At 40.0% G+C, this 72089-nt stretch overlaps 3 protein-coding genes across 12 annotated transcripts in view; all 3 read left to right on the top strand.

The window, feature by feature from the left end:
- LOC121695716 (class I histocompatibility antigen, F10 alpha chain-like) overlaps nt 1–8215 on the top strand; it is a 17768-nt gene extending 9553 nt beyond the window's left edge. Inside the window, exons 10-13 of the mRNA XM_042076807.1 lie at nt 3977–4030; nt 4297–4323; nt 4418–4477; nt 7907–8215. Of these exons, the coding sequence (XP_041932741.1) occupies nt 3977–4030; nt 4297–4323; nt 4418–4461 (125 nt within the window). The 3' untranslated portion in view covers nt 4462–4477; nt 7907–8215. The remainder of the gene's footprint in view (nt 1–3976; nt 4031–4296; nt 4324–4417; nt 4478–7906) is intronic.
- Nucleotides 8216–17175: 8960 nt separating this feature from the next.
- Nucleotides 17176–30454, top strand: LOC121695714 (class I histocompatibility antigen, F10 alpha chain-like). 10 transcript variants are annotated; one of them, XM_042076798.1, is made up of 14 exons: nt 17176–17334; nt 21786–22076; nt 22170–22469; nt 22566–22850; nt 23131–23259; nt 23393–23428; nt 24129–24197; nt 24309–24410; nt 25617–25670; nt 26291–26347; nt 26440–26502; nt 26768–26794; nt 26889–26948; nt 29086–30454. In XM_042076798.1, exons 1-13 carry the CDS (start codon nt 17280–17282, stop codon nt 26930–26932), a joined length of 1512 nt encoding a protein of 503 aa, XP_041932732.1. In that variant the 5' UTR covers nt 17176–17279; the 3' UTR covers nt 26933–26948; nt 29086–30454. The 10 variants fall into 10 exon arrangements, with proteins under 10 accessions (XP_041932732.1, XP_041932730.1, XP_041932731.1 ...); XM_042076796.1 differs by having other exon boundaries at nt 26279–26347; XM_042076797.1 differs by having other exon boundaries at nt 25611–25670.
- Nucleotides 30455–53384: 22930 nt separating this feature from the next.
- Nucleotides 53385–70786, top strand: LOC121695717 (class I histocompatibility antigen, F10 alpha chain-like). The gene is made up of 10 exons (XM_042076808.1): nt 53385–53705; nt 53799–54098; nt 54205–54486; nt 55008–55127; nt 67904–67987; nt 70136–70167; nt 70236–70268; nt 70358–70395; nt 70563–70583; nt 70667–70786. Exons 1-8 carry the CDS (start codon nt 53510–53512, stop codon nt 70382–70384), a joined length of 1074 nt encoding a protein of 357 aa, XP_041932742.1. The 5' UTR covers nt 53385–53509; the 3' UTR covers nt 70385–70395; nt 70563–70583; nt 70667–70786.
- Nucleotides 70787–72089: the final 1303 nt, after the last annotated feature.

Raw genomic sequence — 72089 nt, 5'->3', positions numbered from 1 at the left:
GACCTCACAGCATTATCGGTTAACCCAGCCTGCATGCAATTCGCAGTGGATGACTCGAAAGTCATTCTTCACCCTAACCCGATCAGCCAAAGATTCTGTCCTCCTCGGCGAGCTCGAGGGTGATCGAGCTGCCCGCTTTTGGCCCAGAGACCCAGCAGGAAGAGCCATGGCTTTGTAGCCTGTGTCCGGTCAGGGCTCTGAGAGTCTACACGGAAAGGACGAGCGCGCTACAGTAGACTGAGCAGCTGTTTGTCTGTTTTGGTGCACAAGCGCTAGGGAAACCCCTCTCTAAACAGAGGTTCTCCCATTGGATCGTGGAGGTTATAGCAGCGGCTTATGAGGTGGCAGGAGCCGGGCAGCCGGGCAACCTAAGGGCGCACTCCACCAGAGGGGTGGCGGCGTCCTGGGCTGCCTGGAAGGGGGCCACGATCGAGGATATATGTAGGTCTGCCAGCTGGAAGACGGGCGACACATTTGCGCATTACTACAGCCTGAACATAGCTGATGACAATCGATTTATTTGATGTTATAGGCTAAAATGACCGAAAATGACCAAAGTGTAGATTACGCTATCGCTCATAAATGCGGAAGTAATTGTTTTTTAACGGTCTTATGCGTCTCCAAGTTTCACGATTGGCCAATATCATCCCAACACCGAGAACGCGCACAGATCTGAGCTGAAAGCCTAGTTTGACAAATATATCACATAACTGCTATCGCAGTATCACTTAACTTATACTCCTGAGTCAAGGCTTTGTGAAGCCTCAATATGTCTACATAGCATAGATATGTCTAACGTGCTTCGTAGCAGACATGTGGACTCGAGTCACATGACTTGGACTCGAGTCAGACTCGAGTCATGATTTTAATGACTTCAGACTTGACTTGATAAAATTCGGCATGACTTGCGACTCGACTTGGACTTGAATACTATTCACTTGAGACTTGACTCGGACTTTGCCTCTTTGACTTGTGATGACTTGACATGCCTCGAATCAAAAACTAAATTTCCTGATCGTGGACCAGTCACCCCACAGACGCTTTCCCGCGACTAAAAAAATAAAAAATAAAATAGCGGAGACAAGCGGCCAGAGCACAGTACAGTACTGCCGCTACCCCCACACACATTACGCACTGTGTGTAGGGCACCAAGAGACAGAGGAAGGACCAACATTTAGCCAATCACTAGTAGCTTTACTGCAAACTGATTTGCACTGTTGTTAGAGAACGTTTAATGTCAAAAAGCACCAACAGCATGTTACATAAAGTTGATACTTTTCGAGTCCTCTCCATTAAGATCCAACTTGAACTTATGCTAGCCTACTGCATTTAATTGAGAACGCATCCAAGCACGCACGAGAGGGAGAGAAAATGAGTAGGTTCCAGCTGGCTTGTCATTGTTGATGATGATTGATATCTTCTTTTAAATATAAGAAACATATAAAAGGAAATCGTGAAGGCAACAAATACGAGATTAGAGGAGATTGTGAATTATCCGGTTCTCACTAGCCTACTGTACTGTTATAAACTATGAGATCCAGGTCACTATGACATAGCTGCACTCACTGTGATTTGGAAAGTGGACAAGAATATTATGAAGAGTTGTCTTTGCCTTGTGTAATGGAACTGGTCTTAATAGTCTTGAAGTATTCAATAATTTATTTACATGAAGCACATGATATGCCGATTGAAATACATTTCACTCAGCTACTGTAGCTAGGTGGCTACTGGCTACCAGGCTCATAATTCACTTTTAATTGCAAACAGAAAATGTCAAGCAAGCATCATGTCATACATGCTTCTCTTTCCAAGGGAATGAAAGCTGTTTGTGCCAACTTAATATCATGCTTATCGTTGTTAATATTGTGCTATACATGTGGCACAAACAATGTTTGAGTTTGTGGACTAGCCATAGGCTATATTTGAACGGAGCTGGTAAAAAAAGGATCATTATGAGAACGTGTGACACAATGGGCTTAAAGTGACAGTGCACCATTTACAAATGAGATAAACAGCATCAAATGTGTAGTATTTCTTAAGAAATGAATACTTTAAAACAAAATTACTGTCATTATTATCTTTTAAATAATATAAAAGTGTTGACCTTGGCTTCCCTTATGAGTCGCCACTGCCAGACAGCCTAATAAATTGTTTGCAGGCAAATCTGTGGCCTAGCGCAGTGAACTGCCATCAGTCAAATTATTACTCATCCTTACAGTGGGCTCCGCAATTTGGAAAAACAATATATATATTTGCAGCTGTGCTGAGTGTTATGTAGCTATCCGTTTACAGATTACACAGGTATGCGCATGCATATGTCGTAAAAGATTACAAGACAGAAACATTGAACATATTTTAATCTGTATTTATAAACAAAAAATACTGTGGATTAGATGGAAGTGCTAAAATTATGATCGATAGTCTAATAATGGCATTATTAAGTGAAGAGTACCTGATGACTTGTTCAGGACTTGAAAAAGATTGGGACTTGGACTTGGACTCGACTTGGCTTTGATGTGACTTGGACTTGGACTCGACTTGCCCTTCTCTGTATTTACTTGGGACTTGACTTGGACTTGACTGCTAAGACTTGGGACTTACTTGTGACTTGCCAAACAGTGACTTGGTCCCACCTCTGCTTCGTAGTATACCCCACTGGAGAGACGGAAGTTAATTCAAGGTGTGTTACACTCATGGTTACACAGCCATAGACTTCTGAAGTTCGCCTACAAAAAAGTTACCATGTTTGCCCATATAAGGAGATCCGGTATCTTGATTTTTTATCCTATGGGAAAATAACATGGGGATTTTGGAATTATCACTGTCAAATTCTCGCGGGGACGAGGAAATCGGAAATGCACACGTTTTGCTCTACACACTTTTGTCCTCTGCCTTCGAGTGGATACTGTGATCGCCGGTACGTGAAGGTGGCCCACTTTTACTACCACAGAGATAACTTGAAATGCAACTTGCCATTAAGTTAGTTAGCAGCTTAGCTCTGGGTAGCAAAAATCTAAGTTTGCCGTCTTAACGTAGGCTACCGGAGATCACAGTACCCGCTCGAAGGCAGAGGACAAAAGTGTGTTCAGGAAAAAATGTCTGGATTTCAGACTTTTTCGTCCCCGCAAGAGTTTAACAGGTGCGATAATTCAAAATCCCCATGTTATTTTCCCATAGGAAAAATCGGCAGATACCGGATCTCAAAGATAACAGTTTTTTTGTAGGCAAACTTCAGATGTCTATTCCAGCAGTGATAGCTACACAAAATGAAGCACAACTAAGTAGTCTCCTTTGATTCTGGCGCTTTTTTGCAGTTAACAAAAAGTTTGCGCCGCAGCTCCACATAATCATTTGGGACAGAAACAGGTAGAGATGCGCGGTCTGCGGTTATACACTGCGGATATAACCGCGGGTAGAGTGGGCCCAGCAACAACAAAAAAACATTCTAATTAACTGCGGGTGGGTCGCGAGTGAACAACTGAAAATTCAGCCAGATCTGCGCAGCGCTGCAAGACCAAACTCGTCCACTGATCTGACGCTGCACAAAGTGGTGTGTGTGTGTTCGGGAAGTTGCTGAAACAGTGGCATTCCAATGTAACTTTGAATGGAGTGATGTCGGTCGTGTTTTGGCTATTTTGGACATGTAATTTTGCCAAATAAGATATTTTTCTTCAGATAAGCTAAATTTTGTAAATAAGGATGATTTATTTTTAGAAGCAGGTATGGGTGACATTAAAGATCATCCGCACATCTCTTAGTTCTGCTCATTTGTATACTGGGCGTAGCCTGTTACCATAGTAATCAATCTGGATAAGACTATGTCCAGACGGACAGGTAGATCAGATCTGATCATTTGCAATATGATGCTGATAGGCTTTGGGGGGGGGGGGGGGGGGGGGAACAGATTTGGGCTGCAGTCTGAACAAGGCCTAAGAACCTATGCTATAACAAAGTTGTCTTGCACCTGTTCTTTCAGGTAATTCATCTGAAGGATCATCCAGAAGCAGTGCTGAAAACGTTTCTGCAGACGGTAGACATTTTTACAGATTTAATTAGATCTATGTGGCTGTTGTATTGTACACATTTTAGGAGCTTTAAAACGTTATCAATGAGCCACCTGCTGTACAAAATGCCTGACTTTGCAATATTGTCAGATGTTCTCCTTCTCGGCCTTACAAACACAAAGCCTAACCTCATGAAATGTAGTGATGACCATTCTTTAACTCTGTGTTGTGCATGCATTGTGTAAGTCATCTTTTTCTCTTTTTTCACTCATTTATTGCGTTCATGTTGCAGTGAAGGAAGGTGGTAATGATGATTCTGGTAATATGACTTTTTGGTAACATTGCATTGCATCTTACAGCACTTTCAGAACCTATTCTATATCAAAGACACCATTTTGTACCTGTTGTTTCAGGTAGAGGAAGTCCTGAAGGATCAACCAACAGTGCTGAAAAATAAAACATTAACATGAACGGTAAACGTTTTTACAGATATGATTAGAGCTCTGTGACTGTATATGAAGGTATATTTGGTGCAAAAGTTGCGAGCACATTTAACTGCAGATTTTGCATACGCACACTAAAATCATAAATGTGTAACAGTAAAGTTGAAGTTGTACATATTTTTTTATATCTTGTTAACACAAAATAGGCGCTACGGGTTCACAAATCCTTGTTACAGGTACACAAATCCTATCCTGTGAGTCACAACTTTCAAGAGTCATGCACTCGACACTTTTGCTCCAATCATTGCAGCGCAGTTGGTGTGAAACACATTTGCACATCCGTGTTTCATAATCTGAGAACATCCACAACTTTCGTGCATTTGTAAACCCAAATGTGAACTAATGCATCCGAAGTTGTGCATCTGTGAAATAATTTCTCATTAATAAAATTCTACAGATCGCTTTGATTTTCTTGCACGACTACAAGTCAGTTGATACAAGTGCTCGAATCTGCTTCTATGAGTGACGGATACTTTTGCACCTACTCCCATACTCTACATACTCCCACCTGCACGCTTGTGAGAGCGCCCTGTCCAGTTCGGTTTGCAGCTCTGATAGGGTATTATTTAGCTGGAGGACAGAGCTCTGTTCATTGACATAGCGCTTTAATCCAGTGCGTTCTCATTCGGTTTTGATGTCTGCTCCCCTTCCTTGATCTAGCAATTGGTTAGGGTCACGAGAAGGGTGTCAAACCGACTAATCGAGAGCAAAATGCTGTATTCCTTCATCATGTCCTCTAGTTCCTTCTCTTTCTGGGCCACCACCACCCTCTGCACTTTTAACAACTTTTTTATACAATCAGTTCAAGACCTGACTCAAAACTTTACCATCAGTAACATGATTTCATGACAATATACCCAATATAGACCTTCCTACACAAGCCTAATGCAATGTTTTTGTTTTTCATGATAATTCTTCTGTACCTTATTCCTTGTTTTTTGAAATACGATTTTCAAAATACTACTATGTATCTACATTTTACATTCATACATGATACACGAGCCTAATGCAATGTTTTTATTTTCCATGATAATTCTTCTGTGTCTTATTCCCTGATCCTGAAATATGATTATAGTCAGTCTACATTTTCCTAAATTACTATTTACTATTATCTTGCTTCATGTCCCTTTATCTTTCAAAAAGATTACTTTACTGTTAGACTGTCAAGTAAGTGCTGTGAAATAAAATATCTGTTAAACTACAAATAAGTAACTGATGTGAAAAAATTGATTTTTATCTTTAAAATGTTGATTTGAGAGTGGATGAACTCAATATATGGCACTTGTTTCCTGCAATTGTAAAAAATGAAAGACCTGTTGTGTAACTAACGTGAAGATCACTTTTTTTTTTTGTTACCCAACATGAAAATTGTTATATACTTAACAGGAATTTAATGTTATGGTAGTCTGCCGTTAAACAAGGGACGCTCCTGGAAATCCTGCCAGTTGTTTCCTGTTAGTTTACAGGAAATTAATGTTGTTATTTTACATTAACTTAATGTTAAACCAGGGCACCGTTAAATAACAGGAACTTCCTGGAAAATCTGCTGCCAGTTATTTTCTGTTTTTTAAGTGTAGTGAGTGTTCCCATTGAGAATTTCTGAAATCACAGAATTTGAAGTGGTGAAAATCATAAACTCCTTAAAAAACTCAAAAGCTAAGGATGCATAGGCTACGCACTGAACTCAACATTTCTAAAAGAACATAAGGAGGCTCTAATCTGACCCATTACCCACTAATACTGTAGGTGCAGTGTTTTTAGACATAAAGGCGGCCTTTGACACTGTCAACCATGAGGTGCTTCTGTCAAAGCTATCTCTTTTTAATTTTTCTGGCCATGCCATAAAGTGGATGAAATCCTATCTAACACACCGGTCACAACGTGTACGCATTAATAACACACAGTCCACATACCTAAACTCAGGGTTCCCACACCTTGGTTAAGATCAAATTCAAGGACCTTTCAAGGACTTTCCAGACCCAATATCCTCAAATTCAAGGACCTACAGTAATGTGTTGATAAATTTCAAGCATGGGCATGGTTAAATCATGTTACCTCAACAGACTAAGGAAGTAGTGGCGAAATAATGGAAACATGTTAATAAGCTGACAAAATTGTATGGAATTTTTTCCTCAAAAAGAAATTCAAGGACTTTCAAGGACCGTTTTCGAAAACTTTCAAGGGCCTTGAATTTTTTTTTTTCAGATTCACAAACTTTCAAGGATTTCAAGGACCCGTGAGAACCCTGAATAGGTGTCCCTCAAGGGTCAATACTGGGTCCCCTTTTGTTCAGTCTGTAATAACCTCCCCTCAGTCTGCCCATTAATTCACATACAAATGTACGCTGACGACACAGTCCTCTATGTGCATGCAAAAAATAAGCAAGAAGCTGCACACCAATTGACTGAAGCCATGGTACATCAGGTGTCTGACTGAATTATTTCTTACACCTCAACAAAACAAAACTGTCTGCATGTTTTTTACACGACAAGCCACAGTAACTCATGAGCCTGATGTCCTGGTGAAAGGAGAAAAGCTCAAGGTGGTATCAGATTTTAAATATCTAGGAATGACTTCAACTCTGTCATTCCGAAAGCATGCTAAAAAGGTGGCCAATACTGTCAAATTTAACCTTGCCAACTTCAGGCACATAAGACCTGTCTGGAGAAGCCGCTAAGATCTTTATGCATGCTATGATTTGTTCACATTCATACGGCTTTACTAATTGGTCACAGGCAAACAAAACAACTCTGTGACCAATTCAGTCCCTCTACAAACAGGCACTAAAAACACTTGACCGTACAGTAAGGCCAACAGCTATCAACACTGTCATATAACTCAGAAATATAATTTATTTAACTTTGACAATTTTAAACATTTCACTGATGCATGCCTGATCTACAAGGTTCTACATGGGCTAGCACCTCCCCCACTGAGCCCGTTCATAAAGCTGAAAGAAACTCACTCGAGCAATTACCAGAGGGGATTGTGTAGTGCAGTACAGACATAGCAAGTATGGGCAAACGGCCTTTTCAATTAGAGCCACCAACTACTGGAATAGTTTACCCAATGAGTTAAAACAGAGCAACAACTTTCCAACTTTTAAACATAAACTTAAAACATGAAGGCAAACCAAATTTGTGACCATGGGTAATCACACCCCTAAGCCTTCATTCCCAAACTGTTAATATGTACATTATCTACACTTCTGGTCTTGTGCGTGTTTTTACTGTATTTTGCTTTTGTTTACATGTTTGTTCTGTTGTGTAATGTGTTGTAATAGATATTTGTCTTGACAGTACTGTACTACTGTCTTGTCTGTCTTGGGTATCTCTGGTACCAGCTTGCACAGCTTTTCTAGTCACTTATACTGTTTTTTTTATTGCTGTTTTATTCTAGGCTGTCTATACACCAATCCGCCGCGAACTTTATGGGCGCTGCCATCTTGCCTGCCGCCATTACTGCGTGCCTGCGGAGTGTGACTGTGTGACACTAAGCCGGTGCCTTCTAATGGCTTTTCAATGAAAGCATCCTGTCAGAGAATATCAAATGAGATCCTGCTCATGAAAAAATGTCAGCTGAAAGGGAACATTGGGTAGATGATGTCAGGCAGTGGCCAAAACTTAACGATTAAGGTAATTTATTGACAACATAATGTATTAAGACGTGTATTAATTAATGACAACAATAAACTGAATTCTATCATTAGTAGCTGTGTTGCTAATATGTTCACAAGCTTCAGAAGTTGCAAATAACTATTAGCCACGACCACTTGTAGCAGTAAAATACATGTTCTTACAGGTATTCAGGATTATTTTATTAATCGTAAGTATTTCATCCACTTTTAACGCACATCTTGGTCCTCCACTCGACAAGGAACTCTGTGTAATTCGTAAGCCTGTAAACATAGGCACAAAGGTTTGTGAATTTCACAAACGGTTTAATTCTAGGTCTGTATATTCCTACTGTTGTTAAAACAGCCGACCACACAACACGCTTTTCCCGGCATCACTGAACAGCATACGTACTAAATAAAAATTAAGAAAAAGAAGATTTCGCATCTACAGCTAACGTCTGCTACAGCCGCCTACGGGATCAACCAGGGGGTCAAGAGCGTGCAGATTAGCTTCGGCATGTTAGCATACGCCATTTTCAAATATGCCGCTGCATGGAGCATTTGGAACCAGCTCCAAAGATTGTTAAGGCGGAGCAAGATATTTCATCAGGAGCCACTTCCGGGAACCCGGATCGCACGAGGGGGGGGGGGGGTCAAAATCCCCCTTTATGCAGAGCAGAGGCAGCGACTGCTCCATTGAAGTTTATGGGCATAGCTCAGAATTTTACCACATATGCTAAGGTCTTGGTTCTATAGAGTTAGGAATGTGAATTTCGGGCACGTTTTCATGATCCTCAAACCCTTCTGAACATTTCAGGTACATTTTTAGCATTTTTGAGCATTCCAGTCTGGAGAAAATCGACTTTATATCAGGTGTGCGCCGGTTATTTATGCCGCTGCTGTTGGCCGGTTGCAACGTATGCTCATCAATACGTCATCGACACGCCTCTTTATGCAGACAGGATTCGATCCCCATTTCGCGCCCATAGACATGAACTACGATGAAGTATCTTGCTCCGCCTTAACAATCTTTGCCAGCTCCATGCACGAAAATCCGTGTTGGGCACGAGCTCTCATGCGCGTACATGTTGGTGGGCGGGTACCTATCCGGCGGCTACAGCCAAACGTTATTCAGTGCGTATTTCTTGAGGATCCTATGAGAAGACGTGCATATTATGGTTGTTTATCCATCATATGACAAATAAACAAATAAAGAAAATTGTATTGATCTTGTTTCGTTGTTGTTTGTCCCGAACAAACATAGCCTAAACATGATACACACAATAAATTACACAACAGCAGCATAAAGACCTTGTCTCGTTACACCATGGGTCTCCAACACGTTGCTCTGAACCTACTGTATAGCCGCCCCCTTTGGAGCTTGCCAGAGGCTGAAGCACTAGGCTACTATATTTAAACACAATTATTGTGTTTCAATTCCAGCCTACGAATTTAATAAAAAGTGAACCATGCATAATTAAAAAAAACTCAATTTAGGCTACTTAGCTATGCAATAAGGTTTCCATTAGAGCACAGCGCACGTTCAATGAATGAAGGAAAGGCCTTGTCTCGCAATAAACAGCTGGAAATCCCAACACTTTTTCAACTACACGAAACTTTACAGTAATCATCAAATACGCTCTAGATTTAAATGCCCATCAGTCTCAACATTTAACTATATAATAAAAGGCAAAAAGTAAATTAAATCCCATACCAAAACCAAAAATCGTCTGCGTTTGATAGCCTGGTATGCCGCTCCAAACAAAACGCACAATAACGTACAATGTAAGAAATAAAGGTCTGCCTCGAATAAGCCTACCTCAAATAAATACCTGTGCTTTGCAGCCTAAGCAGACCCTGGACATAATTTAGGATTTACGGAAAGTATGCAATCATACGATGTTGGACGCCAGACGATGCTCTGGCCGTCTACTGTGCCTCTGACACCGCTGCCTCATTTGGATGGTAACTCCACAGGTGAGCGCGAAGATTGGATGTCGTGGATGCGTAAGTAAACTTTTTTTTGCTGAGTCCGCAGACAACATTCTCTTTAACCGTTACTTTACCATCTGCAGTGTACAACTCAAAGTAAAGACACCACATTTTAGACGAGTTAGGGACGTAATTGTCCGCTCAGGCTGACCGTTCTGTGCGTTATCTTCAATACTATCTTCAATAATATTGAATATCGTCAATATTATATTCAAAACAGGGTGGCTATTGAGGGCTCTGGCTCCAGTCATTATTGTAGCTACTGGCTATTATTGGCTTGATTTGGTCATGGGCCAACGCTAGAATATGTTTAGAGCACCCGCTATGAGATGGCAAACAATAAAATAAAAAACAAACTAATCATAGACTGTAAAAATGCGCTACATTTGGCACTAATAGTTTATTTATAGTTCGACTACGGATATTTCACGTAATGTTCGAATGCATATTTACAGCAGGACAGCAGGCAGACCGCTCTTAGTTAGAGCCGCTGTGTTATCCAATGAAATTAAGTTGCGCTTCAGGGCTGTACTTGGGCTCCACTTGGACTCCATGCGCGTTCCCGAGCAACTTTTTCTTCTTCTTGTTATGAGGCAAGGACTTTATGTGCATTATCGCCACCCTCTTACTGGAGGACGACTCTCTTTTTACAGAATATCCAATAAAAATCGACGTTGGTCCATGCGTCATTTCCAGCTTTGTAACTTGGCGCATGGTCAGAGCCGACTGGCGCTGGATCCGAACCCCAGTGTTCAAGATGGCGTTGACTATGAATTGGCCGGATTTACTAGCCTAGCCTCCGCCATTTATTTGTATGGAGGGCGGGATTTAGTCACTCTCTCCAGTTATATATAATACCTCCATAGGATCAACACATTACTTCGCTACTTCCTTAGCAGCAAGGCAACGCAGTAATGGCGGCACTGCTTTACTTCCGTGTTTCGCCGGATTTGTGTATTTAGGAACTGGTTAGGGACAATGGATGGAAATTAGCCCTCACAAGCTAACTCCGGCTTATTTACAGCTTGTCTGTTAATTAATGAGCTGTCCTAATAAATAAACAAATAAAATAAAATAAATTCGGCTTTTGGGGCACCTCGTGATCATTTGGCATCATTCTCCTTGATGAATCCATTAGGGATGGGCAGAACGAGGCTTTGTGAAACAACGAAACGTTCGAAGCAATTGCGCCGGAATGTGTCGAGGTTTCGAAACAATCCGACACACGTAACTCCATGGTGACATCTAGTGGCCAGTTTTGATAACATTACATTTCACGCAAGATTTCGTGGTTCAGTGGTTAACACACTTGCATTCGGCCGGAGCGGCCGGTGTTCGACTCCCTGCTGGTGCTTAGAAATTTCAGACTAGTATATGCGTTCAGTAACTAGAACATTTTTGTATCTGCCAGTTAGATGTTTTGTTATTTCAGTTTCATAGTACATTATCCTTTGGAATATGCTGGAGAGGAAAATGCTACAATGGTTTTAAAATGTAGGCTATGCTTATGGCCCAGGGTTTTTTTTTTGGAACATGTAGGGAAATAAAGGATACATGTGAAGCAGGTTAGACTAATCAGGTACAACATGGGAAAAATAAACAACACATTTTTTGTATGTCAACATACATTTTTATTATAACAGTTGTTCTGCCGTCTTGGCATTGGTTGGCAGTGGTTTGGATAAACCACTCTCCTCTCCTGCCAGTATTTCAAAGGGTCAGCTGTTCTTGAAATAAAGGCATCAGTCATATATTTTTTTTACTTCTGCTACTATCTAAATATTAACGTCACTAGACTATATCTATCTAAACTATCGCTCACTGTCTGTCTAGCCTGTCAATTAATCTATATCACTAACCTATCAATCACAAGTGCACTATAAATCGCTATATCTTTATATGTCTCTATGTCGCTATATCTCTCAAAATCTCTCTCCTCACAAAAAACCCACAAAGATAGGATGTGTTTGAATGACTTTTAAGCATTCTGGGACTTTGTAATTTAGATCAAACAGGTATTTAGGCTACTCGGGTAATTGGCTCCCGCAGCAAGTGTGCCACCTGTCCAAACCAAATTGAAACACCACGAAGCCTCACTAAGCCATGGTCACGTGACATGGGCGTTTTGAACCACACTTCGAAACACTGTTCGAAACACTTGCGTTTCGGAAGCTCGACACTGTTTCGAAACGTCAGCTTCGAGCGTCACATCCCTAGAATCCATAGACTGTATTTGAGCAAAGATTTCTTCATTCCCTCTTCTTTCTAACACAAGTCTTCTCTCTTTTGTGCGATTTTTTCACAGACCGTCTCAAACTCACATTGCTTTGATTTTAAAGACGCATCCACATGACCCATCTCGTCTTTTTTCTAAAAATCTCATGGCGCTGGTCTTCAGATTTTGTCGGTGCACAGGCAGATGTAAAATATCCTCTTCAAAAACTCGAAAGTAATCCTCGAGATTTACTTGTGCCATGACCGGATAACCAAATGGCAACTTTGTTACTTTCAATGATGGGTGAAAGTTCGGTTTCACCTGTCATTTGTTTGGTTTCTTAAGTAACACCGGTCACATTTCTACAAATCCGTAGTGCCCTCATGTGGCTACAGCTAAAATGACAAGCTTCTTCAGTTGCAGTTGGTGGAACAAATTGCCACTTCTCAATATTCACTAGGGGTAAATAGTGCCATCCCAATCATTCAATCCTTGTGCTCCTTGCTGAGTTGTACAGTCTGCTTCCTATATGTCTCTGTGAACGTTAGCTCTAAGATTGCGCCTGTGACTTTGTGCCTTGTTTTTTGGCTATTGTCTTTTCTAACTTGCCTATCTATTGCTTTTCCTGGTGTTGTGATCTGCTGTGTTTTTTGCCCTTTGGATTTTCCCTCTCTTTTTTGTATGGCATGTTTAGATTCCTTTGTTTTTTCTGACTTTTTGTCTCTGAAACCTTTGGACCTTTGTTTTTTTTTGTAAATCATTTTGGACATTTGGCAGATCTTCAGTAAAGCTTTTAGAAGTATTTAATATAACTGTCTCTCTGCAACTGGGTTCAGTTCATCCATAGTGGTGGATTTCACACTGCCTTTGAACCAAGGGACCGGACACTTGCAAACAAGGCAGTCATGCCAACTCTCCAATGGCACAGAGATCTGGACCACCTATAGCAGGCATTTAAAGGAGTGGTTCAGGATTTTGGACATAGGACCTCATTTCCAAGTAAGCAAGTGTGATATTTATCAGTGGAGACCGTTTTCAACACGTTTCATCCAGTCCTTCTAATTGCAGAGTTCGCAGGTGCTAGGCTAGCTACTACGAAGCATGTTAGACATATCTAGGCTATGTAGACATATCGAGGCTTCACAAAGCCTTGACTCAGGGGTATACGTTAAGTGATACTACGATAGCAGTTATGTGATATATTTGTCAAACTAGGCTTTCAGCTCAGATCTGTGCGCATTCTCGGTGTTGGGATGACGTTGGCCAATCGTGAAACGTGGAGACGCACAAGACCGCCTCTATTTAAAAACAATTACTTCCACATTCATGAGTGATAGTTTAATCTACACTTTGGTCATTTTTTGTGTCTAACCTATAACATCAAATAAATCAATTGTCATCAGTTGTTGTATAGTATGCACGTCCATTGTGGGATATTTGCACGCACAGCACTATTAAAGCGCATTCGAGATCCAAAATGTTAGTAGAGGCGGAGCTCCACCTGTAAGATATATGACAGAATACTACACGTGAGAACTTCGTTTTTAAGACAATTGATTGGTCAGTGGGCAGTAGATTACACGATTTAAGCTATAACTTAGCACACAACCTCCTCCCGACCAGGTTTGGTTGACCGCATAAGATACCATGGTCATATAGCGACACTAAAACAGATCCACTTTCGTGTCACAGCATACCCTGGCTTTGAGCGCAACATACCTCGCTAACCCTCTAATCGAGATTCGTAGTATACCCCAAAGGTGTATGTGGGGGAATGTTTTCTACTTATCCCGAGACTGCTGGGGGCGCAAGGAGACGCCAAAAGAGCAGAGGACTCAAAGGAACGCCACGGCCAGGGCTCGTGCCTCTGCAGTGGCAGCGACAGGGACCCCCGGTTGATCACTAGACTGGGTGCGAGATTTTGTCGCCCGGCAGTGGTGCCAGCAGAAAATTTTGGGGTGGCCAGGGGAGGCCATTGCAAATCTTGGGGTGGCACGCCAAAACGGGGGGGGGGATTTAAATTAATAGTAATATATCACATATAATATATTAGGGCCACATAAGAAGAGTTTGGCTCCAAAACGCTGTATTCTCCATTTTAATGCATTTTCATAATTCATTTTTTTTAATTAAATGATTATTTTTGTTTTTGGATCTGTAATTGGGTAATTGTTATTTACTCAATCAAAACAACACAACTGCACTTTTATTTATATTACCTGAAAAACATAATTAAAAAATATGACTTATTAATGTTTACAAAAATGGATTTATAGCTCTTCATATGCTAGGCTATATCGTTTTTAAGACAGTGTAGCCTACCCATACCTGGGAAAGTATGATGTGTTCATGCCTGCATATATCTTAGGTCAGCCTTTATATTAGGGAAAAATACTTTGTGTCTGCATCCATGCCACCTGAAGCATGCTGGTATATCTATTCAAAAGCACAGTTGATCTGCTCATGCCATGACCAACTTTTGATTCTTTGATTTGGAAAGCAAGTTTATTATTTTGGGCTGCTATTAGAATATATTAGAATTTCAGCCCAAAGTTGGATAACATGTAGAATTTTGCTGCAATTTCAAAACCGGATTACTCGCGATCCGTATACACAGCTTCATATCCCTGTGTTCGGTAAGGTCTGCTGTTTATTTTGATATATGGTTTGCTATGTTTTGACTAAAGTGTTTGTGAGATATACCACCGAGAGTAATGGGTGTGGAGATAGACGAAGCGCTGTGTGCACAATGGAAATATGAATAAATGCCATGTATATCCAACGTTAATTTTCTCGAACCGTTTATCACAACACCATGCCGCTAATATAATGGAAAAGCTCTGCTCTTTCACGTGATATCTGTGTGATTTATGTGTGATAAGTACTCCATGAGCAATTCAACAGAGAATAATGGGTGTGAATTTGGACACATTTTGCGTCCATCAGCCACATAGCCAGGGGTGGCCAGAGTTTATGTTGAGGTATGTTGACCCCTGGCCACCCCTTGGTGGCGCCCCTGACGCCCGAGAGTCCGTGACCAGGGTCACCGAGCGCTCATCACGTTTCCAGGTTACAGACATGGAGGCTACCCAAAGGAGGACGAGTCATTCGGTAGGCTACCCCTGCCCGCTCTGCTTGCGTCTTCCTGCCTGATCCTTCTGCTATCGGTTTGCGCTGTTGCTTCTGCTGGGAGGCGGTACTCCGGCTCGCTTTGCTAGCCTGCCCTGCCCTGCCCGCTGCTACTGCTAGGCCCACTGCTGCTGTATGGACGTTGGCCGTCGCCCGCGACCTCGCTGTTCCTTTGTGCTGGGTGCAGTGGCCGATAGGAGCGTAATGACTGGTGGTGGTATGGATTGCTTGGACTTTTATTGGACGAGACTGTTTTAGGTTAATTATGTAACTGCTGAGATGAAGTGATATACCAAATTCGATTATGACCGTTTTAATAATATTCCTAACCGTCTAACATAATCTTACTATAGTGTATTTTATTAAATAAATACAAATAAACCATTTCAAACATTACAGTAAACCAGTATGGGTACAAAGACAGACGGGTAGAGTGAATGGGTCCCCCAAAGAAGCTAGAAAAGCTTATAGGTGGGGGCCCATGGTTCATGAAAGGGTAGTGGTACAAACAATGATATTCACAGTAACCATCTGAGACCAGATGGTGACAACATAACATACATACTTAACATTACATACACAAAACATCACATACAACATTACATACACATACAATCATACACATACATCCCAGTAGTCCATGAGGAAAACAGTTTTATATTAGATATAGGTTAGTAAGAGATTGTTTTTTAGTTGTCTTTTGAAGTTGGAGATAGAGGGCAACACCTTGAGGCCATCATCAATCCTGTTCCAAATCTGTGGCCCCCTACAGGCAACACTCATACTGGCGCGCACGTGTCGACGTCATTTACCTGTAATGAGTGGTTTAGTTCTTGTTTGGTATGTGTGCTGGGGGCTGGAGATGGGAATAAGACTACACAACCTAGGGTTGAGCCTGTTGACAATTTGAAACATAAGACAGGCATTATGATAAACATTCAGCTCAGCCAGTTTTAGTAACTCAAAGCGGTGAAATAGAGGGTGGGTGGAGGAATTTATCTCTGACCAGGACAGGGCCCGTATGACTTTTTTTTGCAAGGATACAAGTTTTTTAAGATGGCTGGTGAAGGCGTTGCACCATATCACATTACAATAGTTGAAGGTGAGGTTCAAATAGAGTTTTGTACAATGTGAGAAGGGCAGACAGAGGAAGGAAATGTCTGATCTTGTAGAACAAGCCAACATACTTGGACAGTTTGTTTACTAGATGGTCTATATGACATTTGAAGTTGAGAGAATCGTCAATGTAGACCCCCAGGAATTTAGTGGCATACACTCTTTTTATTTCCTGGCCATTGACATTTAATGACAATTTGTTACATTTAAACCAGGAGTCCACTTTGTTTGTTTGGAAATATGAAAAATGACAGCAGGCTAGGCTACCTCCCCAAATATTAATGGCACATTACTGGTGAGTGTTTTGCTGTGAGAAGTCACGCTGACATTACAGACAGTCCGAAGCTTTATCTATAGCTTATTGAATAGATCACGCTAATAATTGCTGCTCTTCTCCAACAAAACACGATCACACAAAGATATAGCTTAAGATGTAACAACTGTGACAAAGGCAATTCATACCATAATAGCCTTACCATAACCTCGCTAACTTGATGCTACCTAACGACAACTGATGCCGTTGTGGGTGGATTTAAAAACGCAATCACGGGGGCGGTCCCTATTCCCTATTCCAACCAAACCGCACCAAAAGTCCTCGTCTCTCCTGTCGTCACACACTTCTCCTTTAGATGGAGGACGGATCAGTCCTCACAGAATTTCGATAGGCTACACAAAGTTAACTAACCTGTGGATTCGGCTGGAACATGATGAGTTTCGTGGAATTATTGACGGTCTGTGCCATTCTACCGATATGTTTGGGTAAGATAACGTTATGCTATTTTGAAATCAATTGCTAACTTTAGGCCAATGTAAAACCAGTGGAACTTCTGAAAGTGTGGGGCGGGCCCCACTAGTGGGAAACAGAGACGGCTGGTGGAGCACGATGAAGTGGAGGATTGTTTTTGTGCCGATCGTTATCATCTTTCTTTTTTGATAAGGAAGATCATAGACTCAAAACAAAATAGTCACGTACAAACATAGGAGTCATAAACAAAACGACATATGAATGAAAATACCATTTTGAACCAGCGGAACCAAGACAAGAAATATAACATGGAGTCAAAATGTGAAGGGAAAAAAAAGAAGAAAAAAAAAATCTAATGTTCTAATCCATTTGATCGATTTTGTTTTTCTTTTTAAAATTCGTTACTTTACAAATTGTGTTGTATCATTAAGGTGCGTTTTTGAATGTCATAACTCTGACATTCGACATTAGATAAACATAAGTTTGAGCAATGGGCTTATATGGAGTGTAATATGTGCCACAATGTTCAAACAACACTTGTTTACAAAATAAAAAATAATAATAATAAAGTCAAAGATAAAAATAAAAAATCGCAAACAAATTATTTGTGTAGTTGCAAAATAAATCTGTCTTTAACTGTTTGAATACCGGTAACTTCTCTTTTTGTGACAACGTTTGTTTGTTTGCTGGCTTTACAGTTGTGATTCTGGCTCTCGCGTCTTAGGGGTTGACCGTTGTCATATGATTTCACATTGCTTTAACCAAATTATGTTATTCTTTGCTGTATGTTGTACCAAAATGTAGTTCATTATCAAAGTGAGATGGTTGCTGGCATAAGTCAGCGACGTAGTTTGAGCATATTTTCATAGTATTGTTTTTATGTGTTGAATGGGAGTCGATGGGAGCTGTAAATCTCAGACTAGCGGTGACCACTGAATATTTTGCAGGATAGCGTGACAGGATTTACATTGTGAACCCGGAAATGTTGAATAGGCCTACCCCAAAGTTTAATCAAAGACCTATTCCAATTAAAACCTTTCTGGTGGGTTTTATGCTGCAAATATATATATATATATATATATATATATATATATATATATATATATATATATATATATATATATAGTGCGAGTTACTGTGTTGTTGCTCCAAAGTCTGGTATCACTGTAGCTTGTTCTTACTCCAGTGAAGTTGGATAATTGTGTTAAAGGTGCTCTAAGTGATGCTGGGCAACGTCACTTCTGTTGACTTTCAAACAAAACAGAGAGCTAGCTCGCTACTTCCTCCCCCTCCCTCCCGTGCTGCTCCCGTGCAATTGAAACTCTCCTAAACACGCATCTCTTCTGTGATTTGCTGGAACAGTTTGTTATGTTTTCATGGTCTAGGATTGCCCAGGTTGTTTTTGTTGCCGTTCTTGGAGCCTGGGCTGTCCACAGAGATCTTGTTTTTTTACAGTGTATTCAGGACACAGACAGCTAGCGGTTGGTTAGGTGCTGTTTGCAGTAAGTGACATGAAATGTTTTAGCCTAAAAAACGCATTTAATCGCTTAGAGTACCTTTAATTTAAATGCAGTTGTAAAATGTTTTCTGCTCTGACAATTTTGGATATTATGGGTCTATCCATTTATATCGGAAATCCCCCGCCTGAGTTGGAAAGTGTAAATATCCCAGCTATCTCGAGACATTTCACTGAGACACACCCCATTTGGGTGGTAGTTTCGACTGTCCACCTCGGGGCTCCTCCTGAGAGTGCTGCCGATATTTGGCTCGGACTGCTCGAGCTGTATGTGCTAACGTGACGTAATTATGATTTATTTGTAAAAACTAGGCTTTCCGCTCAGATCTGTGCACATTCTCGGCGTTGGGATGATGTTGGCCAATCGTGAAACGTGGAGACGCACAAGACCGTCTATATTAACAAACGATTACTTCCGCATTTATGAGCGATAGCGTAATCTAGAATGCGGTAATTTTTAGTGTCTAGTCTATAACATCAAATACATCGATTGTCATCATCGATTGTATGGTATGCACGTCCATAGTGGTATATCTGCACGCACAACACTGTTAAAGCGCCTGCGAGATCCAAAATGTTTGGAGAGGCGGAGCTCCACCTGTAAGATATACAGAATCTTACATGTGAGAACTTCGTTTTTCAAGATAATTGATTGGTCAGTAGGCGGTAGTTTTACACGACATGGTGATACAGCGATGCTGAAACAGAGACACTTTCGTGTCACAGCATACCCTGGCTTAGAGCGCAACATACCTTGCTAACCCATTAATTGAGATCCGTAGTATAGCCCACGGGAGTTGAGGGAAAGGTTAAAAAACCTCTGTGGATGGAGTGATATCACACCCCCTTAACCCTTAACCCTTAAAGGACAAGTTTGGTATTTTACACTTAAAGCCCTGTTTTCAGATAGTTTATGAGTAAATAGAACTTTTAAGATTGAAATTTGGACACATGCTGCTGTCCTGAGAATTTTCGGTTTCTGTGGTAGCACCCCCCCCCCCCACCTCCACAACGCTGCATAGGTGCACTGGAACAATCTTTCTAAAACGCATTAAACTTTAGTTTACAAAGATGCAAAACTCACCGAGTGGTCAAGGGTGTTCACTGATATGCTCACACAAAAATCGCTGCAAAAGATTCTTTCCAACAGGTTTTATCGTAGTTTTTGTCCAACTCCACTGACTTGTATTGGATGTGCTGTTAGTGAGGTACCTCACTTTATTACTCCGCCGCCGGAAACGGATATTGGGTTGTTTGTATTCTCTCTGTAGTCTTATGCAGTCGTGGTATCGTAGGCTACGCTATCCAAATTATTGTCACGTCCATGGCTAATGCTAAAATGTCTTGGAACTTGCACGATGTGAATGATAGCCACAGCCCAAGTTCCACAGCCAAAAAAATAGTAAACGTACAAAATCATGTAGCCAAATTATTCATGTAGGCTAGGGTTAGTGTTAGGCTTATGATGTGAACATGACAGGTTATGGACATAACAAATAAGTTCATTTTCCGCCTGTTACAAACGTTACGTCGGCGACGGTACACCTTTTAAGGGTTAAAGGTGTGGGTTTTTGAACATTCTAACATAAGATTCTGTTCCGCAACATTTCAGGGTTCTTAAATTGTTGAATTCAATGAACCCAAATATTCTTTAGAACATTCATTTTCCAACATTACCCATCACACAGTACACCTTTAAGGGTTAAAGGAGCCACACCACTTTTACAAGGGTCTACTCACAGTCTTATGGCAACTTATGGACAGATAACGTGGAGGCAGTGGAAAATAGTCTTGTTGATAATTTATTGAAATTAAATGAGGTGACCATGAAATTAAATGTGGAGACATTTCAGTTTGAAACAGCCTGCTATTACATATTTAATGAGATACACATTTTTATTTATTTTTAGGCTTATTGGAGAAAAAAAGAAAACGTTTTCCAATTTATTGTATTTTTATGCTATAGCCTAAAAAATATTTTTGTGGTAGAAATATCAGTATCAACAAGTAAACAAATGTAAATACTCGGTTTGAAAAAAATGTCACTACTTAAAACATTTCAAAATACAGTACACCTGGATTGTTTTGCATTCTGTGATGTTCAGTCTATAAAAGGGTGTTTTTCCAGTCATATATTTCATCTTGAAGATTTCTTAAAAATAGTGTTAAAATATTGTCTCGTTCTCGTGAACCCAATATCGTGTATCGTCTCGTGGGCTGAGTGTAGTCACACCCCTATTAGTTTGTGTTTTAAAACTGTTCCACCTGTTAAACATTTGTACTTGCATTGTTGTAGGCTATTGCTCATTCTCTATTTATCTCTATCTATCTCTCTCTCTCTTTTCTTTTAAAAGTAGGTTATATTAAGCCATGGTCATATTGTTCTAGTTTGATATGTAAGGGATAATGGACGACACAGCGTTTGGGTAACACGTTCAAGGTGGTAATGCAGCCTGCAGCAGGAATCTGCTACTGGTAGTGTAATCAGACTACTGATATTGTTTTGATAATGATGATCAAGGACCATGAGCTATCTTCATTTTGAAATGTAGGTCTAATATACAGGTATGAAGCATATTAAATAAGTTTAAAATCATAAAATAAAATGAATTCAGCATACTCTATAACCCTCAAAACCACTACTTTTGTCCAAATCAGCCAATAAGTTTAAAAGCTAGGGAGGCAGGGAAATTGATGCCGGCCTGTGTCAGGCCACATTGTCCAATGAAAATTTAGTTTTGGTGAAGACTGAGGTTAAAGGTGTTTTCATTTAGAAAGCCACATGCAGTCACCAACAGAGCCGTATCTGGCCATAGGTTTTCAACCCCTACACTAGGTTTTTGTCATATGTGCTGTTGTGTTTTGTGTTATTATTATGCTGTTTTCCGTTATGTAAAGACCCTTCTTCACTGTAGACTGATGTTCTTCTAATCCATTTTTCCTGAAAAGCTGGACAAGGTGCCCCAGAACGCCACTCACTGTACTATGTGTACACAGCCCTGTCAAAGGCTGTCAACGCACCAGGCATCTTTGAATTTACTGCCATGGGCCTACTGGACGACAGAAAGATTGATTACTATAACAGCAAAAAGCAAGTCAAGATTCCTCAACAGGACTGGATGAAAAAAAAGCTTCCAGCGGACTACTGGGAAAAGGGCACCCAGTCACGTAAAAGCAAAGAGCAATGGTTCAAAGTCAATGTGAACATTCTGATGGAACGCATGAAACAGAATGGATCTGGTGAGTCCCAACACATCCTGACTTCATAGTTATGTCAGCAACAGACACATCTTTATTAATGCTTATTCTGACCTGCTGTTATCATTTCCTCAGATGTTCATGTCCTTATGTGGAAACATGGATGTGAGGTTGACACAATGGCAGACGGTTCTTTCAAGTTCTATCGCGGTGTGGATGCATACAGCTATGATGGAAAGGATTTCCTTTCCTTTGATGATGCATCAATGCAGTGGGTTGCCCCAACTCCTCAAGCTGTACCCACAAAACAGAAGTGGGATGGGGTTCCCATCCTCAATCAGTACACCAAGGGCTACCTGGAGAAGGAGTGCGTGGACTGGCTGGGCAAGTTCAGAAAATATGGGGATGAAGAATTAAGAAAACAAACACAAGATTGTGAGTACTGTTAACACTTGTTTAGGGGTAATTTACTGAATTAAACATAGTTAAAATGTATTGAACATGTTTTTGTTTTGCTTGTTTGTTTATCAGCTCCACCAGACGTTCGTCTTTTTGCTAAAGGAACCACATCTCCAGATACATTCGAGTTGACCTGCATGGCCACAGGTTTCCTCCCCAAAGAAATTGACATCACCGTTCTGAAGGGAAAGAATGTTATAAAGAAAGGAGAAAGTGTGGATGTCTTGCCCAATGGCGATGGCACCCATCAGACCAGAGTGAGCGTGCACGCCAAAAAGTCAGAGATTAATGATTATGGATGTGTGGTGAACCACAGAACCCTGACGAAAGGACCAATTATAAGAAATTGGGAGTTGGGTAAGATTGCATTGTTTGGTTTAATCTTTACTATTTTTATTTGACATCTTCGTGTTTGACTTGTATTTCTTCAATAAAAAGGATTTATTGTATTTTATATTCATATGTTTGTCTAAAAGCAATATCAGTAGTGGATTATTTCATGGAAGGAAATTCTAGAAATGTCTTGGCTCTGACAGTCATCATAGTTGTACAGACAGAATGGGTTTGATCTATTAGTACAATAAGGCTTGAGGAGCAATGATGTTCTATGTAAGTACATTTTCACCTGTGGTTACAGATGGAGAATTATGCCCTGACGGTACCACCACATTCAAACATGGAACAATAGTGGGAGTGGTGATAGTACTGGTGATGGTGATACCACTTGCGATTGGCGTGTTCATTGCTTGTAGAAATGGCGTTATTGGTAAGTTCGCCATATAACAGAAACTGATAACAGATAGTTGTTAATTAATTGCAAAGCAAAGTGGACACTGCACTTTATTAAGCATCTTCTGTACATTTGTATGATTCTCTCCTCCTTGCCCGTTCTCTCCCAGTGTTTGAAAAGGGTCGTCTCAAATACAATGGTTTCGGTAAGTATTCTGTATTAAATGCACTCATATCATGATCCTTTCCTAGAGGCAGTAAGAGGCAGTCTTCCACATGTCACTGTAATGAATCTCACTTCCCTGCTCTGTAGCAAATAAACATAATTTCAATTTGCAAGGACCAAATGTGTTGGTTTTTAGCACCATACATTTAAGGTAGGTCAGGGAAGTTGCCAACTTTAATGAAAAGACAACATCAAGATTTATCTACATACACAAATCTTCACTGACCTGGCAGTGATTTGTCTTTACAGAAGCTTAAAAAAATATATTGCTATCCATGAGCCAGTTGCTATAGAAATGCCTGATTTTGCGCTGTTGTCAGACAAACAAAGCCTAACCTCATGAAATATACTTATGACTATTCTTTTATTCTGTGTTGTGCATGCATAGTGTGAGTTATCAGTTGACTGTGGTGTAATGAAGATGGAGAGGCAGTGTAGGGATGAACAGGGGTTTGGGCTCACATCATTTACAAACTGTCATGAATCTATAGTTGCTGGAATACATTTTCCTTGTTGATTATTCTCTATTCTTGAATAGGTCAGAAGATGTACATTTTGTTGTTAACCTAAGATTGGTTTTCATAAGTCTTTGAGTATTATTACTTTTGGTTATATTATGTAGCTTTCTGGTACAGTGTGTGTACTATCTGTGATATCATTGAAATCCTCTGATTTCTCAGGTACTCGACCTCCACCTCCACCTCAACATCCACCTCCACCTCAACCTGCAGTGAACAAGCCTTTGCTGGGTAATAGACATAGTAATACAATTTGGTTCTAATAAGTCTGAGTATTATCACTTGTTGTATGTTACTTTACATAACGTAACGTTATGCTGTGTTATATTATTATTGTAAAAGCCACAGCACCAGTAGCGATTCAGGTGGACCGCCAGCCTGCAGAGGATGGTGATGAACAACAGAAATTACTTGCACAGAAGGAGCTGAGTGATTCTGATTCTGGTAAGATGACTTTTTGGTAACAGTACATCTTACAGCACTCTCAGAACCTATGCTATATCAAAGTTGCCATCGTGCACCTGTTGTTTCAGGTCAAGGACCTAGTTCAGGGGTGGGCAAACTACAGCCCGCGAGCCGCATCCGGCCCGCCAAGCACTTTCATCCGGCCCGCCGAGCATTTCATTTGGTTATCAGGCTGCTCGCTATTTTTTTCCTGCGATAGAGACGACGTTGGTTAGCTTTACTGCAAACTGATTTTCACTCTCCTTAGAGAACGTTTACAATGTCAATGTCAAAACATCATGTTAAATAGAGATGATAGGCCTACTATTAGTTATCTCCTTTGCAGCAGATCTAACTGGAACGTTATACTCCATTTAATTGGGAACGGGTCTGCGTTCACGAGAGGGAGAGAGAGCGGCAGGTTCCAGCTGGCTTGTCACTGTTGATAATTGATATCTCCTTCTTATAAGAAACTTTTAAAAGGAAATCATGAAGGCAACAGTAGTTCCCACTACTGACCATTTAAAAACTGTGAGAGGGCACAGCCATAGGTACAGCACTAGCCATAGCGGAACAAGCAGAAGATCATTGAGAAATAAACGTGAATTACATGAATTTAAAAACATTAAAGCGACAGTGCACAATTTATAGCCTACATTTGTTCAACAGCATCAAAATAGCAGTATATATTTACATAAGCAAGTAATATTTTAAAACAAATACTTTTGATACTAAATTATAGGCTACAATAAATATATTTTTTGTATGTGTGTCGTTGGGGGGGGGGGGGGGGGGGGGGGCTGGTTGTGCGACCCGCTGGCCAATTTTCAAAACCCAATGTGGCCCTTGAGCCAAAAAGTTTGCCCACCCCTGACCTAGTTCATCTGATGGATCATCCAAGAACAGCGCTGAAGATATTTATCAAAACGGTAGAGATTTTTACAGATTTGATCTCTGTGGCTGTTGTATTGTGACATTAAAGCTCATCCATGCATCTCTTAGGCACAGTTCTGCTCATTTGTGTTTTCTGTTACCATAGTAATCAATGTGGATAAGACTATGTCTAAACGGACAGGTAGATCGGATTTGATCATTTGCAATATGATGCTGATAGGCTTTTGGGAAAATAATCAGATTTGGGCTGCAGTCTGAACAAGGCCTAAGAACCTATGCTATAACAAAGTTATCCTGCACCTGTTCTTTCAGGTAATTCATCTGAAGGATCACCCAGAAGCAGTGCTGAAAACATTTCTGCAGATGGTAGACATTTTTATAGATTTGATTATACTATACTTTTATTTATATATGGTAACACTTTATATTAAGACACTGATATTTAGAATAGGGAACATATTCTGCATTACAAAGACTTAATTATGAGTTATTTGTACCCTATTAGCACTTGTGGTTTAGTGCCTAGTTCCATTTGAAAAGAGCATCTTTGATAAGTATTATTAGGAGTCAATAACTGTTCTTGTGGTACTACCACCTTACAAGCCCCATACTGAGCCATGCATATGTAGGTCATAATTCATATGCAACAACTTGTTTAATAACTATGAATAAGGGGTAATTAGGAGCTTACATAGGGGGAATTCTTAATTAAGGGTCTAGTAAAGGTAGAATAAGGTCTTGCAGAATAAGGTATTAATTAGTGACTTATAATGACTAACAAATGGCTAGTATGCTACTAATCTACATGTTAGTAGGCAGCTAATTAATGGTGAATATGCGTGTCTTGATATAAAGTGTTACCATATATATATATATATATATATATATATATATATATATATGTCTTTGAGCATCACTACTTGTTGTATGTTACTTAACATAACGTAACGTTATGCTGTGTTGTGTTATTATTGTACATGCCACAGCACCCGCAGTGATTCAGATGGAACCCAAGCCTGCACAGCCGAGTGATTCTGATTCTGGTTAGATGACTTTTTGGTAACATACCAAAAACATACAGCACTTTCAGAACCTATGCTATATCAAAGTTGCCATCGTGAACCTGTTGTTTCAGGTCAAGGAACTAGTTCATCTGATGGATCATCCAAGAACAGCACTGAAGACCTTAATCAAAACGGTAGACATTTTTAAAGATTTGATCTCTGTGGCTGTTGTATTGTGCACATGTCAGGAGCTTTAAAATGTTGTTATCCATGAGTCACGTGCTGTGTAGAAATGCCTGACTTTGCAATATTGTCAGATGTTCTCCTTCTCGGCCTTACAAACACAAAGCCTAACCTCATAAAACGTAGTGATGACCATTCTTTAATTCTGTGTTGTGTATGCATTGTGTAAGTCATCTTTTTCTCTTTTTTCACTCATTTATTGCGTTCATGTTGCAGTGAAGGAAGGTGGTAATGCTGATTCTGGTAATATGACATTTTGGTAACATTGCATTGCATGTTACAGCACTTTCAAAACCTATTCTATATCAAAGACACCATTTTGTACCTGTTGTTTCAGGTAAAGGAAGTCCTGAAGGATCAACCAACAGTGCTGAAAAATGAAACATTAACATGAACGGTAAACATTTTTACAGATATGATTAGAGCTCTGTGACTGTACTATTGTTCATAGAACAACATACAAACAGCATGTTTAGCATGATAGCAGCAGCTCAGTGGACAGCTGGTTCTGGTAGGCGGCCGGTCTTTTTGATTAACACTCTGTAGGCCCTTGGCCCCTAACTCTATTACATTCTGTAGGCCATGGCCTGTCTGACCATGGCACTAGCAGCTTTCACATCAGCAGTTGTCCATCAGCCCAATAGACTTTGACCGGCAGAAACTTTAGGTGTACATTACAAAAGGCAAGAAATCATTGAAAGTAATGTCAATGTCAATTTATTTATATAGCACATTTAGACAACAACAGTTGACCAAAGTGCTGTAAAATAAAATAATAATAAAACAATAGTAAAATAATAGTATAAAATAATAATAATGATAATACAGAGTAGATCCCAGATCAAAGCAATAATGATAACAATAAGAGTATATACAAGGTAATAATTTAAAATATAAAGTATGGTAGTGGTGGTGTGTGTGTGTGGGGGGGGCAAAAGAGAGCTTAAAGGAATTATCCGGAGTAAAATGCACTTTAGATCAATTTACGGATGATTGGGAGTACATACGTTGAGTGGACATCAAAATCATGTCATTCGGATGTGTTTTGAGAAAGTTTGATTTTACCGTTTTTAGTCAAAACTCGTTAGCCTGGAAGTGACCAGGGCATGTAATTTCGCCGCTACAAAACGTTATTTTTATACCTCTACTACAGTTCCAAACAACATTACACTTACGTGGTAGTGAGTAGAGGGTCCCTAAAGCCAAACCGAAGTATCCCGAGGTCTTTATGTGGTCGGATAGAGAGTCCAGAATGAATTTCATCTAGCCAGTACCTTTCCAGAAATGTTGCTGCTGCAGCTGGCATCTTTAGGGGAAAGTCCGTAGGAGTCTGAGTTGCAGTTATCCAGTCTGATTGTTATAAAGGCATGGATTACATAAAGTCCACAAAAATCAGGAAAGGCTTGATTTTTAGATAAGTTTCTTAACTGGAAGAAACTAGCTTTGACTACGAACTTGACCTGTTTGTCAAAAGTAAGATCTCCATCCATGATCACACCCAGGCTCTTTACAGAGGGCTTTATATAGGGCCTCATGGAGTCTAAGTCCATACCCTGGTTGACATTTCCACTGGGTCCTAATAGGATTGCCTATAAAAAGTTACTTAGACAAATACAAAATAGAACAAAACATGACATTACATTACATTACGACAATGATAAAAAAAAAAAAAAAAACATGATGCCAGAATGAGCCGCGTAACTCGCCAGTGTACCTGTCACTTAGCAACCTGGGTTAAGGGTTACATTAAAGAAGCCGGATTTGGGCTCACATTTTTCACGACATAACTCCCCCTGCAGCTTCGGTAGCAAGTGACTGCTACGCTAAACCCCCACTAGCTAGCAAGCTAGCCATCAAGAAACCAAGCTAAACACATACAGGGCTCACAATAAAACGGTCTCCGCGGAGAAGCGATAGAGGGAGACGAAGCACCCACCAAACAACCCAGAAAGTGTTGTAGAACCATCAGAACGACTCTCAACCTGCATAATTAAGGTCATTTTTGCTAAAATTGTTGCATAGGGCTTCTTTAAGTTCCCTAATTTTGGTAATTCCAGTTACACAAGCAGACTGTTGAACTCGGTTTAGCAAGCTAAGCCTTGTCATAACACCACATACTCATAAGTTGCACTTTAATTTATTCTCACATGAACATCCGTATGAATAGTTTTAAAAATGAATGTGTAGCCTACTAGTTGGTTATGTTACACTAACAATATAAAGTTAGCCAATTAGCAAGCTAATGAAGCTACAACAAATGTTAGCTACCAGAGAAATTTGTCGTCAATATGGAGAAATCAGTAAACACAATTCCTTGAAACCATTGTGTTTAGAAACAAGCTCAACCCCAAAATGATTTCACCCATTGTGTGCTAGTATGCCTACCCCTAAGTGGGGGCGGTAACCTTTATGACGATTGTATCTACTGAACCCACAACTTTTCTGCCTACTGCATGCTAGCCCAGCTCCTTAACCACTACACTACCACCGTCCCAACTGTGATTTAAAAATAAAAACTGTCTTTCTATTTCTAGGATGAAGATCAAGAATGCTCAAGCTATTGTCCACAATGTTCTTGAGTGATCGCAGGTTATACAGAATAAGCTTGATTTTGACATACTGTTACTGTTGGTGCAGGTATTCGCTAGCATGGATATTGGATTAACAATGTATTTGTGAAAATTATATTTGCGTGTGAAAATTATAACGCTAGCCTATCAAAAAGGAAGTCAACACTCAAATTAACATAAATAGCAAGAATGAGCCCAGTTGGGGAGTCCCAGTCAGTTTTTGTACACACCGCAGAATACATAATTAGGTGCTCTTTACGCTTCCCCTCCCATCTCTTTACGCTAAACTCCCGCTTTCTCCTTGACCCTCCCATGGATGCATAATATGCATGACACGGAAAAGTGCAATTTGCCATGTTCAGCTCCCAGCAGTCGCGCTTTTTACCTCAGTGCTGCCTGTTTGTACATACCTCGCCATGATTTCACACGCTCGTTGCGAAACAAATGCGCCTGAAGTGGGCGTTAGTACATCTGGCCCTCAGTCTCTTAATGAAAATTAACCTACAGCATAGATCAATCATTTAGTCACAAGATAAACAACCACCTCGTAATTTTTGGTTAGGCGCTCCAGACACCAACTGGAACTACCAAGGAACGACAAGTGCGACTGCCCAGAGGCAATAGTTCAAACCACCAAACTTTTTGTGATTGAGACGTCTACTTTTTCTAGAAACACCAAATCCAATAATGACGGAGCGAACTACAAAGGTTGCGACGGAGGTTAGCCAACTACACTTTCTAGAAACGCACCCCTGAACATGTTCACAGTTCACAGTAATGAGATGACAGAAATATACATCTCTTCTTTATGTGTACCAAAAGAAGAAGATGGACATATGCCAAGTCTGATAGCAGTTGGCATGTTTAAAAGCAACAGATATTGACATAAGATTGGGGAGTAAAACAGATGTAGACATCACGCAGCATTGTTCATTACTGGTCCTTTTTTTATCTTTGTGTGTTAACCGTAAGAGAAAGTTGCTCATTTTATGTTTGGATAAAGTTCAACTTTACGGATCATCATATAATTCTGTAATGGAGAGCTTGTTTTGTTACACAAGCTTTCTCGAAATCTGAAAATGTCAAATGAAACTTTGGATGCAGTATCGTATATGAAATTGAAGTTTCTTGTTACGCAACAGTGTCAGAAAGTTAATGACAATACATAAAGAGTATTTTTTTTACTCGAGCTCTGCCTTTGTTCTGTCTGCTCAGGAACTGGTCTTATTTGGGTCCTACTTTCTATGACATAGGGATAAGGTCAGCAGTGACCAGACTGCTATTGTTTGTATTGTGTAACTGTGGCTGATTAAAACTAATATGTGAACAAGAATGTTTTCGGGTCTAGTGTTTGGTGTCTTCTGGGCTGTTTCTTCAAACAGAACACCTGGGAAAAGTAAGTGAAAACAGAGGAAAAGATGGCCAAGGGGTGGGGCAGAAGAGGAACTGGGAGACAGTGTTAGGGAAGAGGAGAAGAGTGAACACGCATGAGAGGAGGCAGAGTGCAAGAAGAGAGAAAGACAAGAAAGATGGAGGTGTGAGTATAAATGATGTAAATGGAAGCAAAGTGAAGATATCTGAATGGTGCTTTATCACGTTCCCTTTCATGTCCTCTTCTCATCCTGGCCTGATTCACAGTTCAGATCATACTGCACTGGGCTATCTGGTTTTAGCTCCAGAGTCTAAGAGAAAGATTTTGCATATCTGCATTTCTACCATTTAGTAAACAGAATTAATGATGATGTCTCTAGACAGCTGCCCTAAAGATAGAGTGAATACCCTTATTTGCTTCCTCTCAAAGATTTGTTAAATCACTCATCAGAGTTAGGAGAAGATGGTAAACATTTAGAAGACGTGGGATGTCTGCTCATAACATAAGATGTTCTGAAGCTTGTAGAGAGTGACTTTAATTTGTTGTTGTTCCATGGGGCATACAGAGTAAATAACTCACCAATTCACACAAATATGTTACCATCTCTTGTACACACAAACACACATGATGCATACACACATAAAATCATCGGAGTGCAGGGAAATGTAGCCTATGCCCATCATGCTCTACAAAATCACAAGATTTTGTGGGAAGAAGAAGATGACTTCGGATAACAGAACAGTGCATTTTCATACACTAATTAATTGATAACATGAAAAATATTCTGTTAAAACAGATACAAAGTACTCCCCCTGCCCCCCCCCCCCCCCCCCCCCCCCAAAAAAAAACCCTCTCTGCTGTTCCTTTCAAATAATTTAAAACCACCATCTGAAGGGTTTCTTTTGTGGTTTCCCTGGTAGGATGGTTCTTGTGTGCAGTTTGTGCATTTGTAAACCTCCCTCCAGATGCCTTATAGTGCTGGCAAGAGAGTTAGCAGCCTGGGCTTCTGATCTGAAGTGCAGCTGTTTGAGGGGTCCAGTCCGGACGTGTGCAGGGCCTCACAGTTCAACACAACGCAGGTTACAGGTACCACTCCTGAAATTAAAAAAAGAGGGTTGGAAGAGGTATAGAGGTACAGGTATAAAATGCCCATAGAATTATCATGCATTTCCCTACTATACTGCTGTGTGATATAATCAAAATCTATATCAGGTATTTTTTCTTATCTGTATGATATCATGATATATCACATTTGATGTAAATACAGCACAATTAAGACATTATACAAATAGCACAATGTGTGTACAGTACATAACAAACCAAATCATCAGAGATGGGTGGCACATAAACATTACACAAGTATAAAGGACAAAGTAAATGTACCTCCATTAGTAAGGAGTGGTGTACGTAAATATAGCGAAGGGATATTGGGCATCACAGGCCCAATGAAGTGATTAGGTTTTTAATGTTGTGGGGTCAAAGTTCAAGGTGCATGACATCTCAAGCTAGTTGAGGGATGTTCATGACTTGGCTTCTACCATCAAGAGTAGAAGCAAAAATAAAAAATGTAACGCTACATTAGGGCAAATGATGAAATAGAACAATAATTATGTGTTATAAAATTCACTCTGAAATGAAAAAAATGAGTTTGGTTGCATTGAAAACTCAAGGGGCTGTATCTGTAGTTCTGTCTTCTCAAACCGCAACACAAGATTGTGGATGGTTGTATCACAATTTTGGTTGCAGTTGAAGTATCATTACAGCCTTAATAGATGTTATTTTGCAATTGTTGCAAAGAATTGTTTTTCTGTAAGGATTGGCGTTGTATCCACAGATATAGAACCCAAAATCAGAAAAAGTTGGGACATTGTGTAAAATGCAATTAAAAACAGAATTTTCTAATCTGCAAATCTCGTAAACTCATATTTAACTGCAAAAAGGACGCAGAAAACATCAAATGTTCAAAATGACCTATGACTATTTCATGGAAAATATATGTTCATTTAGAATTTGATACCAGCAACATGTTGAAAGTGATACAGAAATACCGCCGTCTTATCTGGGCTGAGCTGGTTTAAAATGGACTGAGGCAAAGTGAAAAAAGGTCCTGTGGTGAGATCAATCAACATTTGCCGTTCTTTTTGGAAATCATTGCTTGACTAAATCTTGATTAAAGAGAAAAAGGGCCTATCCAACTTGTTATAGTGCTCAGTTCAAAACATCTATAGGGCGGCTAAGAGCAGTTTTTCAGTGGAATCATGCAAATAGTGATACAAGCACCAAGTTTGGCACAGTTGTTCTCTAGGGCATGCTAAAACAATTTGTCCAATTGGCCACTGGAAAATCCAAGATGGTGGCCATATTTTAAGATGGCCACCAAAATTTACCCTACTAAATGGTTTTCTTATAGAAATGCGTGTACTGGCTCAATTTCACCAACGGTAACAGACAGGGGAGGATCCAAGGAACAGTACCTCATTTTTGAAAATCGGGCATACGCGTCAAAAGTTAGGCTACATGCATTAACACAACATCCAAAAAGCCAAATAGCATGTTTGTGAATGCAGTTTGGCTTTGATACATGAAAGTGTTGTTGAGATGATTTTCCTGTTTGGAAAATTGCAGTCATCTAACTCACAATTCCCTTCCTTGTAGCATTCCTTTCTGCATTTCACAGTGGTGAGAAGTTCACCTTGTCTAAATAGCAATTCTATTTCCTTATTAGCTACACACTTGAGGTTGGAGATATTTAGGCACATCAAGTTTCCACATCTGGACCCTCAAGATACATAGCCTTATGATTCTTTTATTCAGTTCTGCACTGGACTTGAATTAGGAACCTCGGCTCTGTCGGTCGCTTTGGATAAGCATCAGCTAAATGACTAAATGTACATTCTAATCACACTACATGAACTTGTATACTGTATACTATGTGGTATCACAGGGGCCAAATTGTATACATAGTCTTTTACTATATAACAGTACCTCATTTTTGAAAATCGGGCATACGAGTCAAAAGTTACATGCATTAACCCTTTCGTGCCCGTGCCGAACATTCCATTTTTGGTGCTGGATGACCTCCTTACACAAAAAACCTTATTTCTTGAGTATAATACATACCATCAATGGGATATACATACCATTGTAATCAGAAGGGTCAGTTCTATCAAATGATGTAAAATACATATGGTAATGTTGATATAGTAATGAACAGTCTTTGAAAATCCTCTCCAAATGTATAGTGAAGTTCATTCGCATAAAAATGAATTTTCATCATATTTCTATACGAGATAGAGAAAAATTAGTGTATGACATGTTCAGCAAGTTGTGGGCTATTTAACAAAAGAGACTGAATTGGAATATCATTAACCTTTCAAAAGTTATGATAAATTAAGTGATAAGTGTAAAAGAATGCAGAAAACGGGATTTCGAATGTTGACAAAATTCACATTCTCTTTCTCACCAAAAACATAAAAGTATGCATAAAAACTAATAATGAAGTCAGACAATGGTTTAGATTTATTTGGTCCATAAGAATAAACCATTTATTTGTATATAAGCAAATGCTACAGTCAACAATAATGATATATAAAAGAAAAACATGTACCTTACCAGTAATACAGGAAGTAAGTATACTGTATATTTATTGAAGATCAATTCTGAATAGAGACATAGAATACATTTGATTCAATAGATACTTCCTTATATAAATTACTGTAATATGAAAATGATATACATCTATAAAATGTATTATTTATGAAAAGCTAGGAATACAATCAACTTCAACATCACTCAAAAATCAATGTGTCTAAACATTTGAAAGTGGATTACATAGAACAAGCCTGTTAAGAATAAACACACACACACACACACACACACACACACACACACACACACAGAGGAGGATAGGGAAAGGTGGGGTGGGGAACCTGAAGGTTAAACACAGAAGACCTATGACTCATAACGAAACGCATCCCCTTCTGTAGAATGCCAAATCTGACAGCAATTTTGTTTACCAAAAAAACAGTCACCTACCGCTAAACTCCAGGCCATACAAGCTACTTTAGTGTTATTATGTATTGTTTTTATAACAAAGCCAACAATTTTTCTCTGGCTCCTGCTGTACAGGAATATGTACTTGATGAAAAGACGACAGAGTAGTAGTTGGAGCAGCTGAATGCGAGGCTGAAATTTTGACGGAAATGCCTGCCAGCTGTTGTGATAGATTTTCGCCAAAGTCTTTCTGGCTGTAGCTACCAAACCTAGGTTCAACACCAGATTCTGCATAGCCAAACTTGAAATAATAAGAAACTACTGACAACAGCAATGTCAATGGAGAAAAAGTGTACACAATATGTATTTCTCATTTGGTCAACGCTCCCTGATCCCTTCAGAGACTTGGTTCCCTAGTAGCAATGAATATTAGGGAGGGAAGTGAAGTCCCATGTCAATGATCAATCCCAGAAAACTATGAAACTCTTCTGGGGTCTCTTCGTCTCATGCCCCTGCATACGACGGCCTACTAAGCACAATCTCCCACCCGTTCCGGTTGGTAAAACCATATATGCCTGGGACAACAACATATAAAAAACAACATAACAAGTCTATTTCACAGTGTTTTAGTGGCAGTCTACACCACCCTACGCACGCCACCTAAATCTACCTTCTTTCTCCATCCTCACATGGTCTTCAACATTGTGAGCGCAAGCTCATCAGCAGTCAGCTACCTCTTCAGGCCTGCAAGGAGGTCTGTGTAGGTCTTGTCATCCTCCATCTGAAACAACAGTAAAATCATACAAATGTAATACATTTATTCATTTAAAAAATAAAATCACAAAACTACAGATGCGTGCGTGTGTGCACATACATACACAAGAAAAGGTAGCCTAAACTATTAAGGCATTCTGAGTAACTCAAAAATATTTAGAAGTATGAAAAGTCATTTTATTACACATGGGTTTAGCTACCCTAAATCTGATTGCCTGGCTGGCATTAAGATAAAGACAGATTACATTTCACCTAGTAACTAACTGCTTAAATGCAATAATGACATTTCTGACATAATATGTGATTTCACATCATGTTTTCTATAACTACATTGAGAAGAGTAGAATATCAAGTCATGCCATCTTAGAAAATGTTGAGACAAGCACGTCTAATGTTTGTCATTTAGAAGTTAGCAAGGTAAAACAGTTCACTACAAACTGCCTAGCGAGGTAACAACCCGAGGAGAGGCAATATGTATATATAATTAGCACAACATTTCTGACAGAATCCGTGATTTCACATCTTGTGTTCTACTACATATTGAGAGGAGTAAAAATATCTCTCAACTTATTTCATGTAAGAGAACGCAACTTAGAAATGCGGCGCCCATTGATTTATTCAGCTTTGGTATGCTATACTGACTTGCCAATATAATGCTTACCTAACAAGCAAATTGGTACTAGAAAACAAACTTACTTACAGGTTATATACTAACAGGTTTTTAAATGAAATTGTCAAATGAAAATAACTGATATCAGGGGCGGTTCTAGGGGAGGGGCCACAGGGGCCCGGCCCCATCTGAAATCTCATTGTACTGTACCGTCAATCATCAATAAGTGTCAAACTTGTTGAGAACGACGATCAGAGATGCAATTCCATTCCCAAACAACTGGTGGCAGTAATGCACCTATGAAGCTTGAAAGCTAAAGCCATAGGTGCCAACTCTCACGCATTGGCCGTGAGACACACGCATTTGATTGGTTTCACACACTCACACGCCACACCCCCGATTTCTCACGCTAAAGTGTCAACCCGGTTGGTCAGATGCCTGAAAAATGAGTTTAGCCTATCTATAGATCTACCTGTTGAGCCACGGTTATGCTTTCAGAGACGGTGAGAGGGTTCAAGAGCACCCCCTGTCTGTGGAATTTTATAAATTTTCTCTCATTTGCGATGCTACTTCAGAAGCCGTCCCAGACGCATTCCCCCCGCATTTCCCCTGCTTCAGGTATGCTTTGAGTATTATTGAGTATTTTTCACGCTGAAGTGTCAACCTGGTAGGTCAAATACCTGGCAGATGAGGTTCAACTAAACTAAACCTATACATATGATATTACACATCAGGTGAACGTGCGGAATCTAAGCTATTATTAGCGCCAAGTTGCTGTGATATATGGTATCATTTAGAACCGTAGGGCCTAGGAGGTCCACCTTTTTTATGTATGTTGGTCTTAAGGGGGCATGTCCCATTACCACTTATTTCATGTATAGCGCCACCTAGTTAAAAAATAAAAAGCAAAAAATTAGGTGTTTTCATCACAATATCTCTGGCTGACAAAGTCAAAACTGCACAAAATTAAAAGTGTAGGGATCATTATGACATCCTCCGAATGCATGCCAAGTTTTGTGTACTTTGGTTCATGGGGGGCCTTACAATAAAATAATTTATGTGTACATTTAGTGACGTACACCAACAAGGATTCCCGAGACACTGAAAGACCGGGGTACACAAAACTTGGTGGGCATGTACCCCCACATGGATAGCATGGAACCGTCATTTTTCGTTTTGATCTGAAAGCTGGACTGGACCCTCCAAAAGGAGGGTAGGGCAGACACCGTTCTCTGTGAATATCTTGAGAACTGTAGGGCCTAGGAGGACCATTTTTTTCTGTATGTTTGCCTCCAGGGGTCTTGTTAACCCATTTCATGTGCACACATGTGCACAAACAGATACACACACACACACACACACACATACATTCACAGTAATCATACGTATGACACATACTCACACAGTAGACATATGTACGCTTGCATGCACAGGCACATACGCAGGCACACACACAAGCACACACACACACACACACACACATAACATAAACATAACACAAACAATGAAAAATTTCTCAGAATTATGAACAGGCAAGATGGAGGTGGGGTTGTATAAAATGAATTTTACATGTGAAATCTAAGTATAAGTATATGTACTCTTTTGATCCCGTGAGGGAAATTTGGTCTCTGCGTTTAACCCAATCCGTGAATTAGTGAAACACAGCACACAGTGAGGTGAAGCACACACTAATCCCGGCGCAGTGAGCTGCCTGCAACCACAGCGGCGCTCGGGGAGCAGTGAGGGGTTGGGTGCCTTGCTCAAGGGCACTTCAGCTGTGGCCCACTGGTCGGGGCTCGAACCAGCAACCCACCGGTTACAAGTCCAGAGTGCTAACCAGTGGGCCACAGCTGAAGTGGGCAGCTGTGGCCCACTGGTCGGGGCTCGAACCAGCAACCCTCCGGTTACAAGTCCAGAGTGCTAACTAGTGGGCCACAGCTGCCCCCTAACTAATCTATGAACTAATCATGTTTTGGTACTTGTTGTCTAGCAGATACCAGTGAGAATTGAGTGTGGATAATGCAATTTAGTGAGACAGTTAGAATCATATAGGCCTTTCAGCGTGATTTCTTTTTGTGGAAAAAATGTGCTGGACTGGGCGGCGGTCATATTTTGTACTGCTCTGCGGTACATCTAGTTTTCATAATCTTTGTTCAGTGAACACATACAACTGTCAGTTTGTTAGCTAACAGAAATTTCGTGAATATGATGTTCAGGCCTATAAACTATAAGTTTACCTGCAAACCTTAACTTCTTGTCTAAGTAGTTAGTGCAGTGGTCACAGGCAAGGGCTGGCACGTGGGAGACCGGGGTTTGATTCCTGAATGATGCATTTTGGAGTGAGTGTGCATGTGTACCAACGTCTCTGGAGAGAAGGTGCGCAATTTGAATAAGAAATCGGTTCTCAAACGGAAGTTTTGATTGCAGCAATTAGCTAGTTCATGCACCAGGGTGTAAATGACCAATATATTATCTTAAATAAACTAGCTGAATAACACAGGTGACCACTTCTGCATAATTTAATGGAGTGCTGAAATGTCAACACATTTTCTGAACACATTTCTGAACTGTGAAATGTAGCATATGTTTTTTGTGGTTGTGAACTTATTGCAAGATCACCTAACTATTCCACCTGTGTGTGCATGGTTATAATTCTGAAGTGCAAAATAGCTTAGGCTACAGCACAAATATTTCCATAAAAATAAGCAAGTCTGACCTCTGAATTTATTTTGAAAGTGCACTTGATTGATGCATTTAAAAGTTAAAATATACAAACATTTCTTAAATTCTTACAAAACAGCCACCCACTTTTTAAAATTGTTAGTTTGGACCCCCTCACTTTTGCTGTGCGAAATACCAGTGCTGTTTTCAGCATCTGTTTAGTGCTTCATTGTCATTTTCATTGGATTCACGGTTTAGTTTGATATTTAATTTACTTTTGGACTGTTTGATTATATTGTTAAATGTTGGGACTGATGGGCACTGAAATCTGGGGAGGGATTTGATGATCACTATTACGTTCCATGTAGTTGAAAGAGTGTCGGGATTTCAAACAAACCATCGGCTTTCATGCGTTCATTGAACGTCTGCGGTGCTGTAATGCAAAGCTTATTGCGTAGCCAAGTAGCCTATTGAGTTATTTTTAAATTATGCATGATTTACTTTTTATTAATTTCGTAGGCTGGCTTTATTTTGTTATATAGAAGTATCTAAATAACCTGTTAAAATGTACCAGAATTCAGGAAATTGCATCTAGTCCAAAAAAAAAATATTCTGGGGGAGGACCCCCATACCCCCTCTCTGAAATGTCCCACCCACTTTCACAATGCCTCCGACGCCCATGGGACTCCTAGTAGTAGGCTAGATCCCTTTGATACCAATGTTCATTTAACTCTGAGACCCTGGTCCCAGGGATGGATTACAGCACGGGCCTTCCGGGCCCAGACCCAGGGACCCAAGGTGTCAGGGGGCCCTGAAGCCCAAGCCTTTGCATGGAATCATTGCCTCAATATCAACACATCAGGATATAGGCTATGAATCTGATTGAATTTGGTATTGGCCATCCCCAAAATGCTAGCCTGACGAGCCAGACCCACATTAAAACGTCCGCAGTGCTCAGTCCGAGGGGCGGGATAATCGGTTGTCTTTCAAATTCCCTCTGCACGCAATAGGACAGCACTGAGTCCCATGCGTTTTCCCACCAGCGGAGCTAGTTGGCTAGTTCAAACTTTTGCCATCTCAAAACAAGCTTAACTCGTGTCACACTGTTGGCCAACAGCAATATCCATCTTCTTTGTTTTCAAGTAGCAGGGAATTCAAGCCAAACCGTTGAAACTCTGCCATCAATCATTATGTTATGCCCCCCTAACGACTATAGACGATTTGATTGACTGATAGAAGTTTAATTTTTCGAGCTCACAAGCCAACGGAGAGTTGCTAGAATAGCCCTGGAAGCAAATGTAATTTGCTGCCGCTGTCTAGATTTCTAAGCTACCAAAATGCACCAGAATACAGGAAATCACATCAAACAAATGGAAAAAAAAAAAAAAACCTTCCACATATGCGACAATTAGTGGTGAGCCCTTCATACATGTGGGCCCAGGGCCCCGAAAGTTCATAATCCGTCCATGCCTGGTCCCTACACCTGAGAACCACTGATGTACGTTTTTTTTACTGTACGGTTTCCGCAGCAAAATTTTGGTTGGCCCCACCAAAACTCACTCCAAGGTTTTTTGAAAAGTTGGCAGCCCTGTAAAGCACACAGTGAATTGTAAAACTGGCTAACCAGAAATGTCTCTGCTAATGTTTAGAAACGATACATTTGGCTCACGGAAGTATCAGCTAACGTGAAGAACCGATACATTTGGCTAACGAAAGTATCAGCTAGAATTCTAACGTGAACCGATGGCAACGTGTCATCCTCCACAGACGTTTCTTGGTGAGTCACAAATCTCTATGTTGGTTATCATCATTATGTGAAAGGAAATGGACGTTTATTTGTTGCTGTCACAATATGTTAAGTTTGTCAATTAAATTACGAAGCAGCAGCAAGCTTGCAGTGAACTGTTAACTGACTTAGTCAGTGAACTGTTAACATTAACTTAACATTAGGTTACTTGAGTTGAGGTTTGATTGTTTGTTAGCATGCTGATAGATTGTATGTATGGAAAGGTAATGTATGAAGTGTTTGAAATGGTGTTATATGAAATGCAGAGAAATGGACATCCTGTTTGTTTGGGGTCCGAAATTAATAATATTACATGCGCTAGTGCGTGCGCCTTACCAAATGTAAGTAACGTTCGATTTTTTTTTGTTTGAGGAAAACGTTTGGCAGCTGCTAACATGAACATGAGAATACATGCCTAATAGCTAACGCTACGTTTTTGTAGTTAATGTGAGCTATCATTGCAAAGTTATTAACCACTATTCTGAGTTTATTTGATTCATGGGCTTCGCATGAATTCTGTCTCAAAGTGTTAGGACAAAGAGAGTTTCATTGAGATAAATTGGTTAAATTTTCTACTCTATTCACTCAAGCTTTATATGTGTGTGTGTGTGTGTGTGTGTGTGTGTGTGTTTTTTTAATGTACGCAAACTGGCAGTGAAAGTGTTTTTTCTTATCAACAAAAGGGGAAACAGTTTTATTGAACGAAGATTGTGTGTATGATTTCTGTTTAAAATATCAATGTATTTCCACTGAAGTGTCTATTATATTTTAGTTTTATATTGTGTTTTCAATGCACATTATAAATAAATGGAAAAATTGTTAAGAATTGTATTGGCTTTTTTGTTTTTTAGCATTTAGCATTCAAGTATTTGAACAAGGTAAGACTAGTGAAAGGTATGCACCTTACTGCTGTGGTGTAGTCTAGTTAGCTGTAGTGGGTATACTGTGATAACCCCAAATATTAATACCTATCCTTGTCTGTTTTAAGTGGGTATACTGAGATGGTGATGCTTTTTAAGTGGGTATACCAGAGACTTTCTAATGAGGAGACACAGCACTCAAAAAATCCTCCATAGAAATGCATGGGGCTAGTTTGCCGTTGTCTACACATATCCCACTCCTTCCTCGGTAAAACGTCAACATGTGAATACATTGAGCCAATCATGTGGTGTGATGTGAATACATTGAGCCAATCATATGGTGTGTTGTGAAGACATCATGCCAATCATGTGTTGTGAACTCGCCGCTGGAGCAACATTGGTGTCGTGAAGCCTTGCGCATGCACATTTCTGCCGAATAGGATGCCCGATGAGTGCCCAAAAAGCGTTGCAATATGGCCGTCGAGTGGAGGGACTTGCCTAAAAGGACTTTGGGTATACTGCGTATAGTCCTGCATATCACGTAGACAACGTGCCTCTGCCTTACTGAACAAGGGATTTCCTGTGTATCGATGTTGACCAGTTCTTGGCCCCTCAGTGTATGATGTGGCCCCTTTATGGCCCCTGTCTCAGAAAAATCCTAGAACCGCCACTGACTGATATCAAAAGCAAACGAGAATACTGCAAGCAGTTCAGAGTAATGCAGCTAGCTAAAGTTACATGACGTTGCACTTAGCCCCCGCTATGCCATAATGTTGACGCTGATGAGAAAGCATATTACTGTCAAATAACATGATTTTATGACTACAAATTAAGATTAACCATAACTAGAAATGATGTAAAAAAATATTTTATCTCAGTTTATCCAGCTGTGTGGTTTCCAGTCGAGGTAAACTCCAACGAAGTGCAGGTGGCATCTGGCGGTCCATGTCAAAATGTACGACTGAAGTGAAAAGTTTTTTTCATGACTCATCTTCAAGTATCCAAAACATTTCGCGCCATAAACCCCTTAACCAATCATATCAAATTGAAGCTTATGTTGTCAGCATTACGGAGAAGATTTCAGAAATAAAATCAGTCATTGGACAGCTGAGATATTAGATGATTGGTCATCGTTAAAATTTTAACGAAATTAGAACGGTCGGGCTTTTACACAACATCCAAAAAGCCAAAAGGCATGTTTGCTGAATGCTGTGCCCCCTAGAGGGCAAAGGGCACCAAATGCGTTTTTGCAATGAACCCACCAGTCCACATATCAAGTTTGGTTTTGATATATGAAAGTGTTGTTGAGATGATATTCCTGTTTGGCAACATTGCAGTCATCTAACTTCAGACACAGACAACCCACACACGTACTGTACATACACACACACACACACAGACGTACATACATATACACAGACTCACACACACCGCACTTGCACAAATGTACATGTACATACACACACAGCCTACTCACACACACACACACACACACACACACACAGACAATCACCTTCACACACACACACACACACACACACACATACGAACAGGGATGGATTACTGCACTGGCCTACCGGGCCCAGGCCCAGGCCCAGGTGCCAAAGGGGTCAGGGGGCCCTGAAGCCCAAGCCTTTGCATGGAATCATTGCCTCAATATCAACAAATCAGGATGTAGGCTATGAATCTGATTGAATTTAGTATTGGCCATCCCCAAAATGCACCAGAATACAGGAAATCACATCAAACCAATAAAAATGTTCTGGGGGAGGACCCCCAAACCCCCCCTCCCACATATACGACAATAAGTGGGGGGCCCTTAATACATCTGGGCCCAGGGGCCCGAAAGTTCATAATCCGCCCATGCATACGAACATTCTCAATGAACCACAATGACATCAGTAGATGGTACGGTGTTGAGTGTGTTTGAATTCCCTTCCTTGTAGCATTCCTTTCTGCATTCCACGGTGGGGAGAAGTTCACCTTGTCTAAATAACAATTCTATTTCCTTATTAGCTACACACTTGAGGTTGGAGATATTTAGGCACATTAAGTTTCTCACATCTGGAACCTCCTTGATGATTCTTTTATTCAGTTCTGCACTGGACTTGAATTAGGAACCTCGGCACAGATACACAATTATGATTTTGGCCTATTGATTATAATGTGGTTAATTGAAAGCTCTGTCGGTCGCTTTGGATAAGCATCAGATAATTGTAAATGTAAATTCTTGACTGATTCTAAATTCTGATCACACTACATGAACTTGCATACTGTATACTATTTGGTATCACAGGGGCCAAATTGTATACATAGTCTTTTACTATATAACAGTACCTCATTTTTGAAAATCGTGCATACGAGTCAAAAGTTAGGCTACAGGCTAAGTTAACACAACATCCAAAAAGCCAAAAGGCATGTTTTCTGAATGCAGTGCCCCCTAGAGCTCAAAGGGCACCACATTGTATGTGTGTTTTCGCAATGAATCCACCAGTCCAAGTTTGGTTTTGATACATGAAAGTGTTGTTGAGATGATCTTCCTGTTTGGCAACTTGCATACTCTATACTATTTGGTATCACAGGGGCCAAATTGAATTGTTTTTTACTATATAGTTTTAATAGGCTAAATGTTTGGGATTTAAAAAAAAAGCTGATTTGCAAAGAGCTTCCACGTTCCCTTGAAATAAATATTTTGAGTATTTTCAAAATACAAAAATACAGTATTTTCTTTTCATACATAATATGGTTACTGTTATTATTATTATTATTAATAATAATAATAATAATAATAATAATAATAATCAACAATACCCATAAGTAGTTTATATTTTTCACAATTAGCTCATAAACATAAGGTGCATTTTTGTCTCGACTGTGTCCCAGCTGTACCCATCTGGAGTACAGTTGAGACAGTACCTGGTACAGTTGAGGCCCATTTTTAATGATGTATAGTTAACTAACCGTTTGTTGCAAAATTGAATAAATAAAAACATAGCAATTGCAAAGTGTTTGTAGTGCAAATTCATTAATTTAATTTACATTAGTGTTGGTTGAAAGGAATTATAGGCTACATCATGAACAAAATATGTGACACAGGAACAGATATGGCGAACAGTACAAATGGAATGTTCAGGTAATAACACTATCAATAAAATGTGTGTCTCAACTGTACCCTCACACATTTCTCTAGATTTTGCAATGACCTTACATGGCACAATGTCATGAAATATGCCAGTTTATAGAGCACAACATAACGTTTGTGATGATACCAGTTATGTTTAACAGTCACATAAGGGTGATGAGTTCTTCATTGTGGAAGTTACTTGGTGAAGTGAAAATTTTACTTTGAAAAAATAAATTTTTGCGATATCTTTGGATCAGAGATACCTGCTTCTTTCAAATTTTCCATGATGAAAGAGGGCAGATATTTAAGGCGTCTCAACTGTACACATGTCTCAACTGTACTCAGTCTACCTACATCTGTGTACACGTCAAAAGTAGGCCTATGCCTCTGGTAGGCTACACGTAATGTTTACACATGAAGGCGTTTCGTTAGGCGTTTTGACCCTGTTTGCCTGCGATAGCCAGGAACATCTGTTCTGCTGGTCCGGATTGTAGGCTAGCCTACAGAAAAGTTTTTTTAACGCGTGAGTTGTTGAGAAAGGTGTCTATGATAAGGATGTGATGTTTGAAACTGACGCCTCAAATCAGCTCGATCCATGTCGAGCTTTTGAAGCGCAAGTGTTTCAAAACACTGCTTCGAAATGTCTTTGAACCACTGGTTCAAAATGTAATGTGATGTGACCACGGCTAAGTGATTAATTTCACCTGTGTCGACAGCAAGCTGGTTCAAAGATTTAGAGCGGGGCATGTAACCGCTGTCGCGCTATCCGGATTAATTCTTTGGTCGCCGTTATTTACAATTTGCGGCTCCCATTGACTGCCATTGAACACATGTACTAAACAAAACGTCAATTATGTGGTTAAACTAACGCTGCTGACTTATGCCAGCAATCATTTCACTTTGATAATAAACTACATGGGACACAGCCGTGGCCCACTGGTTAGCACTCTGGACTTGTAACCGGAGGGTTGCTGGTTCACTCTAAAAAATGTTGGGTTAAAAATGACCCAAATATAACCCAGCCGCTGGTTAACTATTGGACCAACACCACATTGAGTTATCCTAACCCAATGGTCTGGGTACATTATTAAACCCAGCAGATTGGGTATGATTCTAACCCAAAACACTGGGTTATATCAACACAACGTTAGTTAAATTGGCACAATAGACTGGGTAAAGGTAACCAATGTGCTGGGTTATAACTATATAAATGTTGAGTAAAATTCACACAGTATATTGGGTATAGATTCAACCCAAACCACTGGGTTATATCAACAGAACTGCTAGTTAAAATAACCAGTTGTCGGGTTTTCTAAACCAAGTATTTGGGTTGCATTGAGAGAAAATGGGCAACAAATAGCCATGCAATGAAATAAAACAGTTCGACATAATTATTTATTTGACAGTTTACTTTATTTTTGAATGGATAGTGTGGTGATTTTATCTAGACATAATAACTTGTGTGTGTGCATACTGGTTTATTAGAAGCATGCTGGTTTATTAGAAAACATTCCATCTTATATAAGGATATTGTTTATGCAACTGTTATGCAACATTTACTGGAAGTCATGAGACTGAGCGGTCAGAGACTAAGAGTGAAACTGAGGAGGAATGGCAGTGAAAGTAAAACCAAACAGGGCTGAGAAGAAGTGGAGGGGTTTACAAGAAAAGGAGGCAGAACCAAAAGTGAAAGTACACATAGAACCAAAACAAACACATACTCTGCCTGGCAACAGATTACACATAGGACCTGGTCACATGTGTTCTGCCTAGTAATACACATTTTTTAATGTTTAGATGAGAAGGGTTTTCCACCAATATCTCAAGTCCCAAAACGTTCTGATTGGCTAAAAAGGGCCTGGTGACGTTCCTAAGGATAGGAACGCCTCCCAGGCCCCTGAGAGCATAAAAGAAAGAGCTCAGACACACTCAGATCAGATCTCATCGGGGTAGCAGCTGCCACTCATCACACTCTATTGCCTGACGGTCCAGTCCTGACGCTGTTTGGATTGTATTATCACTGCAATACGGTGAATAAAGGATCAACAGTCTTCAGCTTCTTTCATCTTGGTGTTCTCCTTCGGGTCTTTGACATCAGAGTGCTAGTTGGATTGGAGGTTCGGGAAAGTGGATAGTTTTTCCACGACAATAGCCTACTCTAAAAGCAGCATCAGCATGTGATAAGTTACTTCCATGAAGACAGCTAGATTCCACGGTCCATTTGGGAGTCAGCCCTGTCAATCAAAGAAAGAAAAAGAGTAAATTAATCACTGCTATTGACAGAACTTTAGATCAAGACTTTCACAAACCATGATCAGTGAATGATGTTGACAAACATTAAAAATTCGGAGACAAAATATTAGCGCAACACACTCGGAAACCATGACCACCTCATGGAGTTGTTTAACAGCAGACTGACAAACATACGTTCAGTAATATTAACGTTAGTGGCAGTGATAGTTCTACCGTTAGCTAGCTCATGTTAACACATTCAGTTAGTTAAATTCAAGTTGTCTGTAACGTTAATGTTGCCACCAAAAACCACCCAGTAAGTTACATGGCTATAATATGAAGCTACCCTGAATGAATTAATATGTTGTTTGGCATGATGATTACCGTACGTAAAGAGACTACTTCGACTGTATACATTAGCTGACACACATGCTGCACTAACACGAAGCATTTGTTAGAGCTAGAAGCTAGCATACCAACCATCTGCTAACGTTAACCTAGCCAGCTGTTGGTATGCTAATTTTAGTTCTTTGTAAAAGTTTGTTTTGTTTCTGTTCAGCAGTTCATACCCAGTCAACACAGAACTATGTTTTAAAGAGTCTGTCTTTGTGTAGATTTAACATTAACATGAGCAGTAATTGTAAGACTGTAAATTAATGTTAGCTAACGTTAGCTGGCTTGAATGTCACAATTCTTAACCTGCTTAGGCTGAACGAAATTAGAATATCCATTCATATCACGAACTGGGTGTAGGCTACTTTTAAAATCCGTCTGAATAATAATAATAAAAAAGTTAAAAGCAGATACACACCTTCCAAAATCGCCTGATTTCCACTGCATGTTGAAAGCTGCTGGACTGCATGGACGGTTGAAAGAATAACGATTTCCCCCGAACTCTCAAATAACTATGCAGCTGTGTTAAAGTTACCCTGGTGCTGAGTAGTGTGCTCACGTCAGGTGGGGGAGAGGAGGGGCGCTGTCCTAAACTATCAACCCAACAAGCTGGGTTACAGAAAATAACCCAACATGAGTAAAAACAACCCCACACAATGACCCAACAGTTTCAACTCAGCGTTTGGGTTGAGAAAATAACCCAGCATTTTTTAGAGTGTTCGAGCCCTGACCAGTGGGCCGCGCCTTGAGCAAGGCACTCACTCCTCCCCTCCCCTCACTGCTCCCCGAGCGCCGCCGTTGTAGCAGGCAGCTCACTGCGCCGGGATTAGTGTGTGCTTCACCTCACTGTGTGTTCACTGTGTGCTGTTTGTGTTTCACTAATTCACCGATTGGGTTAAATGCAGAGACCAAATTTCCCTCACGGGATCAAAAAAGTATATATACTATACTTATGTACATTTTGGTACATTATATATAGGCCTAGAGCAGGAATAACGGAATTTGGCTTAAGCAGTGAGGAGAAATTGTATGCAAAGTGTCAGCCCCTAATACTGTGCCCATTGCCTAAATTTGTGGTCGTTTAATGATATTCTGAATTGGTTTTAGGCAGACGTCCCGAAAAATTTGGGACAGTCCCGATATCCAAGCAGAATACTGAGTAGTTATTTTCTGATAAACATTAAAAACTGTCGTATAGAGGTTGAGTCGACTGCATGTAGCCCCCGACGGCAGCTAAGTGTCTGGATGCAGCCCGGCTACTTTGTTTCTTTTTGACGTTCTATAATTAGGCGCGAATCACTGATTTCGCGAAGCCGAGGACATTGAATGTGCAGGCAGCGCAGCAGGCAGAGCCAGCGTGTGTGCAAAAAAAAATACGTCGGAAGTTCGGCCTAATGTCCATGTCGTTTTAACTTAATCTACTTAATCTAAACATTATTTTGTATTCTTACTTAATGACCCATAATTTTGGCAAGGCTTGTTATTAGCGTTAGGCTATTATCCTTAGGCTATTCTGAAAGGTCTGATTTGCACTGCACAGTCATTGCTTTTTTTTTGTTTTTTTCCCACAATGACATTTTGAGTTCATGATTTCTCTGTTGTATTTTGAGGCAGACTTGATGTTTGAATAAAAATGTATTTTGGTACAGGTTTGAAAATTAGCTGTAGGCGCCTACCATCCCCCCCTCCGCGAAAAAAAAGCGTCCCGAATTTCAGCCAATCTCATCTGGTCACCCTAGGAGACACAGCACTCAAAAAAATACTCCATAGAAATGCATGGGGCTAGTTGTCACGCCAATATGGCCGTTGTCTACACATATCCCACTCCTTCCTCGGCAAAACGTCGACATGTGAATACATTGAGCCAATGTATTCAGTGTGATGTGAATACATTGAGACAATCATATGGTGTGTTGTGAAGACATCGTGCCAATCATGTGTTGTGATCTCGCTGCTGGAGCAAGATTGGTCTCGTGAAGCCTTGCGCACGCGCATTTCTGCCCGACGGATGGATGGATGCCCGACGAGTGCCCAAAAAGCGTTGTCAAATGGCCACCGAATGGAGGGACTTGCCTAAAAGGACTTTGTTTTAGGCTTCTGCTTGAAATACCATCGTGTTAGGTTTGTTTTCGAAAGTCTGCGAACGAATTATGCCCGTTTCCGCAGTCAAATGGGGAAGTAATCGGACAACAACAATTAAAGCTGCAGTTGGCAAGATTTTTTTGATCATATTCACTGAAACCGACACTATGCTCCAACAGAACAACATAAATCAGAAAAAAAAAAAAACACACTTTTACCTCCACCTAGAGCCTGTTATTTGTTTTGCAAAAATCCACAGCTCCCGGTTCTTCTGGTGCAGTCTGGTGTGCACTGACGAGCACAAACTTGATGAGAGGGTGCTCGGTGGTAGTGGGGAGGGGCATAAGAGTTGTAAACATTCAAAATTTTGGCTAAGTCCCCTCAATCTGTCAGACTTGCCAACTGCAGCTTTAAGTCTTTCAGTGTTGGGGAGTATCGGAATACATGTAGACTAGGCTACCGGCGTTGCGTATTCAGAATACAAATTATGAGCAGGGGCTTGTTACATCCCGGTCTAGGGCTTGTGGGATATAACAAAAACGGGCAGACACAAAACTTAATAAAATGGTGTATTTATTAATACAAAAAAAAAAACAGTATGGAAAAATGTCTAAACTAAGAAAGACACGGCCTCGGCAGCCAGGCGCTCACTCCTGGTCTCTCACCCCAGGGAGTGAGAAAGATGACGGCGAGTTGCACGGGCAAGGCCCGAGGCTGGCCCTAGTGGCAGCGATGTGCGGCAGCGACGGTGGCAACGAACGATCCCCACAGCTAGCAAGAGAGAGAGCTCAATGACGTCAGCCCCCTTTTAAAGGGCCGGGCTACCCTGACGTCATAGGGTTTCACACCACCCCTCAGCTGCAGCCAATCTGCCTGGAAGCACACAATAGAAGTAACAAACACACATAATACACAAGACCCACAGGGTCGTAACAGGCTGTATTCCAATATAGTTACAATTTAAATAGTTGATATTTAGGCTAGAATACAGTTACATTGTTGAAATCAATGGATTACATGACAATATTTCTCTGTTTTATAAGTTTATTCACTCTCTTAATGAATTAAGGCATCTCCATGAATTTCCCAGAAGCTCCTGAAAGCAATCTACGATCGCAGCGCACCAAACTCAGAGCTGCGGAGAGGAAATGGCACAAAACCAAACTAACTGATGACCTCAAAAACTACCAGACACTCCTGACCTCCTTCTCAGCCAGCATCACTGCTGCTAAGACGGCTTTCTACAATGACAAAATCAACAGCGCTACAGACACTCGAAAACTTTTCTCAACCTTCAAATCGCTACTCAACCCTCAGCTGCCTCCTCCTCCATCCAGCCTTACTGCAGATACCCTCGCCTCATTTTTTACAAACAAAGTGGCGGCAATCAGCAGTCAATTCTCTACAAGCCCACTCAACGCATCTGACTCAGATACCGCACTCCTACAACCTCTGTGGGACTGCTGGAACATCTTTTTCAGCATTCACGTCTCTCTCCGAGAGTGAAGTATCTAGACTCCTGACATGCAGCCGTCCTACCACATGCTTGCTGGACCCTATACCTACGAGCCTACTTCAGTCCATCAGCCCGACCATCGCTCCAGCTATCACACATGTGATCAATGCCTCGCTAACCTCCGGCACATTTCCAACAGCGTTCAAAATGGCCCGGGTAACACCGTTACTTAAGAAAGCTTCTCTCAACCCTGCTCAAGTCGAGAACTACCGCCCTGTCTCACTCCTGCCTTTCCTATCGAAAGGCATTGAACGAGCAGTCTCCAAACAGGTCTCTGACTTCCTTTCACAGAACAACCTTCTGGATCCAAATCAGTCTGGGTTCAAAAGCGGCCACTCTACCGAAACGGCTCTGCTGTCTGTAACAGAAGCCTTAAAAGAAGCCAGGGCGACCGCTCGGTCATCAGTACTCATTCTGCTTGACTTATCGGCTGCCTTTGACACGGTTAATCACCGCATCCTTCTCTCTATACTCGCTAACATGGGAATCTCCGGCTCTGCTCTCTCCTGGTTTGAATCCTACCTCACAGGACGCTTGTTTAACGTATCATGGCTTGGTCAGCTATCTGCACCTCACCATCTCACCACAGGGGTCCCCCAGGGCTCAGTGCTGGGCCCCCTTCTCTTTGCTATCTACACCACCTCCTTGGGACAGATTATCCGTTCGCATGGCTTCTCATACCACTGCTATGCAGACGACACACAGCTCTATCTGTCCTTTCCACCTGATGACCCTTGGTTTCAGCACGGATCTCGGATTGCCTCTCAGACATAGCTACATGGATGAAGGCACACCACCTCCAGCTGAACCTCTCAAAGACTGAACTGCTGGTCCTCCCAGTTAAACCTACCATACACCACGACATCAACATCAAATTTGACTCCCTGTCTGTTTCACCTACCAGGACTGCAAGAAATCTAGGAGTTGTTCTCGACAACCAACTAAACTTCTCAGATCATGTTGCCTCAGTCACCCGGTCATGCCGTTTCGCACTCTACAACATACGGAAAATCAGGACTTACTTGACTCAAGATGCTACCCAACTTCTGGTTCAGGCAATAGTCATCTCACGACTTGACTACTGCAATGCCCTCCTGACAGGTCTCCCAGCCTGCGCAGTGAAACCACTTCAGATGATCCAGAACGCGGCGGCGCGCCTGGTCTACAACCAACCCAAAAGGGCACATGTTACCCCGCTGCTCATCCAGCTACACTGGCTACCTATGGCGGCCCGCATCAAATTCAAGGCTCTAACGCTTGCCTACAAAGTAGTCTCCGGTTCTGCTCCCACCTACTTGAATGCCCTCATACAGACATACACTACCTCCAGACCGCTGCGCTCCTCAGACGAACGACGTCTAGCTCTACCACCGGTACGCTCAAGCCAATCCAAACTTTTCTCATCTGTTGTTCCTCGTTGGTGGAACACACTGCCAGTTCCTACAAGGGCAGGGACATCCTTCTCCATTTTCAAAAAACTCCTGAAGACCCAACTCTTTAGAGAACATCTCCTCTCATAGCAACACTTACAACAAGTCTTACTGATCCTAGCACTCACCAGCCGTCTTAAACTGACAAGTAACTGTTAAAAACAGCACTCACTGATGCACTTATTCTTACTGCACTCTAATGTTTTTAAATTGTCCTAAAATTGTTGAGAATTGCTCTAAAACTTAAACTGTTTACCATGTTGTAAGTCGCTTTGGCTAAAAAAGCGTCAGCCAAATGCAATGTAATGTAATGTAATGTATGATTAAATTGTTTCCGTGTTTAAATCCAAGCCCCGTCGTCTTGCACTAGCCTCACATTGCACCCGTCAAAACGCAGCCAGCAGGCATTATGGGCGCGCCATCGGAGACCCTGAAATGATTTCTTGCACAGCAAATTAGGAGTAAAGTAAGTGTAACTCCTGTTCCTCACTGATCGTGGTTCCTGTTCAAAGGATATTTTCCTTGGTTGATAAATGATGATTCTTTGAAACTACAACTGTAGTCTACTAAATGCTCAATCACATTTTGAGTAATGTGGTGAGGAAAGTACAGGACCATGAAAACCACATGGGACAGGAGAGAGGCATCCCCTACATTATCTGTGGACCCACTTGTTTTGTCTGAAAAACTTGCGTTAACCTACACGAGTTGAGACTTTGACGTGAGATTCAAGCGTAGCCACCACTCACTCGTGTTCAAATTGATAAATGCCATGCTTTGCGTGGAAATGAGCGTACGCCTGTCCTACGCCTGTTTTATGTCGTACGCACGTTTCATAAATGAGAGCCATTGTCACTATCTCATCTGCATGATTGCTCATTGTCTTGAGTTGCAGGTACTAGGTACTATATAAATACCAAATATTTTTTTATTTTTTTGAAAGCTTTCACCTTCATAATAGGCCTAATTCTACACTTGGCTGTAGGACTAAATTATTTAATTTCCCGTTTGATCCTATTGTCCTTGCACAACGTGTCACTTGCATCATTCCTCTCCTGCATACATGTCAATTACACTCAAAAATAGGCTACCTTCACGGTTCCATGCACAGAGTTGATGTTGAGTGGCATTATAGTGGGATTTCGATGTAAAAGTATCTATAACATTCAATGCATTAACCTTAATAGACTAATTTCTTTCCATAAAGGCAAACTTGTTCGTCCACGTAAGTCGCCTATTTTAGCCGCTTATTTACCATGATGGAAAATCTCGGCTCAAATTTCTCCACAAGCCACATACAGTCAACAACGGAGCAATAGGTTCCCAACTCCTGAAGGCCTGCCCTAGGCTATTGGCATGTGTGCTGTTGTGTTGTGTGCTATTATTATGCTGTTTTCCGTTATTTAAAGACCCTTCTTCACTGTAGACTGATGTTCTTCTAATCCATTTTTCCTGAAAAGCTGGACAAGGTGCCCCAGAACGCCACTCACTGTACTATGTGTACACAGCCCTGTCAAAGGCTGTCAACGCACCAGGCATCTTTGAATTTACTGCCATGGGCCTACTGGACGACAGAAAGATTGATTACTATAACAGCAAAGACAAAGTCAAGATTCCTCAACAGGACTGGATGAAAAAAAAGCTTCCAGCGGACTACTGGGAAAAGGGCACCCAGTCACGTAAAAGCAAAGAGCAATGGTTCAAAGTCAATGTGAACATTCTGATGGAACGCATGAGACAGAATGGATCTGGTGAGTCCCAACACATCCTGACTTCATAGTTATGTCAGCAACAGACACATCTTCATCAATGCTTATTCTGACCTGCTGTTATGCTTTCCTCAGATGTTCACGTCCTCATGTGGAAACATGGCTGTGAGGTTAACAGAATGGCAGATGGTTCTGTCACGTTTGTTAAAGGTGTTGATGCATACAGCTTTGATGGAATGGATTTCCTTTCCTTTGATGATAAATCAATGCATTGGGTTGCCCCAGTTAATGAAGCTATACCCACAAAACAGAAGTGGGATAGGGTTCCCATCCTGAATCAGTACACCAAGGGCTACCTGGAGAAGGAGTGCGTGGACTGGCTGGGCAAGTTCAGAAAATATGGGGACAAAGAATTACAACAACAAGTGAAAGTTTGTGAGTACTGTTAACATAGGTTGAAATACTTTTGTTTAGCAGTATTTTACTAAATTAAACATAAGTAAAATGTATAAACATGCATTATTTTTTCTTGGCTCATCAGCTCCACCAAAGGTTCGTCTTTTTGCTAAAGCAGACAGATCTTCAAATACACTAAAGTTGACCTGCATGGCCACAGGTTTCTACCCCAAAGACATTGAGATCATCATTCGGAAAGGAAAGGAGGTTAAAGCGGAAGGTGATAATAATAATGTCATGCCCAATGGCGATGGAACCCATCAGATCAAACTGAGTGTGGAGGCCAAATGGTCAGACATTAATGATTATGAGTGTGAGGTGAACCACATAGGCCTGGAAGAACCAATTATGAAAGCTTGGTCATTAGGTAAGATTGCATTGTATGATTTAATCCTTACTTGTACTGTTTCTTTTTGTTTGTTTGTTTTTTTTACATGTAAAAATAGCAATTCCACCATGCTTCGGATTAACAATCCAATGCTTCACAGGAGAGGACTGATAATGCAGGGAAAAGGAAGGGATCACCAGAGCACACAGATGTTGAAGTTGCTTTTTTAATTATTATTATTTCTGAACAGTGCAGTTCTGAAGTTCAGCATCCATGTGCTCTGGTGATCCCTTCCTTTTCACTGCATGATCAGCCCTTTGGACATGTTTGTGTTTGACTTGTATTTTTACTGTGAATAAACAAAATCAATTACATTTTATATTTATATCTCTGTCAACAAGCAATATCAGTCATGGTGATTATTTCATGGAAGGAAATGCTAAAACTGTCTTGGCTCTGATAGTCTTCACATTTGTACAGCCAGAACGGATTTGATCTGTACAATAAGGTTTGAGCAGCAATAAAGGTCTATGTAAGCACATTTTCACCATTTGTTACAGACGGAGAAGCACCTGATGAAAATTCAAACACTGGACCGATAGTGGGAGGGTTGGTGGTGGTACTGATACTAGCAACAATGGTGATCTTGGCCATTGCTGTTAAAAAAGGCTGGATTTGTGGTAAGTTCTCCATATCACTGAAACTGATAGCAGATTCATGGTAGTTTATTAATTGCATTCACTTCATGCAGTGATTACACTGCACCAGGCTTGGAATTTCACCATTCTGGGGGCAAGGCCACTTGGCCTTCAGTTGGGCATATTTGGTGGGGGGCACAAAGGCCACATGTCAGGGCACAAAGGCCAAAGTTAACTATACAGTAGTAGGCTATAAAAATTATCAAAGTTGTATTTAGCCTATTTACTGCAGTAGACCTGCATCACTGTATGAAACGTTACAAAAACATGAAACATGACATATTACATAGAACTGTAAATCATCTGACCATCTAATATTTACAGATATCTAGACTATATATAACATTTATTTTATATTTGGCCTGTTATGAAATCATGTATTGAACTATTTAAGCACAGCTCAGCTTTAAGAAACTCAAATAGCCTAGATGCATGCTTAGCATTTTGTGATCATTAAGGATACTTTCACAAACTCTTAGTCAGCTGTCCTCTGATTTACCAATAGGCGATATTTGTAACATTTATTTTGTATTTGGCCCGTTATGAAATCATGTGGAACAATTTAAACACATTGTAAAACTTAAAGTGCAAATTTGGAGACATCCATGTATGTCGAACTTTACTGCAAATTCAAAACTGGATTACTCTGGAACGGCTGTAAAGAGGACTGTTTTACACCTTTGTGTTCGGTAACGTCTCCTGTTTATTCTGATATATGGTTTGTCATGTGTTAAAAGAAGGGTTCGTAAAGTATTCCACCGAGATGAATGGGTAGGGAGATCATGGGACGCAAAACCTTCAGTAGAATGTATGATTAAATTGAATTATATTAGGGACCGTTCGTTATTTATAAACGGGGTCACCGGAGGAAAATAGGGGAGGGTCATGTCTTTTTATTCTTTGTTGAGGGGAGGGTCACCTAACTTTTTTTGTCTAGGAGGGGGGTCACCCATCTTTTGTATGAATCAAAACAGCAAAAAATCAAAGTGGCTTGTTTGATGATTTCTGTCGCCATAACGTTCTCTTTCGTTCCATAGCTGTGAACATTGAACAATGAAAATAAGGGAGATTTCCCGTGTTTCTCACGCAAAATACGGAAAATGTCAACATCCGTCCCCATTAACGTTGGAAGGGTTGGAGCAACAAAGTAGCCTACTTTATTCACGCCTAACAGCCTATATCCATTTGGTCAACTTTATCCAGCCCTAAAAAAGCTAACTTTGGTTTACTTGTAGTTTACCGTGTAGCCTAGCCTAACTTTAAACAGTGTGCATGCTTATAAAGCATACTTGTGCTTCATTCATCCACACATCCAGCTCTAACAACTAACAGCTAACTAACAGCAACTAACGTTTTGACAGGCATTTCTACCAATTGACCTTGTTCCTGCCCATCTCTAGCTTTGCTGTCTCCATCCTTTCTGTTTTTGTTGTTTGCAAAAAAAAATATATAGTAGGCCCTATTTATTGGTAACCAGCAACAAGTGCAATTTGTCAATCGCTGTCATTCTCTCTCCTGCCAACAAAAATGTGTTACGTTCCAAGTAGCAGTGCGTAATTCTGCTTCATAAAGCAGAATACAGAATACAAATACATTGGTCATATAAATAGCCAGTTTATGGTCTACAGTGTAGCGTTGGTAAGTTATGGTAGGCCAACTTGGAGTGAGGGGGATTTCTTTGGCTCTTAGCCTGGCAGGTGCGCACGTAGACATAGCCTACGGCCGAACACTGCAAGCGCCAATGAATCGTGCTCTCACGACAACCACCTCGTTAACTTAAATAGGTCTACTGTAGGTTAACATCACTCTGAGTTCGCATTCAAGCAAGCAAAACGATGATTTGAATACATCTGTTTCTCTGGAAGGGCAAGTGGTAACAACAGGACAACACAGAGACAGGCCAGAATGCAGGACTAATGTTATGAGAGTATTACAGTAATATGGGATATTCTACGGGAAAATATTAAAACGGCAAGACAGCGGGGAAAAGTTCAAATGAAAGGCCTAAACCCGGAAAAAGTTGGCATGTTAGGTATTTTTCGGTCCCTGTGATTATTTGTGAAATTGTGCAAACGGCCTTTTTAAGTCATTTGAGAAGGAAGGAGTGTAGCAAACTCCCAAATTGACGCTCGTCTGAGAAATTGAGTTTTGGATAATGTTCAGCTTCGGCAGTTTTACAATGACTGAGGAAGCCTAGAGACGAGTCCATAGCAACAAGTTCATGTGTTGAATTTGTTATTACCCAGTGTGCTTTGTTGAATGGTCTCAATGTTTTATTGTTTTATTTCATGTGAATACTTACTAGAGGAGTAAATTATTTCAAGTAGGCTAATGCAGTTGCAGGAAGTGTGCATTTAGTTTCCATGCTTATTGTGTTTCCACAACAATGTTAGTGAGTAAATCTACTGAAATGGCCACCATCTTGGTGAAGTGTGATGTGTAAAATCAGAAAGCAGAGGGTGAGTTTAGAAATATTGCTAAAGTCGATGTGTTTTCATAGTGCTCTATATCGTGGGCGGAAGGTATCAATAATTGGCCGGGGAGGGTTATGTCTTTTATGAAAAAACTGCTGAAAGGTCGCAGGGGAGGGTCATGCAACTTTCGATTGAAGCACTCAAAATCCCTCCGGTGACCCTTTTAAATAACGAACGGTCCCTTAGGCCTATTTACTTCTCTCGCGAACCGTTCAACACAGCAATTATCAGCTAACATCGTTTAAAAGCTGAGAAAAGCTCTTTCATGTGATACTTGTGATGTCTGTGTGATGAATAGGCTACTTCGCGAGTAGTTCAACTGAGAATGGGTGAATTTGGACGCATTTGCGCTGTCACTTTCTCCACTGCGTAAAAGACTAAATTAATTTGCGCTGTGAATGCTAAGATTATTTTGACAGGCCACAGGCTAAATAAAAATCGCTATTAGTAGGACGCAAAGCAGAATATTGAAAGAAGGGGGCACCAAGGCCACCGTGGCCTGTAAACCTCTGATTTTCAAAGGGGCCTCACGGCCAACGCAAGGGGCTACGACGGCCATGGCCGTCGTGGCCGCCGTGAAATTCCTACCCTGCACTGCACTATATTAAGCATCTTCTGTGCATTTGTTGAATTCTCTCCTCTTTGCCCAGAGTATAAAGATGTTCATCTCAAATTCAAGTAAAATGACTACAAAAGAATTTGGCATGATTTGTCCAGTAGTGGAGTGGTTATAGACCTTTGAAGTTCGCCTACAAAAAAGCTACAATCTTTGCTCATATAAGGAGATCCGGTATCTTTGATTTTTGCTACCCCAGAGCTAACATGCGATGCAACTTGCCATTAACTTAGTTAGCAAGTTAGCTCTGGGGTAGCAAAAATCAAAGTGTGCCACCTTCATGTACCGGAGATCACAGTGTCCACTTAAAGGCAGAGGACAAAAGTGTGTTTTGGAAAACGTCTGCATTTCAGACTTTTTTTGTGAGATGTATTTTGTAATATCTTTATTCTAATTATGTTTCCCATTGTAATCGTGTAATTTGTAATGTTTTGCATGGATTTGAACTGGTGCATGTTCGTGGATGGTAGAAGCATGGTGTGTTGTGCACCTGCCCATATCACTGTTGATAATGCGCTCTTAAAATAACAACATATAAACAACTTGCCATGGACTACGGGGAGACCGGGGCTGGTTGGAACACTTTTCACTCTCGGTTATATTTCTCCGTCTTACAATGCGTTGAAATGGTCAAATTGTGATTAACTGAAAGCTTGGGATCTCCTACAAAATGTATACATTCAATGTCAACAAATGATCCCATGTTTTGAGTTATATATGATTAAAGTGGTGTTGTGCACGTGTGCCAACCTGCCCCATGCACGGGGTTGGTTGGCACATGTAGTCGGGGTTGGTTGGAACACCTATGTTATAGTCCTTTGCAGTACTCCTTTTGCTTTTGTTTGAAGTGCTCATCTATATCACTACCTGTAGGGCTTTGCTGATTTCTTTTCTGTGAGTTTTTCTTCAGTAGGGCTCACCGTCAAGACCAATTTGGTCCCTACCGATTTTTACTTCAAATGTTTAAAAAGGTCTGAAATGCTTCCAAATGTAAAACTATGTTCAGTAATTACAATAACAATGTTAAAATAAAGATTGATGATGTTTTTATGTGTAAAATACAAAGTTTATAGATTTGTCACAAAATAGCCATAGGGAATGTATGTGCCAACCAACCACAAAATCAGTGTGCCAACCTGCCCCGCCCACATTAGGTCAAACTTTTTTGCACAAATGCTGTTAGCCTGCTAATATCAGTCACCTCAGGTTTTTAAACTTCATTTTAAATTATAGATGAGTCCCCTAGCAATCAATTATAATGAATATTTTTTTTTATATCCCTAACTATTACCCTTCTAGGATGTATTTAGTGGGAGGTGCATATTCTAAGTTTTGACACTACAAAATCAAAAAGTTGTTCTCACCTAAAGGGTTAATGACCTGGAGACCAGTTACATACGTGAGTTTACTCTACTCAATAAGGCCGTCAGTTTAGTGTTGGAATTTTGTTGCAGCTCCCTCTAGTAGCCTGGATATTAACAGTGTTTCAACCTGCCCCTGTTCCAACCAGCCCCGGTCTCCCCTACTGACCAGGTTTCTCTTGGTCAGTGGCGTAATGCATTTTAGGTAGTGTGCGATAACGATTTTTAGACAACGCGCCAGACCCCTCCTTAGGTCGTTAATTTCCACACCCCTTGGCGCGTTGCTCAAAAGAATAGACATGCAAGACAAGAATAAACATTGCACTGAGATAATGATCTGCTTTTCGCCAGGTGGCGAAAATAGGGCCCATTGTTATTTTCATCTCATCTCATCTTTGCCTGGTATCAAGAAATGCAAACGTTCGCACTGGCTGTTAAACTTCTCATTTATTCGTTAAAACAACTCTGTATACCGTTCATTCACCACCATTAAAACTCGTTGAAAGTCTGAACTGTGAACTTCCTAGGTTCTCGTGGGGAAACTGGACTGCACCACTATGGGTAAAAAGAGGGGTTTCGTGGATGGTTAGTGGTGTGAACCATTTTGGCAGGGGTGCTTTAATGTATATCAGTAGCATGGGACTTTTATCTGTACAAAGCTGTTTTTTGGTAACCTGGCAATAGCCAGATGAATTTCGCTCCGCCTAGCTCCACTCATCCATCTGGAACCGATCCATTGAAGTGTTGCTTCAGAAGGCTGGGCCTAATCAAAAAATGCTTGCATATGATTGAATAAGCCACTTGTCCGTCATCTATTGACGTGGATGTGAGTGAAGCTAGGCGGAGCTAAGCGGAACGACATTCATCTGGCTAGGGTCAGGTTAGTTTTTTGGTGGGAGAAACAACAATAATAATAAACAAGAAATAATAATAACTAGATAGTAATTCCAGGGAATTACGAGTGCATGAAAATGATGCTAGGATAGACATGGTGGTTGCATAGCTTAATAAAAGTTGATAGTTTAAAAGTAGACAGTTTAAAAGTTGAATGTAGATAGTTTAAAAGTTGTTGATAGACAGATAGTTTAATAGACAGATAATTTAATGGATGTTGATACGCATAGTTTAATGAATGTTGAAAGTTTAAAAGTTGATAGACTGATAGTTTAATGCGTGTTGATAGACTGATAGTTTAATGCGTGTTAATAGGCAAATAGTTTAATGGCTCTGCAGGTAGATAGTTGACGATAACTGACCATTGGGATGGCTCTAATGTTTGCTAGTAGTAATGCTAACAATGTTAATTATTGTAACCATGTTACTTAGCTAACTTAGCTAATGTTTTCTAGCAGTTTTGCTAACAATGCTAACCACAGTAGAGTATATTTCCATGCACTCTAATAACATTCATTACATTTATATATGTGTTATTTTGTAACATTTTGCCTGATGCCCTTAGTCTCTTCCTCATGGTCAGATATACTTTATTCATTTAACAATGGTATCCACTGATACACAAAGCCCAGGCATCGGTATTGAGACTGAAAGTCAGATCGGTGCATCCCTAGTTATTGAACTATGGCTTGAAACATGATAGTTTCCAAATTTCAGTAGTCTGACCTAACGTGGTTAATGACATGTAGTAGCATGTGGACTGGCCAACGGCAGATAATAGACACTTATAATGGCTACCTTAGTTTCATCCTTGACATTTATTTATTTAGCCCAGTGGTCCCCAAACTACGGCCCGCCAACTAATTTTGGGTGGCCCCCAAAACATGTCCGTGGTATATAGCATCTGGCCCGCGTGGGAGTATGACATCGTCAAACTACAACCTCCGTAATTTCCCCCATTCATTCTCTATGGCGAGTCTTAACAGTACAGATGTAATACTCTTTTTGTCCACTGGTGGTTGTTTTGCCGCTGTTTCGCGTTTGCCATAGAAAACGGAATGAAATGTAGGCCTACTGTACCTGCAAACAATGTAAGAGGCCTATGATGACTGCATCAGTACTTAAAATATTCTAAAAGTGTATCAATTAATTGTTAATAACTAACTAACTTTTATTCAAGTCATTTTTCTGGGACTTTCTGGGATAATTATTTCTATTTTTTATTCACTCATTCAAATGTTCATACAAATTCACAAAGTTCTCATCAGGTGAGTGAAATTGGTCATTTCAGATGTTTTTGCCAGCACTTTATAAAACTCTCATAGTTTTCATGAACTCATAGAAGTGAGTCTCTTGGAACTTCAAATTATATATTCAAATTATATGTAGGATATTGCTTGTTCACAACTTGAGCTGTGTATGCAAAGACACAGAGTTCAGAGTTCACACATTTTGAATAAAATATACTTTTCGGATTCCCTGCTAATACTTTTGGGAATGCTATTTTTTTTATTTGTATTATTTAATTTGAGCTACATTTTACACTGATATGGCATGATTGCAATATAAACATAGCTAACAATGGTATTAAATTGCAGTAGCCTATGATTAAATGTAATGAAATATTCAACTAAGGTAGACTGCTGTTGTTCACAGCACTAAGCTATTTATGGTTACTAATATACTCTGGCCCTCTCTTAGAGCCAGGCATAGTGAGCTGGCTCTTGGAAGAAAAAGTTTGGGGCCCACTGATTTGGCCTATATTTACTCATACGTAATGAGTCATCCCGGGGGTGGCACGCCGGCGGGACGGTTACCCCCTCCCCCACCTCCCCCCAACATTCTAAATCAATTGTGTGCACCATATTGCTATGTACCATAGTAACAAAGATCCTTACTAGCAAGATAGAGCAACGTAATTTAAGGTGACCAGATTTCTGAGACAATATCCGGGGACATTTTCAGTTGAGAAACGTAAAACATGTAATATTTTAATCTTTGTAAACTTAAAACGGGGACACTGTCCCAGGGGCGTCACTAGAGCTGCATTAGTCCACAAGCCCCCCTAGGGGGGTTCGGGGGCATGCTCCCCCGTAAGAAAAGTTGGTATATTTTAATGTTTAAATGCATCAATCTGGTGCACTTTGAAAATAAATTCAGAGGTTAGACTTCATTATCTATGGATGGAAATATTTGTGCTGTAGCCTAAACTTGCACTTCAGAATTTTAACCATGCACACACAGGTGGAATAATTATAATATTGCAATAAGTTATGATATTGCCCAACCACAAAGCATATTTTCTTCACAGTTAAATGTCCAAAATAGTATTGGCTACATTTCAGCACTCCATGAAATTATATCCTAGTGGCCGTGTTGTTCAGATAGTTAATCTAGCTCGTTATCTTGGTCATTGTATTGCCTATCTTCTTTTTTCAGGACAGTCTGTGCTATACCCATATCTGAGAATGTATGATGTGATACTATTTGTCTTATGTAGCCTAATAGGGCCTATTGTCAGTCTTATATCAAGAAAAAATAACTCACGTCTTTCCCTTTATATTTTTGTCATTAGGAAGTATGCCAGTAGAAATATAGGCTACATTGATATTTGTAGGTGATTGTCTGGAATCTGGCAAATGACAACCATTATGGTGGGATAGGCCTAATCTGGCTAAACAATTTACAAATAATTTTGTACTGACATAGTTTACATGAGAATAGGCCTACATTATAATTTTGGCCCAAAGTTAGTTGAAGTTGTAAGCCTATGCTAGAGTTAAGTTCATTGTTAATTTTATCGCGAACCATTTATCACAGCAACTTGGCGCTAATAACATTGGAAAGCTTAGATTCTGACCGTTCACTTCCGTTCATTTCAAAGATTCTACCAATCGAAATAGCCTACCAGAAATATGGGCATTCTAGAACATCTCTGAGGTCTGAGCTGAGCGCTTGCTTTGACTGGCTTGAGCCTGTGCGTGAAGGGTGCGCAACTGTACGTTTGGTCAGTGCTTTCTTTCTTTATTTTATTCCAATTTCAGGTCTGTCAGTCACAGTGAAAACCGGGGACTTTTCCGGGGACAGCTCCAGCCGGGGACAGGTCACCGAAATCGGGGACTGTCCCCGGAAACCGGAGACGTCTGGTCACCCTAACGTAATTCGTTACTATGGGAGCAAAACGGGACAGTTCCGGTCTGCATAAGTGAGTGTCACCTTACTTCACTAAATAAACTTTCTCTTTTAACAAGCAATAAGAGCAGATAAACATAATTGTGTTCACAGTATTATTGTCTATAATCATGTATGATGCCAATGAATCGTTTTTTAGGACATGGAATGAATAATTTAATTAGTCTGTGAACCGAGCTAGCTAGCTAGGTAACGCTAGCTTAAAACGCTATACAAATGAATGGGAGTAGCTATGGCAATACAGCTATGCGCTAACAAGTGACTAGTAGTTGAAGGACTTCGCTTAAACTTAATATACTGTTGCAAGTTCACTTTAACTAATGTCAGTAATGTTATTCAGCTAGTTGTCATTTAAAAAAAAAATACACTTCTCCGTTTAAAATGTTACCTTAGCTAAGAGGCTAGCTAGCATGCTAACAACCAGACAGTAACTGGCAGCAGCATGGTCTGATATTAAGTTATTTTATTACAAATCCGAACACTAAAAAAATTACACTATTAGGCTTGAAATGATCACAAACACTTACGGATTATGACACAATTTTCCAAATAACCCTCAACAAATCCAGAAAGACATAATGACCAATTTATTGGTAAAATTCCACAAGTCTCCATTGACATTAGTGCAGCGAGGGCTTACTCTGGTCTGCATAAAGGGGGATTTTCTCCCCTCCCCCTTGCAATAATCGAACACGGAAGTTGTCGAACGTTTGCGCCTCTCGCTCCGCTTTAACCCTCTCTGATAGTAATGTTATACACCATTTCAAAGTGTTCGATAGTGGCGATTGCGGCCCTTATTTGGGCCAAATGTGCACTTTATCATAATGATCTGGGCCAGATCCGGGCCAGATGAGTATTCGATAGTGGCGATTGCGGCCCTTATTTGGGCCAAATGCGGACCAGCTCATTTTACGTCTGGCACCCATTTGTACTATATAGTCAATGTCCCCAACAAATCAAGGAGTTACAGTATTTGTTCAGAATTTCAAGCTTTAAAAAGTTAAGATTGTCAAATGTATAAAGGATTACTAATAAAGATTTTTAAACAGTAACATCCAATACCCCTAGTTGAAGTCAGTAGCCAGTAGTTTGATCATGTATATTGAGTGTTAAATTATCAACATCTTGGAATAAATTATATAAAAATCAAAACCTTGTACTAATGTATTTCAGAAAAGAAGCACAAATTCAAAATGTTACTTACTTTATTACATTTCATTTATCACACACACTTTCCCTCTCAATTTATTACACACACATATGTAGCATGCACTGGGTGGTGGGTGGATCTTGTCCTTACTGCCCCTGTTGAGACAAGAAAGGCAAATCAGCACACATGACAATCCTTGGCTAATGCTTCCTGTACAAAAATGACATTACTCAACATTATCAAGATAGTTAATGATTTGAGTTGAATTTGAGAATGAATGATTTGTGATGCAGTGTGTAATGCTTCCACTAGATTGGAAATGTAAAAATCTTGTTTGAGAAAGATGACAAGTCTTAGTCTTGGAACAAGAAAATGTGAAAAATGTGAAAATGGAGGGTACAAATTAGAATACAAGTGGAATGTCTACTTCTATCCCTGTTCAAACAATTTAAGCAAAAAAACAGCGTTCCACATTCAGCTTTTAGAGAGACAGTTATCTTTGATTATGAGTGCACCACCGGGGACTCGAATTTCCAAATGACGATTGTCATACGAACGAGAATTTTAATCCTGATAACACCTTTATGTAATATATTTTGGTTTTTGAGTTTTAAATGTCAGAAACATAGGCTAAACAGTGCTACAAGACTTACACTTACCTTACTGAAAGGGAGGATTGCAGACAAGGCACGCCAGTCACGCCACCTGAACGCCTCGGTCCTGGGGCTGAAGAGACGGGGGCGGAGGGAGAAGGCATGATTCATTTGATACTTGGATACACGCCTAACTGTATAAAATCATTATTTTAACATACAAACACGTATCTCACTACATAGAACACACCTCAATTATTTTCTGCCTTACAGAGGATGCGGTAGCGGTTAAGGAATCAGGCTAGCATGCTAGCCTGGAAATTGTGAGTTAAAATCTCAGCCTAAGTTGCTCTAAGGGAGACTAGCCCTGAAGTAACAAGTAAATTGACCAAATTAAGTCGCTTCAGATAAAAAGCGTTGCTAAATTAATTTGTACAAGGATAAAATTAACATTTCATTAACCCTTGCTTACCCCAAAAGCTAACATTAGCTAATTGTCCAAGACCAGTTTAAAGTAGCGTAAACGTCAAAAGGATCCATTAACATTATATGAAAGCAAAAATAATGTATTTCATTCTAATATAGTTGAAGCAAATAGGCTTACCTGAAACAAATCAAACGAACTCTTCTTTTCACTAGCTCTCGTGTTCTCCAACCGCCTCCGTTAACGTCTAACTTAGCTCTGGCGGCGGTAAGGCAGTCGACGAAATCGTAGAACTAGAACTAAAAATTTGCACTTGCGTTTCACAACGGCTGGCCGTATCAGTTGTGACTGTGCTTCCCGCCCCCTGGTGTCTGATCCGGGTCAATGTCTCCATCACGACAGTAAAACAGAGGTGACAGTTACACGGATTTGCCAGTTTGAAGGCAAAGTCTGTCCGGAGTCTACTGCTATCTGGCAGTAAGCATAAAAAGTAAATGCTAACGTAACAAAAAGTCATATGGGGAGTTTCCATAGGCATTTTACAAAACGCATGAGCATACCTTGGAAAATAATAGTCTAAAGCACTCATATTTTCATTCTATATTGATCTACTTTTGCACACAACTTCACAAGACCTGGTGATAGGGCTCAGTTGTGTTTCTAAGTGATATCAAGTGACCTAGAGGGCTGAAATGTGGTCAGTTCAGAGATGCTTGTAATCCGACAGAAAGAAAAAAACTGTACTCTAGCCTCTGTAACTCTGTGTGAGTACATTGCACAGTTATTTTGACTGTTTCCTACGAAAACTAGAGGTTCTTGGCTTTCTATAGAGGTCCAACATTTGATGGTAGGCCCCAAAAGAGGTGGGAAAAATGCCCTTGTAAATAGGCACAGTGCAATTTCAGGCAAAAACTTCAAATTTATATTGAGATCATCAGAAATGCACACCTTGCATTATAATCTGCTGGTGTGATTTCGTCTCGCCTGCACATTGCTGCAAGTGGACGTTTTAATAATGTTTTTTCTGCTTAAGGAAAGTTTTTTCTGCTTAAAAATCAGTGACGTCTTCCCTGGTTCTCTGGAACTATGCTTAAAAAACATAGTTAGCAACTATTCTTTTGGGAAATGCACCCCTGACAGTGATTTGTCTTTTCAGAAGCTTTAAAATATAGCTATCCATGGGTCAGCTGCTGTACAAATGACTTTGCACTGTTATTAGAACGCCTTACTGTGTTACACACACGAAGCCCATCCTCCTACTTATGACCATTCTTTAATTCAGTGTTGTGCATGCATTGTATGTTGTGAGTTGTATCAGTTGCCCATGGTATTATTATGACCGCCGCTAGCGAAGCGTCTGATTAAGTAGTCTGATTAAGTAATCAGACTACTGTTACTTAATTTGTGCATTAACAATAACGTTTCAGACTACTGTTACTTAATTTGTGCATTGACAATAAAGTATCACATGAACTAAAGATTACTAAAATCTTATGTAGAAGAAGAAACATTCACAAAAATTCCATCCATCCAAAAATGACCTTTATTTTTGATAGCTGTTGAAAACGGCATGGAACTGACAGAGATGTTTTTGTTTATAAATAAATAAATAAATAAATAACATTATGCTGATACCTTTTGCTTTTCCCAAATACAATGTAGCCTACAGGTGTAAGTGACCTTCCATCAATCCAGTTGCAATGGATGAACTGTGATGAACTGCCCTACTTGTGATTGTTTAGATATTTTAAAGGTTTTATAACAATGCTACATCTTCTTTGGCTATTCTACAATCTATTCACCTTTTCAGCACCAGTAGGCTACTTTCTGTGCAGCCGCACACACACACTCAGGCATGCCAAACAAGCATACACAAAAATTTCAAGAGTGGGGGATGGAGTAAAAGATGGAGACAAATTTAAGTGTGATTTATTTTCGCGGAACGGATGTACAGGACTGAGCGGCGGTCATATTTTGTACCGCTATGCGGTACATCTAGTTACATCTAGTTGTCTTTGTTTTTTATTTATTTCTTTCTTTCTTTCATGTTGCAGGGAACCTCAGTAAGGCTGATTCTAAAGGAATTATTTTAACTGAAGGATCAACCAAGAGCAGCGATGAAAACGTCTCTTCACCTGGTAGACATTTTTACAGATTTTATTTGTATTGTACATATTTCAGAAACTTACAAATATTGCTACCCATGAGCCACTTGCTGTAGAAATGCCTCTCTTACACACACAAAGCTTAATCTAATGATAAGTACAGTAGTTATGACTATTCTTTAATTCTGTGTTGTGCATGCATTGTGTGAGTTAGTTGAATATTATGGTATAATGAAGATGGAGAGGTAGGGATGAACAGGGGATTGGGTGCATGTATAAACTGTCATGAATCTATCAAGCTGCTGGAATACATTATTCTTGGTTGGAATGTGCACATTTTGGTTACATTTAAGCTAACATTGTTGAGCTGTTGAAAATATTTTTTAAAGGGTGCATCAAGATGCAAAAGCAAAAGATTCTGAATCAATGCAGTAAAATATAGGGCTGTTTTTTTTCTTTTTCTAGTGAGCAAGAGCTCAGACCGCCAACGCATAGAAAGTGAAACTGAATTTACACATCTGAACAGTTTAATGGGTTCTTCCCTTCCTTTGTCCATCTATACCCTTTTAACAAGTTTAATTAAATTGGGTCGCAAATAACAGACAGTCAAGACAAAGATGAATGACATCCTAAGTGACATACATGTTCTCTCTTAAAAACTTGCAAGGGAAAAAAGAGTTCAAATCACAGTGCTTATATTTATTGATATTGGAAAAAAAAACTTGATAGGCCGAGATGCACCGTGCATGCGTTTAGAATCGTTTGACAATCAAATCGCAACCCTTTGAATCACAATTAAATCAAATCGTGGGGCAGATGAAGATTCACACCTCTAGTTTGCATGTAAAAAGTTGAATAGGGTTATGTTGTCATCTCGATTGTTTTGTTATTGCATTTTATATTAAAGGTGCTATAGACCCTTTCAACAATAAAAACAAAAACAATGCTTGAACATTCTATTTGGTTCCCAATCTACTTCCTCTGCATTAAGATAACATATGGAATGTTAAAAAGGAAGTCTTGTGGGGCCAACTATGATGCTGATAATGGAACTCTCTTGAAAGGGTCCATATGTAAGACATTTTTGTAATAAATCATAAAATTACCATAAAATGGCATCAGAGATGAAGGAAACATTATTACAACATAATATATATAACAACTATATGAGAGAACAGAAATAGACTTCACTGACAATAATGGTACAGCCTGGATATTCACAATTTAAACTTTTTTCAGTTTTTACAGTCCGCAGATACTGTTTTGAGTTTGTGTTTTGGTGTTACTCTCTTTTCACCACACATGTGTTTGCATCCCTGCTAAAATCTTGAAATATTAAATTAATTTATTCAGGCCATGTTTGGTAGGTTGTTTATTAGGCTATAGTTTATTGCTGGTGGTATAGCCTATATGAGAATAATAATATAGCCTAATGAATGGGAACAAATAGCACATAAACATACAAAGTGTTCGGTCACTGTACTAATAAAACATGACAAAATACTTTTATGACCTACTGCGCTAAGCACGGTTCATGCGGTTGAATCCTCAACCTAGTAGGCAACACTGTCTGCAAGGAGAGGGTGAGGGGAGAAACAACCCTATCAAATGTTTTGATTTTGGACTGTAATACTCATTTAAAATGCCAGTCGGTTGTTCTTACATATAGCACCTTTAAGAAAGGGACTGTGTGAATTCCAGTTTGTGGCTTTGATGAGCCCAGAGGAGATCCAATCTTCCTACAGAGCACCTCTCCTTCTCCATTACAGCATAAGGAATAAATAGTTTACAGTCATATGGCAAAACGTATAAGTAGGCTAATGTAAATAGGCTATGGCTGTAATGTTACAACAGTAAAAGAACATTGTAACATTACAGCCTACAGCCTATTATGTACCGATGATTACATATTTCTAAGGGTAGCCTTTCGCCTTTCATGTTGGATATCAAAATGCAGTGGAGGTCAGTGCTGGGGGGTCAACTTGTTGACACTATATAAAGATAGATTTTAAAAGTTAAAACCTCTAATACGGTGTGTGTGTGCGATATGCGTGTGTGCATACAGTATGTGTCTAGGTAATGGACAAGATGATACAATTGGGTTGTTTGGGTATTCATATTCATTTTGGTTATGTTATGTTTTGCAATGTTACGTCATGCTTGTTATTTTATGTTCCAAAGCAAAAGTGCCCCCTGGACAAGATGGTTTGCTTCTAATTAGTTTTTGAGTATCATTACATTTAATTATGTTTTGTTTTTTCAATATTTTTTCTCTTTCATGTTGCAGGGAAGGGTGGCAGTGATACTGATTCTGGTAATATGACTTTTTGGTAACATTGCATGTTTAAGCACTTTCAGAACCTATGCTATAACAAACGTACCATCTTGCACCTGTTGTTTCAGGTCAAGGAAGTTCTAATGAAGGAGTAAACTTGCTGAAGGTAGACATTTTAAAGATTTACAGAGTTGTACATATTACAATAAGTACCGCAACGTACAAGCACATCCTCACCACAAAAATATATTTTTTACTCATTATTATATTATAGCCTAATGAAAATCTTTTCTGTTTTTCTCACATCAACTGCAATGACTGCCATCCTGATAGGTGTCCAGTGAGAAGTGAATGGTGAGTGTATGAACAGCTCCCACCTCTCACTGGGAAACATGTGTCTGTGTGATTTAAAATGTAAACAGTCTTTCTATTTCTAGGGTGAAGATCAAGAACGCTCCCTACAAGCTGTTGTCCCTACAACTCCTCTTAAATGATCATAAGTTACAAAAAGTTACTTGCAAATAAGTAATGTTTTCAGATAGAACCTTTTATAAACAAAATATGCCCAAAAAAACTTTTTTGATGACTTTACTTATTTGACTGGACGTTGGGTCTCTTTGAGACCCACCTGTGTATTTGCTTGATTTTGGAGAAATGCCTTTTTTTTTTCACTTTTCTTTACTGTTTTTTACAAGTAATTTTCCTATACTGTTACTGTATGTGCAGGTGTTGAATAGCATGTTTTTAGATTAACAGTTTTTTAACATGTTTCGGATGTGTGACAGATTTTCCTTGTTTTGCTTTCAAGTCTGCTAGTTAAGCTTTGTCCTCACACATTTCTATTAAAATAGTTACTCTAGAAGTATAATTTATGCTGGTTTCAGCAAGAAATATGTAGGTTTTATTATAACATGGTATTGGGGTCAAACTGTAAATGTTCGCAATGAGAGAACAGAAATAGATTCCCATTTTTATGTGCATCAACGGAAGAGGATGGATTCTTATGTTGGCCAAGTTTGATTTATAAATTGGCACATTTAAAGCAACAGATTGAAAAAAAAATTGTGTAAAAACAGATTCAGCATTGTTCATCACTGGTCTTCTTTTATTTTTGTATATTAATTATAAGAGCAAGTTGCTCATGTATGTTAGGGAAAGGTATATTATATAATAGTGTAATGGAGTTAACGTTTTTTTGTTAAACAAGCATTCTCTAAATTGGTGAGAATACCAAAGGAAACTATGAAAGCAGTTAGTCCATGAGCCAGAGGCCCATTTTGGGCCAATCGGTGCCAACTGAGGGCACCAAACTGTATTGTTAATTTTTAATAGCGATATGTGTCTATAACACAAAAATGCATGACCGACATCTGGGACTCAAAGCTGAAGCTTAGTAGAGCGCTCAATAAACAGCCATACACCCGATTTACCTATGTATTATGCATAGGCAGCAAAGTCATGAGGAGGGTGGGAAATGTCAAAACCCATCTTAGTTCACATCTTGAGGGTATATATTTGGGCAGCCGTGGCCTACTGGTTAGCACTTCGGACCTGTAACCGGAGGGTTGCCGGTTCGAACCCTGACCAGTAGGCACGGCTGAAGTGCCCTTGATTTGTGTGTGCTTCACCTCACTATGTGTACACTGTGTGCTGTGTGTGTTTCAGTAATTCACGGATTGGGAAATGCAGAGACCAAATTTCCCTCACGGGATCAAAAGAGTATATATACTTATACTTATATATGCGTTCAGACAATATATGGTTTAGGTGGTTTAATTCGTTTTCCCTTCATGGTACAGCCCAAAATGTATCAGCCATATGCTTTATTTACTAATCCCCAATGTGTTATGCTTGGGCAGC

The sequence above is a fragment of the Alosa sapidissima genome, chromosome 21 (assembly GCF_018492685.1).
Source record: "Alosa sapidissima isolate fAloSap1 chromosome 21, fAloSap1.pri, whole genome shotgun sequence".
NCBI lineage: Eukaryota > Metazoa > Chordata > Actinopteri > Clupeiformes > Clupeidae > Alosa > Alosa sapidissima.
This window is presented reverse-complemented; position numbering and strand designations above follow the sequence as displayed.

Excerpts from the sequence above, each read along its gene's own strand:
- LOC121695714 (XM_042076796.1), top strand. The coding sequence starts at position 17,280 with ATGATGAGTTTCGTGGAATTATTGACGGTCTGTGCCATTCTACCGATA. Across the intron at positions 26,348-26,439 it reads GCCGAGTGATTCTGATTCTG|GTCAAGGAACTAGTTCATCT; the intron begins GTTAGATGACTT and ends CTGTTGTTTCAG. Across the intron at positions 26,795-26,888 it reads AGGTGGTAATGCTGATTCTG|GTAAAGGAAGTCCTGAAGGA; the intron begins GTAATATGACAT and ends CTGTTGTTTCAG.
- LOC121695717 (XM_042076808.1), top strand. The coding sequence starts at position 53,510 with ATGGGCCTACTGGACGACAGAAAGATTGATTACTATAACAGCAAAGAC. Across the intron at positions 70,168-70,235 it reads CTGGACAAGATGGTTTGCTT|TTGCAGGGAAGGGTGGCAGT; the intron begins CTAATTAGTTTT and ends TTCTCTTTCATG. Across the intron at positions 70,269-70,357 it reads TGGCAGTGATACTGATTCTG|GTCAAGGAAGTTCTAATGAA; the intron begins GTAATATGACTT and ends CTGTTGTTTCAG.